The sequence below is a fragment of the Triticum dicoccoides genome, chromosome 7B (assembly GCF_002162155.2).
Source record: "Triticum dicoccoides isolate Atlit2015 ecotype Zavitan chromosome 7B, WEW_v2.0, whole genome shotgun sequence".
NCBI lineage: Eukaryota > Viridiplantae > Streptophyta > Magnoliopsida > Poales > Poaceae > Triticum > Triticum dicoccoides.
This window is the reverse complement of record NC_041393.1, coordinates 140,467,636-140,539,724: the sequence shown is the minus strand read 5'-3', so window position 1 is coordinate 140,539,724 and position 72,089 is coordinate 140,467,636. Positions and strand designations below refer to the sequence as shown.

The window sequence follows — 72,089 nt, the reverse complement described above, 5'->3', positions numbered from 1 at the left end:
GCTTGTCGCGAAGGCGGGAGTGGATATCAAGAAGCGCGCGCAGGAGCTCCGGGGTCTCAGGCAGGAAGCTCTCCGGTCTCTGGCGGAGGAGCGGGAGCAACTTCTCGAGGAGCGAAAAGCCTTTCTCCTCGAGAAGGCTGAAGTTGAAGAGAAGCAACGGCTTGTTGCCGAAGATCTATTTGCACAGGAAGGAGAGTTGGCGCAGCGCAAGGTCAACCTTGACAGCCACGAGGAGGAGCTTGCCGCGTACGAGCAAGCAATTGGCGGGGCTCTCAAAGAGGCAAAGGATGCTGCCGCAGCTGCCGAGGCCGCCAAGAAAGAGCTGGAGACGAAGGTGGCGCAGCTGGAAGCCGATCTCAGGGCGAGCGGCGAGGAGCTTGCTGCGCTCAAGCGTGAGCGCGAGAAGGACGCTGCCGCTCATGGTGAGCTGCAGGGTCTTCTCGCTGAGAGGAGAAAGGAGCTCAGCGCCGCCAAGGATTCCAATGCAGATCTCGAGTTGAAGCTGGCCACTTTGACTCAGACGCTGGACGGCGCCAGGGAGCGGGAGGTGGCCTTGTCGGAGAAGATCAAGGCCGACGAGGCGCTGCTGGCGAGTGCTACTGCCGCCCAGGATGCTTTTAGGGAGACTGTGGAACACTGGACCGAGGGTCTGGTGAATGTTACCGCAGCCATCGACAGGGAGCTGGCGCAGCTGGGGATGGAGGATCTCAGGTACTCCTCCGATGAGCACCTCCAACCCAGCGCCAAGCTCAGCTTATTCTTCAAAGGCGTGGCGACGGCACTCCAGTGACTCCGGGAGAAGATCCCAAAGCAGCTGGCCGACGAGTCGCGCAAGATCTGCGCGGGAGTTCTTCAGAAGGTGCTGGTGAAGGTGGCCTTCCGCAACCCAGGCCTCAACCTCACCAACGTCCTCAGGTCCTTGCCGCCGGATGCTGATCTGGAGGCGCTCAAGGCCCTTGTCGCACCCATTGTGGACAAGGTGAGCGAAATCAAGAGGGTTGAGGGCGATCGCGTAGACTAGGCCGCCCATTTTCTCTTTTTCCTTGTCGCTGCTGATCATGTCATGAGAACAAATTGTTAGAGCTGCGACAAGTTATCTTGTAATATAACTCTATTTTGAGTAAAGATTGTTGTGTTATTTCCTTTACTTGATTCCTTCCTTTGTATGTTTTTACCCTACGCTTTTAGGGAACTTGTCGGCGTAGGCACCCGGGCCGCGAGCGCTGAGTGCGGGACGTCAGCAGCCTGCTAGCGGTGCCACTTCCGACAAGAAACCTTGCCGCAACTAGTCGCAGCTCACTTAAGTTGTTGAGCGGACTCGAAACAAAGTAAGGGCGCATCTAGCTACGAGTTGGTTCCTCCGCGCACAGGTTTTCCATACAAAGTACGGTCGTTCAAGGAAGATAACTTAAAAATTTTAAAAACTGATTGCTCAAACTTTGGCAACTTAGCTTTTTTTTGTCGTTTGCTTTCCGGTAAGGCAAAACTTCCTTGAATGATGCCTGGTCCACACCATTATCTTCTCCTTCCCCCCCGGCAAACTTGTGTGCGAGGGAACCTTCCTTTCCTTTTTGAGAAAAAGAAAGAAGAGAAAATAAAGATATGGTGCCTTCCGGCTCGTTATTGCTTACCGGGGTAGGTGCTGCACAAAGTGTCAGATAATGCATGCAAAAATAAAGTAGAAAGCATGATATTGACAAGATGTGCGGAGCACATGAGCTTTACTTATGCACGGGTTCTGCGCCGCCTTACGGGTAAAACTTATGAAGATGCTCAATGTTCCAGGAGTTGCTCACCGGAATGCCATCTTCGGTCTCAAGGCGGACAGCGCCAGGCCTAGTGACTCGTTTCACCCGGTAAGGGCCTTCCCACTTCAGCGTCAACTTGTTGGAATTCTTGGCGGACTGAACGCGCCGAAGAACAAGGTCGCCTTCCTCAAAACTTCTGGCATTAACTTTGCGGCTATGGTAGCGGCGCAAAGCTTGCTCGTATCGAGCAGCTCGTACAGCAGCCTGAAGACGGTCTTCCTCAAGGAGCAGCGCGTCATCTTGTCACAACTTCTCTTGCTCAAGCTCATCATAAGCGAGCACTCAAGGTGACCCGTATACGAGTTCCGTGGGGAGAACTGCTTCTGCTCCATAGACTAGAGCGAAAGGTGTCTGGCCAGTGGCTCGATTTGGTGTCGTCCTGATCGACCAAAGAACCACCGGCAGCTCCTCAATCCAGTTCCTTCCGCACTTCCGCAGCCTGTCGAAAGTCCTGGTCTTGAGCCCGCGCAGCACTTCAGCATTCGCCCTCTCCGCTTGACCGTTGCTTCTTGGATGAGCAACAGAAGCGAAGCAGACCTTGGCGCCAAGATCTTGGACGTACTGCATGAAGGTGCGGCTCGTGAATTGCGTGTCGTTGTCGGTGATGATCCTATTAGGGATCCCGAAGCAGCAAACAATCGACCTGAAGAACTTGACTGCTGACTGTGCTGTCACCTTCCTCGCTGCTTCCACATCCGGCCACTTTGTGAACTTGTCGATTGCAACGTACAAGTACTCAAAGCCCCCGACAGCTCGGGGAAAGGGGCCGAGGATGTCGAGCCCCCAGACCGAAAATGGCCAGGATAAAGGGATCATCTGGAGAGCTTGAGCTGGCTGGTGTATCTGCTTGGAATGGAACTGGCACGCTTCACACTTAGTTACTTGTGCAGTTGCATCCTGGAGGGCTGTCGGCCAAAAGAAACCTTGCCGGAACACTTTGCCGGCAAGTGCTCTTGCGCCAATGTGGTGACCACATATGCCTCCATGTATCTCTGCCAACAGCTTTTGTCCGTCTTCCCGGTGAATACACTTCAATTTCACACCGTTGAGTCTTCTTCTGTACAGTGTGTTGTCAACAAACTGGTACATACTTGATTGCCGGGCTACTCTTTCCGCTTCTTCCTGCTCTTCGGGAAGTTCTCCTGTCTGAAGGAAACGGACAATCTGCTGTGCCCATGCTGGAGCTTGCGGCTCGACGACAAGGACTAAAGGCATGTCTGCTGCTGTGGGAACATCCGCTTCTACGGCGAGAACCTGTGGCTCGGCTGGAGCTCGACATTCCTCGGCAAGCTTGCCGGAGCAAAACTTGTCGGGAGCGTCTGCTTCAACGGAACAAACCCTAAGGCTTGCCGGAGCAGACTGCTCCTCAGCATCCTTGGTGTTGATTTTAGGGACCTTCTTGGCGGCGGCTTCGGGGAGCTCTGCCGGAAAATAGTCACCGGAAATCAACTTCCTCTTCTTGCTCAGTCCAACTGATGGCGTTATAGATGGTTGAGTCAGCTTGAGCACAAAGATCCCTGGTTCCACAGGTAACTTAAGCGCGGCGCACTTTGACAGACTATCGGCAATGTCGTTCTGAGCTCTTGGAACATGTTCCATCTGTAGGCCATCAAAGCGCTCTTCTAGCTTCCTCACTTCATCCACGTAAGCTTCCATCAACAGACTCTGATAGTTCTTGTTCACTTGGCGGACGACAAGCTGTGAGTCACCCCTGACAATGAGCTTCTTGATCCCAAGGTCTGCTGCGATCCTGAGACCGGCAAGCAAACCTTCATACTCTGCAGTATTGTTCGTTGCTTGCTCCTTGGGAAAGTGCATCTGGACTACGTACTTGAGGTGCTCTCCGGTGGGTGCTACAAGTAGCACGCCCACACCGGCGCCTTGCAGCGAGAAGGCACCATCAAAGTACATCAGCCACTCTTTGCTTGTTTCCTTGACGGGGATGCTTGTTTCTGGAACTTCTTCATCTTGTGTTGGCGTCCATTCTGCTATGAATTCTGCCAATGCTCTGCTTTGGATAGTTGAAGTGCTTTCAAACTTGAGGCCAAAGCTTGACAGTTCCAGTGCCCACTCGACAATCTTGCCTGTCGCTTCTGGATTTTGCAATATCCTCTTCAGCGGAAAACAAGTGACGACTGTGATCTCATGTGCTTGGAAGTAATGGCGCAGCTTTCTCGAGGCCATGAGAAGGCCGAAAAGCAATTTCTGCACACCAGAGTACCTTGACCTAGCCCCCTGCAGAAGGGAACTGACAAAGTAAACTGGGTGCTGCACCATTCTTTTCTGCATCTTCTCACGCGCCTGCGCAGATCCATCTTTGTCGGGACCAGAGCTTGCCGGTGAAGTCCCCTGCTTGTCGCTGGATGCATCTGCCGTGGTTGCTGGCTCATCATCTGCCTCCCTCTCCGCTACTAACGCAGCACTAACCACTTGATTGGTTGCCACTATATATAGCAGCAACTTCTCTTGTGGCTTAGGTGCGACAAGTGTTGGAGTGGAGGACAGGTATCTCTTCAAGTCCTGCAGCGCAGCCTCCGCTTCCGGAGTCCATTTCATTGGACCTGCCTTTTTCAATATTTTGAAAAATGGCAGGGTGCGCTCAGCAGATCTAGAGATAAACCTGCTGAGAGCAGCCACGCAACCGGTAAGTCTTCGTACATCCTTGACGCGCTTTGGTGCTTCAATCTGCTCAATGGCCTTGATCTTGTCGGGATTGGCTTCAATTCCCCGCTGAGACACAAAGAACCCGAGAAGCTTGCCGGAGGGGACTCCAAACACACATTTCTCGGGGTTAAGCTTGAGGTTGATCCTGCGCAGATTTGCAAAGGTTTCGTCTAAATCTTGGATCAGAGTCGCCTTGTCCTTGCTTTTGACCACTATGTCATCCATGTAGGCTTCCACATTTTTGTGTATTTGTGGCTCAAAAGCGTCATGGACTACCCTTGCAAATGTTGAACCAGCATTCTTTAAATCGAAGGGCATCCGTACGAAACAGTATGTGCCACATGGGGTGATGAATGCGGTTTTCTCCTCATCCTCTTCTGCCATGAAGATCTGATGGTATCCTGAGTATGCATCAAGAAATGAAAGCAAGTCACATCCAGCCGTGGAGTCAACAATCTGGTCGATGCACAGCAAGGGAAATGGGTCTTTGGGACAAGCTTTATTGACATCGGTAAAGTCGATACAAAGCCTCCATTTCCCGTTTGCCTTACGCACGACTACAGGATTGGCCAACCACGTAGGATGGAGCACTCCCCTAACAAGGCATGCTGCTTCCAATTTCTTGATTTCTTCTGCAATGAATTCTTGGCGCTCCACTGCTTGTTTCCTGACTTTCTGCTTGATGGGCCACGCATGAGGACAGACGGCAAGATGGTGCTCGATTACTTTCCTGGGAACGCCGGGGATGTCAGACGGTTGCCACGCAAATACGTCGACATTCGCCCGCAGGAAAGCAACGAGCGCGCTTTCCTATTTAGGGTCGAGAGTGGCACTGATGGTGAAGGTACCACCAGTGCCGTCCTTCTTGGCGCACACCTTCTTGGTCTCTGGTGGAGCTGCCATTGTCTTCTTACACTTGCCGGTGGAGCTCGATGGTGCATCCTCGACGGTAGCGCAGCACTCCGAAGAGGTGCACTTGCCGGAGTGGGCATCAGAGCTCTTGCCGGACTTGGTCTTCTTCTTCGCCCCGGGAGCTTCAACGGCAAGTGACTTGCGATCTGTTGCGGCTGCTGCTTCCCGGTAGATCTTGTCGGCGCAGATAAGAGCATCCTTCTTGTCGCCAGGGACAGAGATGACACTTATCGGGCCTGGCATCTTCAGTATGTTGTATGCATAATGAGAGGCTGCCATGAATTTGGCGAGTGCTGGACGGCCGAGTATCCCATTGTAAGGTAATGGAAAATCAGCAACGTCAAAAGTGACCCTCTCAGTCCTGAAGTTCAACTCGCTGCCAAATGTCACCGGCAACGTGATCTTTCCCTTCGGCTTGCTCCTTCCCGGATTGATTCCTTGGAATGTGCCGGTCTCTTCGAGCTCGCTATCAGGGATCTGGAGTTTCTGGAGTACCGCGGAGGAGATCAGGTTCAAGCCGGCCCCGCCGTCAACTAGCATCTTAGTGACCTTGAGGTTGCGGATAGTTGGTGAAACCAACATCGGCAAGCACCCGACCGCAGTTATGCGATCAGGGTGGTCCTCAATATCAAAGATGATAGGCGTGCTGGACCATTCCAGAGGATTGCGTGACTCGATGGGTGGTTCTGCCGCATTGACTTCCCGCACCCACTACTTGAGCTAGCGGTGTGAAGTATGCAGAGAAGTACCACCGCCAACGCACAGGACCTCTGTGGCTTTCTGGAACTCCTGCTCATCGGTCTCGTCATCATCCATCTCTTCATCGTCGTCCTCATCTTCATCCTTGTCGCGGCCGCGGGGAGGTCTGTCTCCTTGCCACTGCTTGGCCTTGCCGCGGCGTCCTCCCCGGCCGGGACGTTTCTTGCTGGCTCCTCCAGCACCTTCCTGGGCCTTCTCCTTGTCGCGCCGCTCGTATTCAGCTTTTTGCTGCTCGACAAGCTGCTCGACCTTCTTGCAGCTCTGGAGGTCATGGCCCTTAGTGCGGTGGATCTTGCAGTACTGCTTGTTGGTGCTGTCCTGCTTGTCGGTGACCGCCACAGCCTGGTGGTTGGTGCCCGCGGCAATCTCCTTGCCGGAGCTACCAGCTTTGGCTTTCTTGCCGGACTGCTCAACGACTAGCACCTCTTTGCCTTTCTTCTTTCTGTTGCTCCGCCGTCGGTTTTTCCTTGCCGGGGCAGTCTCCTCACTATCAGATCCTCCTGCTCCTATATTCTCTCCGGGGAGTTTCCTCCCTTCCTCAGCACGTGCACACTTGTCGGCCAGGGCATATAGCTCACTGACGTCTCTGATCTTGCACATCGCCATCTCCTCCCGCATCCTGCGGTTTCGCACGTTCTGATGGAACGCGCTGATTACCGCAGCAGGGTGGACATCTGGGATGTTGTGCTGTACACGGCTGAATCTCTGAATGTACTTGCGCAGGGGCTCTCCTTCCTTCTGGGCAAGCAGATGAAGATTGTTCTCTTGGCCATGAGGCTTGTGTCCGCCTGTAAAGGCGCCGACAAACTGATGGCATAGATCTGCCCAGGAGGATATGGAGTTATCCGGCAAGTGCATGAGCCAGGATCTGACATTGGGCTTGAGCACCAGCGGGAAGTAGTTGGCAAGGATCTTGTTGTCTCGTGCCCCGGCAGCTTGCACCGCGATGGTGTAGATGCTGAGGAACTCCGACGGATGCGACTTGCCGTCGTACTTCTCTGGCACGTCTGGCTTGAAATTCTTCGTGCTGGGCCACTGGACTTGCCGCAGCTCACAAGTGAATGCAGGGCAACCTACCGCGTACGGCAAGTCGCCTGGTTCCCCTGGCGCATGCATGTCGACAGAGGGCCCAGCGCACTAGTCTGATTGACGTCGCGCTTCTCTTCGGCGCTCGATGCGAGTACGAGCGTCTTCTTGCTGTCGTTCGTGAAGAACTTGGCGCTGATCGCGACGAGCTCGTGGATCCGATGATGCGGTGGAGTCGCTGTCGAGGTGGATCCGACGAGTCGGCGATCTTGGCCTTCGGGGTGGAGAGTGCATGGTGGCTGCACCTCCACCGGTTTCGTCGCCACCGGCTCGTGCCTGGCAGTCCTACCGCGGCCGCGATGTACTCGGCTGCCGCGGAGTGTCACCGTTGGCGAAGCCGATGAGACTTTGAATAGTGGCCCTCCATCCGTCGATCTTGTCTTACGTTGGAGGGTAATCCAGGAGCAGTTGAGCTCGCGCCAAAGCTTCTGCTGGAGTGGTGGGTGGCAGTGGCGAACGGTGCGAAGAGCGGGATATGCTTGGACTTCTAACTACGTTAGAAGGAGCAGTATCCCGTCCAGGCAACCGTGCCTCGCTCGTGCCAGCATGTTGGCGTGCATGCTGGTCTTGAGCACCCCGAGATCCACCAGCTCGATCTTGGCCCAACAAACGTATGGTACTGCGAGTACCATGACGCTGTCGGTCCTGCGCCTCCTGAGATGGGCGCGGAACATGTACGGACGCCGAGGTCTGCGCAGCCTTGTCCTTGGACCTGGTAGCGACGTGAGCTCCCTCGTCGATGTCCGTTCTCCCGTCGGCGTCTGCCCCACCACTCGTTTGCTCCGGTGGTGGTGGGATCGACGTGGACGGAGCAGCTGCCGCCGAAGTTTTCTTCTTCGGTGGCATGTCGATGAAGAAGATGAAGATCTAGCTCGTGTGAATCGCCAGATCAGGTTCACACAACCTAGAGGTTCCCCTACCTGGCGCGCCAAAGATGTCGGGGAAGCTGATCCACGAACACCTATGGGGACCGGCGGACCGAGCCCCTTTCGGTTCGGCGGGGGGCGGAGATCGCACGAAGAGCAGATCGAGGCAAAGCACACAAGCAGTTTACCCAGCTTCGGAGCTCCCCTGAGAGATAATACCCCTACTGCTGCTTGTCTGACTATATTGAGTTCTTGCTCGGGAGCGCTGAGTACTACAGTACACTCGAGCTGCTAACGAGACCGAGCGTGAGTGTTTTCTGGCTTCAAACCGAACCCCTTCTACGTTGCGCATGGGCCTCCTTTTATATGCTCAAGGGGTCACCGACAGGTGGCAACGCAGACAAGGGTAAAAATGGAAAAGGAATTGCGGTTGGTACAACCACCTGTACAGTATATCCTACCTAACCCTGACGGCAGGGGACAAAGGCATTAAATGCCCGTCTGCGTCGCCCAAACAGTGCAAAAAGGGACCGTCAGGGACGCCATCACTCGCCACGATGGCAATCATGTCAGCGTCGCATGCCACCGCGCACCGCTGGCTGCACAGCCTCTTGCCACGCGCTCCTGGGAAGGCCCCAGGGCGACACGTTGGTGGATGTGCTGGAGCGTGGGTGCAGAGTGGTCGCTTGCCGCGGCAAACGCCTTGCCGCGGTCGTTGTCTTGCCGCGCCCGGAAGCTTGTCGCTCACCGGGCCTTGCCGGGACGTGCGGCGTGTCGCGGCAAGTTCCTTGCGATGCCTTGGTTGGCCTTCCCGGCAAGCTCCTCTTGCCGGGGCCTTGTCTCCTTGGCTTGAATACTTTGTTCTTGAATGGCTCCAAAGGGACCACGGAGGACCTTGGCGGTCACCCGGCAAGCCTTGCCGCGGGGTGCTACAACTGCCCGTGCACAAGTTCGTGATACTAGGGTACCCCTACTCTAGTACACCGACACCAAGAAACCAGACGTACCGCTTCACAACCATAACAGAGCGGCTGCGGACACTGCGCACGACCCACGCGAGCATCCGGATAAATGGATCTAGAAGACACACCCCAGCGAAGGACTATGGTCACCCAAACACTCATACAAGCCAGATACCAGTTCGGAATCAACTCCGGACACAACAACAGCTGACTACATGCCACAACGCGCCCAGATACAAAGGGGTTGCTCACCCCCTGTGCTTCACCGAAGAAGTACTACACCATGAATTCCCACAAGGTTTTACACCTATGACCATAGAGGCATACGACGGCACGATAGACCCATGGGTCTGGATCGAGGATTTTATCCTGCATATTCACATGGCTCATGGGGATGACCTCCACGCCATAAAATACCTTCCCCTCAAGTTGAAGGGACCAGCTCGACATTGGTTGAAAAGCCTCCCCAAAAACTCAATTGGGAGTTGGGAGGAACTCGAAGACGCTTTCAGGGCCAATTTTCAATGGACTTATGTCCGGCCTCCAGATGCAGACGATCTAAGTCACATAATCCAACAGCCCGGAGAGTCCGCCCGCAAGCTTTGGAACAGATTCCTCACTAAGAAGAATCAAATTGTTGAATGTCCGGACGCCGAAGCCTTAGCGGCTTTCAAACACAGCATCTGTGATGAATGGCTCGCCCGACACCTCGGACAAGAAAAGCCAAGGACAATGGCAGCCTTAACAAGCCTTATGACCCGCTTCTGCGCGGGTGAGGATAGCTGGCTGGCCCGTAAAGGCACCAGCGACCCCAGCACATCCGAAATAAGGGATGGCAACGGGAAGCCACGGTGTAATAAAAACAAACGCCAAAACAAGGAAGAGAGCCCGGACAGCACGATGGTCAACACCGGATTCAGGGGCTCTCGACCTGATCAGCAAAAGAAGTCATTCAAAGGCAGTAAAGATGGACCGTCCGGTCTGAACAGAGTCCTGGACAGACTATGCCAAATTCATGGCACCCCCGGGAAACCTGCGAACCACACCCATAGAGAGTGTTGGGTCTTCAAGTAGGCCAACAAATTAAATGCCGAACACAAGGGGAGGGACACACCAAGCGAAGACGAGGATGAACCTCACCAGCCGAACACTGGGGGACAGAAAAAATTCTCGCTAGAGGTTAAAACAGTAAACATGATTCAGGCGACTCACACATCCACGAGAAGGCATGAACGCGCACCCATAGAAGCGCACGATGTAGAGCCCGTCGTACCCACATCTCACTACTGGATGTCTCATCCGATCACTTTCGGTCACATGGACGGTCGAACTACAATTCGGGGACGAGGATCACAGGCCTTGGTGCTTGACCCAATAATCGACGGATACCGTCTCACCCGTGTCCTCATGGACAGCGGCGGTGGTCTCAATTTAATATACGAGGACACTGTCCGCAAAATGGGGATAGACCCATCCAGAATTAGACAAAGCAACACCACCTTTGAAGGGGTGATACCAGGCGTTGAAGTCTGTGCCAGGGGCTCAGTCGTGCTGGAAGTAACATTCGGCTCCCCAGGCAACTCCAGAAGCGAAGAGCTGCTCTTCACTGTCGCACCCTTCCAAAGCAGCTATCACGCATTGCTAGGAAGAACGGCCTTCGCTCGCTTTAACGCACTGCCGCACTATGGCCACCTTACACTCAAGATGCCCGGTCCCCGTGGCATCATCACCGTTAGCGGAATAAGAGAGCGCCCTTCACGCGTAGAGGAACACGCGACGGCCCTGGCGGCCAGACTATAAGTGGCCTCCAGTATTAGAAAACATAACTGGTCATTACGACCACAGACACAGTTAGACGAGTCCGGTAGCCCGGATAAAATTCAAACAGGGCACCGTATATGTAATCCCATAACGGAAACCAGGGGCTGCCTATATTTAATACAGCCCCACGCTTGGCTCGACCTTATTGGCAGGCCAACATCTCACACTTTTATTATTAATCGCATACTCACGTTGCACCCTCCTACGAGTTTTTCTTTTTTTTACGGACAACGTTCGCGCGATACCCTTCCAGGATACGGCACAACAGAGACAAAGGCGCACACGTGCAGCAGGGCCCCGTGCAACAGATTTCTTTTTAGATTAAGCCCCTATGTAAACCTTTTCTACTGCCTCTTGTTGTTTAACCATCCCATGGGTTCTTTACCCACAGAGGATACTTCCGTTTTTGGCATTTGGCCACGGCAGACTAAATTGCACATACCTAGAAATAAAGGGTTTATAATAGGCTCTTGTCAGCCTATCTTATTTTACAAAAGACCGAATACCCTCGGGAGTGTTCGGCATCATGAGTTTGGCCGTATATGCATCAGCTCCGAATCATGTCTTTGGTCAAATGTTGGGTTTGCCCGGCTCTTGGGTTTGCCGCCTTACGTTCCGCTATCATCTGGCTAAGGCAGGCCAAAGGAGAACTACTGCGATTGTGCCCTGGTTATTCCGGATGAGCGCCTCAGTAGAGAAAGCCGGAAACTGATTGTCATGATATAGCGAGAGACTGTTCAACCACTTGAAGACTCACCGGAATCCCTAAAGATTCCTTCGCATTAACGAAGGGACGTTTCCCGGCCGTGTACACACGCACCCGTATTCGGATGCGCGGGCATGCACCAGGGGCTACATAGTAGCCCCACCATTCGACTCCCATGCTAAGCGAAAGTGTTACAGCTATATAGTCCGGTTGCCTAGTTCAGCGTGCGATCACCTCCTTAACGGACCAAGACGTTGGATCAAGTGTGATTATGCATATTTCTTCATGAACACCCCCGCATCGTCTGTGTGGGGGCTGAAGCCAACGACTGCTATCTTTCGGACTACTTATACATATAAGAACGGCCGCAAAGGGGGCACAATCATACTTCCGGGCAAAAGTATAAACATAGCCTCATAATTAAACTAAACATTGTTTTCTACAATGATTCGACTTATCACTCGAATAAAACACTCTTCGAGCACTACGCCTCTATCAGGCGGGCACCTTCTGTGACTTGCACCAAGTAGTGCTCGGCCGGATGTTGGCCTCCCGCCGGATCCTGGCTCCCTATTATAGTGGCCTCCATATCCGTCCAATAGAATTTAACATGGGCTAGAGACTGCTACCTCTTGAGCACAGCATTGGATTTCCCCGAAGAGGAGAGGATGATGCAGTAAAGTAGCATAAGTATTTCCCTCAGTTTTTGAGAACCAAGGTATCAATCCAGTAGGAGATCACGCACGAGTCCCTCGTACCTGCACAAAACGATAGCTACTCGCAACCAACGCAATTAGGGGTTGTCCATCCCTTCATGGTCACTTACGAGGGTGAGATCTGATAGAGATGATAAATAATATTTTTGGTATTTTTGATATAGAGATGCAAAGTGAAAAGTAAAAGGCAAAGTAAAAACAAAACAAGTATTAGTGTAATGGAGATTGATATGATGAGAATAGACCCGGGGGCCATAGGTTTCACTAGTGGCTTCTCTCAAGAGCATAAGTATTCTACGGTGGGTGAACAAATTACTGTTGAGCAATTGATAGAATTGAGCATAGTTATGAGTATATCTAGGTATGATCATGTGTATAGGCATCATGTCCGAGACAAGTAAACCAAAATGATTCTGCATCTACTACTATTACTCCACTCATCGACCGCTATCCAGCATGCATCTAGAGTATTAAGTTAAAAACAGAGTAACGCCTTAAGCAAGATGACATGATGTAGAGGGATAAATTCATGCAATATGATAAAAAAACCATCTTGTTATCCTCGATGGCAACAATACAATACGTGCCTTGCTACCCCTACTGTCACTGGGAAAGGACACCGCAAGATTGAACCCAAAGCTAAGCACTTCTCCCATTGCAAGAACTACCAATCTAGTTGGCCAAACCAAATGGATAATTCAAAGAGACTTGCAAAGATAACTCAATCATACATAAAAGAATTCAGAGAAGATTCAAATATTATTCATAGATAAGCTGGCTCATAAACCCACAATTCATCAGTCTCAACAAACACACCGCAAAAAGAAGATTACATCAAACAGATCTCCACAAGAGAGGGGGAGAACATTGTATTGAGATCCAAAAAGAGAGAAGAAGCCATCTAGCTACTAACTATGGACCCGAAGGTCTGAGTAAACTACTCACACTTCATCGGAGAAGCTATGGTGTTGATGTACAAGCCCTCCGTGGTGGATGCCCCCTCCGGCGGAGCTCCGGAACAGGCCCCAAGATGGGATCTCGTGGATATAGAAGGTTGCGGCGGTGGAATTAGGTTTTTGGCTCCATATTTGATCTGCCGGGGTTATGTAGGTATATATAGGAGGAAGGAGTACATCGGTGGAGCAACAGGGGGCCCACAAGGTAGGGGGGCGTGCCAGGGGGGAGGGCGCGCCCCCCACCCTCGTGGCTGCGTTGGTTGTTCCTTGGAGCAAGGTCCAAGTCTCCTGGATCATGTTCGGTGAGAAAATCACGTTCCCGAAGGTTTCATTCCGTTTGGACTCCATTTGATATTCTGTTTCTTCGAAACACTGAAATAGGCAAAAAACAGCAATTCTGGGCTGGGCCTCCGGTTAATAGGTTAGTCCCAAAAATAATATAAAAGTGGAAAATAAAGCCCAATATAGTCCAAAACAGTAGATAAAGTAGCATGGAGCAATAAAAAATTATAGATACGTTGGAGACGTATCAGAGCCATCCGCGCACCCTCTATGCATGCCGACCTCCTCATGGCGTCAATCCGGGACACGGCTCCAAGGAATTGCTGCACCAAACCAAAGTAGCTGTCTGGCTTAGGCCCCTTCGGTCAAAGATGGTCTATTACAGACCGCATTGCAAGTCCGGACAGCCTGTGGAGCTCCGCCATAGCAGCCACCTTCTCATTCAGTGGCAGCGGGCGAGTGGGAGCATTGAACTGCGACCGGAAAAGCTTCTCCACTTCTTCATCACCTTGACCCTCGAAGAACCTGACAGCGTCAGCTGTACTATTCGCCAAGTCCGCATATGCATCTACAGGACTCATGCGACCCGCCAGGGGAGCATACTTCGGATCCAAGAACTACGTCCGCAGTAAGTACGAGCCCCCAGCCACGATTTTGTCAGCCTGTTGGAGCTCCTCCCGCATACTCCGGATCTTGGTCCGCATCTCCTTGGCGGCATTACGTGTCTTGTCCAACTCGGCCGAACTAGCCTTATTCTCCTTTTCCAGGAGTGCGTACCGGTCGGCGGCATTTTTTAACTCCCCAGCCATTTCGGCCATCTTTTCCTCGCTTCGGCGATGAGCAGCCTGTTCGGCTCTCAATTCTTCGGCCGCCTTTAGGGCAGCCGCATTGCTAGCCCCAGCTTGTTCCTTGGCTTGAGCCGCCCTCAGGGCCTCCATGGCAGCAGCACCATCTGTAGTGCAAACATATTGCATTAATATTATGCCCCTTTGGCATTTCCTATACATTATAATAAAAACCAAGCACATACCATGTGACTCCTCAAGCCGTTTATTCACCAGCGTGATATCGGCATCGATGGATCCGATTTGCCTCCTTAGTTCGGCAACTTCAACAGACTGGTCGGCTGCCGGATCCTTGTATACATGCGCACATGTACGGCGCAGCCATTAGTATATGATCCCCCATTTGCCGTCTATGGCAGGTAACCAGAGTCTCAGGGGCTACTATCTATAGGGAGCACACCTAGTGTGTGCTTCATAACCAAAAGGTTGTGCATTTTTCACTACATACCTCAAAGCCTTTGAGTAGGCTTGTAAATGCCTCATTCAAACCGCTGGTAGCGGATGAAATCTTCGTGAGCACCGTGCTCATTAAAGAGCATGCTCCTCCGAGAGCGCGGCTCGCTCCAGACGGCCCGTCAGTACGTCCGGTCGGACACTAAACTGCGACGGACCCTTCTCATCGCCCCCCGTAGGAGCCAAACGCTCCAGGCTCAGGGCGGCTGACGTGTTAGCCTCCGGCTTCGGCAGATCCGGACTCCTCGGTGATGACACCTCTGTGTCGCCCGCTTCATGAGGCGGAGAGTTGGGTGGAGTCTCACTCTCCATCATCTTCGGACGAAGGTCCCCCGAAGACGAACTCTGTTGAGAAGAGCTGCTCGCCGGACTACAAAAGACGATGTCCTGGTTATGGATCTCGGAGTAACATTACACCTTCAAATTAATAAATAACTTACGGCTCGGTGGAGGGCTGGCCCGTGGGTGGGCATGACGCGGTGAGGATGCCCGTCGCGGCAGAGCCCTCTGGTGATGTTTTCTTCCCTTGCTTGGGCGTCTCCGCCTCCAAGTCTTCGCACGCGGCCCTCTTCTTCCCGCGTGGGGAGGAGGCTTTGGCCTCCCCTTTCCTGCTATCCTCCATAGGATGGGTAGCGATTTCCCCGGTCTAGATGCGTATCGCGTGAAGTTTGGCTTCACTGCCCTTTCCTTCGCCTTTCCCTGAAGGGATTTTGCTGAGCGCCTGGCCCAGCATCTTTGCAATAGTGGGACCAGGCGAGCCTTCGGGAAGTGGCACCGGACACCTGATTCTCTCCGCCTTATTGAGCCATTCCTGGCCACGGAAGGATTTTCAGAATAATGGTTATGATAAATATAAATGAAGTGTCCAGGCTTCAAGGTTACTTACTTGGGCATCTAGGCGATTGCAGCTTAGGCCCGCATCCTTTGTGGTGTCCGGACACTTTGCTGGTGGTCCGAAGAATAATTTACACATTCCTTCGAGCGTCAGGCCGAAGAAGTGCTTAATAGTCCGCAGACCCTCCGGATTAAACTCCCACATACGGAGAGGCCGATGTTTGCACGGCAACATTCGCCGGACTAGCATTACTTGAATTATGCTGACAAGATTTATGTCCCTCCTAATAAGCTCCCGGATGTGATTCTGCAGTTCTGGTACATCGCCAGCAGGCCCGTAATTCCGTCCCACATCGGTCCAAGACACCAACTGTGATGGGGGGCCTGAGCGGAACTCGGGGGTAGCTACCCACTTTGTGCCTCTAGGAGCGGTGACATAGAACCATCTCTGTTGCCATACGTCCGATACTTCTGGAAAAGAACCCTTTGGCCATGGGGCCCCAGTGTTCCTGCTTATTATGGCACCTCTGCACTCCGCATGTCGCCCCTCGATCATCTTCAGCTTCACATTGAAGGTCTTTAGCCATAAGCCGAAGTGTGGGTTGACGTGGAGAAAAGCCTCGCACACAATAATGAAAGACGAGATATGGAGGATGGCGTCTGGAGCCAGATCATGGAAATCCAAGCCATAGTAGAACATGAGCCCCCTCACAAAGGGGTCGAGGGTGAGGCCTAGGCCTCGGAGGAAGTGAGGAGTAAACACGACGCTCTCATTGGGCTCCGGCATGGAGATGACTTGCCCCGGAGCAGGAAGCCTGTGTTGGATATCAGCAGTCAGGTATCCGACCTCCCTAAGCTTCGCGATATCCTCCTCCTGAATCGAGGAGGCCACCCACCGGCCTGCTACGTCGGATCCGGACATACTGGAGGATCTGGGGTGTTGGAGCTTAGGTTTTGGGCGATGGAGCTCGAGGTGCGAGAGGGAGCAGGAGAGGTGGAAACGAGGCGTAGGCCTTGACCCCTTTATAAAAGGGATGAATACTAAGAGTCCTCAGCGTGACCGCTTGAGACTTATCTAAAATACACAGAATTATACCAATGGTCGCCATGGGGTCACATATGCCCATATTGATGAAAGATCCCGTATTAAGGGGGACACGATCTCTGCTTTGGCAGGACATGCCGATAAAACCGCCTCGCAACGCGAGTCGAGGTGGAGCAGGAAACGTTGGTTCGTGTTGGACCAGGCCACGATGCAAAGGCACGACGTACAAAGATTGCCAGTAGAACGGATTTACGCTAAGGGTATGTGAAGATCATCTTGTAGATCCGGACACGGTTTATGTGTTCGATGACCATCTTGGAGTATTCAGAGGAGGAACCCGCCTTGCAATGCCGAAGACAAGACTGGGCGCCGGACTCATCGTCATTCAAGCCTGGTTCAGGGGCTACTGAGGGAGTCCTGGATAAGGGGGTATCCGGACAGCCGGACTATATTCATCGTCCGGACTATAGAAGCATCAAGATACAAGACTCAAGACTTCGGCTCGTGTCCGGATGGGACTCTCCTTTGCGTGGAAGACAAGCTTGGCGATCTGGATATTATATTTCCTTCCTTGTAACCGACTCCATGTAAACCCTAGCTCTCCGGTGTCTATATAAACCGGAGAGCATGGTCCTTAGAAGGCCGATCACAATTACAATCATACCATCATAGGCTAGCTCTTAGGGTTTAGCCTCTACGATCTCGTGGTAGATCTATTCTTGTATTCCACATATCTTCAATATTAATCAAGCAGGAAGTAGGGTTTTACATCCATCGAGAGGGCCCAAACCTGGGTAAACATTGTGTCCCTTGCTTCCTGTTACCATCAGCCTAAGACGCACAGATCGGGACCCCCTACCCGAGATCCGCCGGTTTTGACACCGACAGGAGGGCAGCGAGCTGTGAGATAGGGTGCGTGGGGAAAGACGAAGGTAGTGGGCGACGAGGCGAGAGAGATGAAGCATGTGGGGAAGATGAAGGTTTACCAAAAGTGCCCAGATTTATTATGTATTTTTGTTTATCCAGTGGAGTTGCCCAGTAATATTTTTATAAGTGTTCTCTGCGACAGGATCTTCCAAAAATGGCATTAGTAGTTGCCTAAATACTGGACTAGAAGTTTCACAAGCTACCAGGGGTGTTTTTTGTCACTGGAGTTGCATAAGATATCATAAAGAGTTGCCTAGTAGTGGATCAAAAGTTGCATAGTTGTACGCGACGATCGGTTCTTTCCCATAGAGCAAAGGCATCACCTGCATCATCCTACTTCTGAAAAGAGCAACACAAAAAGGGGTCAGTGGGGATAGAGCAACTCTGCAAATAGGATAAATCAACTTTGAATATGGTATGCCTATCTTCCTAGTTAAATATTTCTACTGAATATGGTATCCATGTCAGCTAGATTGAAACTTGTATAGGAACACATTAGTTCAGCCTACTTGGATGGTTTATACAGTTACAGCTCCATCAGTTCTAAACTTCTTATAGTACAAGATATGTGTACAAGCAGAAGCACATCAGTGCTTGCTAAATAAGGCCGCCAAAATCACATTGATTTAATAAAGCATTAGGACATAGCATTATTGTTATGCTATTTTTAGTACACATAAAAATAAACTGTCCCAGGGGAAATCAACACTGCATCTGAATGAAAAATTCTTTGTCTTACAGTAGTCGCTGATGCCACACACATGATGTAGTTAACAACTGGATATTGCTTTGATGTGTGCACTCACAGTTCCATCTGTTTGATCAATTCACTAGTTCTCCTTGCCTAGTTGTAGCTGCTTCCAATTCCCCTATCGACACTTCTGTTAACCATTAATACATCAATAAGCGAGCAAAAGTAAGAAGCTGCAGATTGTACTCTAGACCAAGAAAGTCAGCAGCCACAAAACATGCTTTCTTCTAGTCAATCTATAACATTTTTGGGCACTGATCTAGCCAGAAAACATGCTTTCTTCTAGAGCCAAGGGGGCAGTGCCATCTGTGCGTCACGACCACCTAGTGGGGTGGAGTTAGATTTGGGAAAGTGTTATCTCGAGTGGTCGAGGAACTAGCCCGCAAATCCTCGTAAGTATCTTGAAATCGACCCCCTAAGCATGTGTTTTTCTACTCATATATACAATTCTATGTGATATAGGCAGGAATAGGGAGGTTGAATAGGGGTGTGGGGGTCCCATGTTTATGGGCTAACCGACGATTTTGAGTGCGGCGGTGGTTTGTGACTTGGGGATGTGGGGGTTGGAATCTTGTATGATTTCAGCAGAAAGTTTTTCAAACTTTCCCAACGCATGATAGTTAGTTGCTATAGATGCCGGCATAAGTCACCCGAAGATCCGGTCCCAAGATGGGGGCTAGAAACGTCGATGATTCGAGCCGAAAAAACTTGCCCAACGCAAGATAGGTAGTTGTTAGAGATGCTTGTGAAAGTTGCCAACGATCCGCTCCCGATATGTGGGGGCTGGAATCGTCTGAGACTTGAGCCAAAAGTGTCCAAACCTTGCCCAACGCAAGATAGTTAGTTGCTAGAAATACCGACATAAGTTACCAAAGATCCGCTCCTGAGATGCGGGCGCTGGAATCGTCTATGATTTGAGCCGAAAGTGTCAAAAACTTGCCCAACACATGATAGTTAGTTGCTAGAGATGCTGGTGTAATTTGTACAATGATCCACTGCCGAGATGCGGGGGCTGAAATCGTCAATGATTTGAGCCGAATGTGTCCAAACTTTCCCAACGCATGATAGTTAGTTGCTAGAGATGCTGGCGTGAGTTGCCCAAAGATTCGCTACCGAGAACATTGGGTTTTATTTCACCAAAACTTGCCCAATGCATGATAGTTTGTTACTAGAGAGGATGGCACGAGTTTCCCAGAGATATTTTTTTGGCAAAAAATGATTTTAGTTGCACAAAAGTTGTGTTGTCCAACAGGATAAGTTTTCTACTTATAAATAGTACTTTCCTAAATCACGTAAGTTTTCATAAATATGGTTTTGTCGATATTCTTGCCTAAACAGATTGTTTGTTTTGTTTACGGGGCCTCACTAAATTCTAAAGTCAAAGAAACATTTTTGAGGTTTTCTGCACACGCCCAAGCAAGAAGGTTCAACACCCACTTTCAGGTAAGCTTCGCAGAAAGATATCCAACTTTTTTGTTTCAGCAAAATAAGTGGAATTGCTTCAAACATACAAGAGTAGCTTACTGGCAACAGTGACTTCGCTTAAAAACTCCTAGAGCTTGGAGATTTTTTTGTTTCCTCAACACACTCCTAGTATAAAAGGCAACTTAGGAAAAGCATCAAGGGGTTTCTCTGGATGTACAACAGCCAGTAGTTAGACAAAGGAAAACAAAACAATTTTCATATACTGGCAGGACTAGCTTTTTGTCAATACTTGATTTGCTTAAAAACCTGCTATAGTTGCTCACTAATTCCTTTTTTACCGTTTTCTTGCAGTTGGTGTAGTAAAATCCATACTAGATGTTCAGGCCGGAAGAAACAAGGGGAAAATACTAGAAAAATAGTTGCAATCAGGATGAACAAGGTGAGAAAAATTCAAACCTTCTCTTTATTTTCCTCCTCTACACGCTAGGTCATTCTGATTCGATATGTGGGTTGGTTAGTTAAATATTGTGCAAGCAAAATATGGGTCAATTTTGCCTGAATTGTATATGCAAGTTTTGCTTAGAAGAAACCCATATAAAGGTGCAAACATATATATATATTTTTTGCTTATTGGGGTTTTGAGCATGGGTGGACAATATAGCAATCTCTTTTTTCACCTGCATACACATCAGCCCTAGGAGATACCTGTCCAAAATCCAAAGCACAAGCTAAAACCATAACTTCAAGAGGGTTATGTTTCTTTTTATTCACAGAACTAAATAAACATGAGTTGCCTCTAAATCATTCCCTACTTGCCCAAATATTATAGAAACTTGTCTATATATGTAAACAGCTACAAACACAACCAACACAGCAGCTACAGTTAGAGCAAATCCCAGATACATACATTGCCCAAAATCCAGTAGCAACAATGAAACACAGCAGCTACTACTACAATTGCGCAACCTGTAGTTCAAGGAGACATTTGCCCCAAAATTCACTAATAAAAGCCAAACCCTATAACTTTCAAGACCTCTTTTCTCCTTAATTTATTTTTCTACAACACAAGAAACATGAGTTGCCTGCATTATTTTCTCCCTGATTGCCTACACATATACACAACTTTCCCAAAAGCCTTAACAAGCTTGAAGATCAACCAAAAAAACAACAGCCTCGCGCAACCTACAACACTCTGCAGATACTTGCAAAAAATCCAAGCTTAAACTAGAATAGTAATTTCAAGAGAGGGGTTCCCTGTGTTTCTAGCATGAGTTGCCTAGAAATCATTCCAGAGTTGCCTGCACATCATACCAACTTGCCCATAAAATACAGATTATTTTGCATGCATAATGTCTCAGTAGTTCTTTTTTGCAATTTCACAAGCATTAACTGCCATGTTGTTGTATATTCTATAATTGATAAACCCTTCGTTCCACATGCTTTTGTAAAAGAGAAGGCGTCTGAGAGGGCACATCAAGATAGAAGCTCGCCTCTCAGGTCCATGGCCACCAAAACGGGGGCAACAGTTGTGGCAATGGAAGAGAGGACAGATGGAGAAGGGGAGGTCAAGGGGAGGTTTGGGGGTCTGCGACTGGAAAGGGGAAGGAGGATTTGGTGCGTCGGTGTGAGGCTAATGCTAATGTCAGTAGGGGAGCTGAAGTTGCGATTGTGACAGACTCGCCCCTGGGGGCCATGTGCGTGAGGGGACCATTTCTTTCCTTTTTAGGTTTGCCAGCTGGATCTAGGAGAGGTCCACTACCAATATTAGGGTGTGTGCTCTGGACCGCTAGCCAGCCAACGGTTGCTGGCTAGTCGCATCTAAATGCTAAAAAGTGCAGCTGCACTTTTTAGCTATCTCGAGCACACACCCTCCGCGATCGTCGGATCGAAATCATGATATCCATGTGTTCCACGGTCGGGGTGTGGACGTGGTTCGTGCGAAGAGATTGTCTCCCCGGTTGCAGGGGCCCACCACAACCCCCAGCCTCTCTCCACTCTCCTTTACCCTTTCCCAAATCCACCACCGCGGTCCCCTCATCCCCTCGCCCAAATCCACCGCCGCTTCATCATTTCGAGGCGCGCTGCCAGAGGTTCGTCGGAGATTGGGAAGGCATTATAGAAGTGGGAGGAGAGAACCCAACCCAATCGGCGACCCATGATAGAGGGGCCTGAGCTCCGCGTGCGGTGACCACCAAGCGGAGGCAGAAGGCTGGCGTCCGGGGCCGCCGCTTCTCTGCCACCGCGTCCACGAAGCGAGGGTTTGAATGGGAGGGACACCGCGCGTCTGTGCAGCTCGACTCCTAGCGGCGAAGTGTGAGAGCCAGAAGTGCCATCTTCAGCGGTCGAGGAATCGGGCCTCAAATCACGGGTAAGCATCGTTGATTCCCGCACAGGTGTGTTTTATTCCACTCGAATCTAGCTCTTATTGGCCTCACAGGGGGTGTGGGAGCATGCTGATTTCAGAGGGGCCGAGGTCAAACTATGGCTGGCCGCCGGAGGCTGTCGCGCTCGTGCAGCTCATATTCTCTGCTAGCTTGGCGGGCCCCTTGTCTTCGTGAGTACCCCGTCTTCCTCGTGTGTCACTGGAACTCTAGTGGAAGCTATGTGACATGGTAATAGTAGTAACCTTTGCTCTCCTTTTAATTTCAGAAAAGGAATGCTGGGTTTCTCGTAGTAACTGGCACAGTGGCATGGTTAGTTAGAGGATCCTCTTTTTTTCTTGAATAATCTGGGAATCTGAGCATCTCGGTATTAGAAAGAGCTTACAGGATAATTTATGGGGGAAAGGGGATAAAATCACAGCAATGTCTCGGTAAGATTTATGTCACAGCAATGCCAGGAAACGATTGCAAAATCCAGTGTCATTTGTTACTTAGTTGCGTGAGTTTTTGCCAAAACTTGCCCACACATTGTAGGTAGTTGCCTCAAAATAACTCACATAATGAATCCTAAAGTATTGTACACATTGTTTCGGTTACTTAGTTGCCTGACAGGTTCAGATTTTTTTGCTTTAGTGATTGTGTACTCATAAAATTCGTCAATGCCGAGATCAATGACTTATAAAATTATACTAACTAATAGATCAAGTCTACATTCTTTTGTCCTAAATAACTAATAGATCAAGTCTACAGTATTTTAATTTTAGACTTGCCTACAATCAAAATCAAAGTTGTTTTTTTGAGAAATAATCAGAGTTGCCTACAATCAAGCAGGGGAGTTGCCTGCTTTTTCCCCTTCTTGTTTTAGACAAGGGCGTTAAGTGCATATTGATCACAAAGTTTGGTATCCCACCAATAGGCCTGACTTGGTGAATTTAGTTTTTTCTTCTATATATGGCTGCTTTGTCGGTGTACCAAGTCAGGTTGGGACTACACATGAGTTTCCCGGTGAATGCACTTGATTTGCACAAAAACACCAAAAAATGCTGAATTTTTTATTTCCAACTCAAGTGCACTGACATTGCCTACGGTGTCCGTGTGGTGGCGCGCAGGGACCCGACGACGTCTCGGTTGTCCGTTGGGGGAGTTAGGGTTTGTCGGCAACGGGTCTTGGGGTTCCTCGTCGGCTGGATCTGGCTCGTGGAAACCTGCTTCCCAGGTGTCCGTGACGGTCAATTGGCCCGTGCCGTGGTGATGGTCGTCACTGGTGGGCCCCCTTGACCTTGTCTCCTCTGCATGTGGGCCAGTATTGGGGATGTCCAGTCCTGGCTAACGGCATTTCTGTCCCGGCTTTGTCCGTATCTTAGTGTCTCGTTCTCGGACAGTCTATGTAGGTGGAGGGCAGTGAGGTGTGAGATAGGTTGCGTGGGGAAAGACGAAGGTAGTGGACGACGAGGCGAGAGAGATGAAGCATGTGGGGAAGACGAAGGTGGACCAAAAGTGCCCAGATTTATTATGTATTTTCGTTTATCCAGTGGAGTTGCCCAGTAACATTTTTATAAGTGTTCCAGGATCTTCCAAAAAATGGCATTAGTAGTTGCCTAAATACTGGACTAGAAGTTTCACAAGCTACCAGGGGTGTTTTTTTGTCACTGGAGTTGCATAAGATATCATAAAGAGTTGCCTAGTAGTGGATCAAAAGTTGCATAGTTGTACGCGACGATCGGTTCTTTCCCATAGAGCAAAGACATCACCTGCATCATCCTGCTTCTGAAAAGAGCAACACAAAAAGGGGTCAGTGCGGATAGAGCAACTCTACAAATAGGATAAAGCAACTTTGAATATGGTATGCTTTGCCTAGTTAAATATTTCTACTGAATATGGTATCCATGTCAGCTAGATTGAAACTTGTACAAGAACACATTAGTTCAACCTACTTGGATGGTTTATACAGTTACAACTCCATCGGTTCTAAACTTCTTATAGTACAAGATATGTGTACAAGTAGAAGCACATCAGTGCTTGCTGAATAATGCCGCCAAAATCACATTGATTTAATAAAGCATTAGGATATAGCATTATTGTTTTACTATTTTTAGTACACATAAAACTAAACTCTCCCAGGAAAATCAACACTGCATCTGAATGAAAAATTATTTGTCTTACAGTAGTCACTGATGCCACACACACGATGCAGTTAACAACAGGATATTGCTTTGATGTGTGCATTCACAGTTCCATCTGTTTGATCAATTCACTAGTTCTCCTTCCCTAGTTGTAGCTGCTTCCAAGTCCCCTATCGACACTTCTGTTAACCATTAGTACATCAATAAGCGAGCAAAAGTAAGAAGCTACAGACTGTACTCTAGACCGAGAAAGTCAGCAGCCACAAAACATGCTTTCTTCTAGTCAATCTATAACATTTTTGGGCATTGATCTAGCCAGGAAACATGATTTCTTCTAGAGACAAGGGGGCAGTGCCATCTGTGCGTCACGGCCACCTAGTGTGGTGGAGTTAGATCTGGGAAAGCGTTATCTCGAGTGGTTGAGGAACTAGCCCGCAAATCCTCGTAAGTATCTTGAAATCGACCCCCTAAGCATGTGTTTTTCTACTCATATATACAATTCTATGTGATATAGGCGGAATAGGGAGGTTGAAGAGGGGTGTGGGGGTCCCATGTTTATGGGCAAACCAACGATTTTGAGCGCGGCGGTGGTTTGTGACTTGGGGATGTGGGGGCTGGAATCTTGTATGATTTCAGCAGAAAGTTTTTGAAACTTGCCCAACGCATGACAGTTAGTTGCTATAGATGCCGGCATAAGTCACCCAAAGATCCGGTCCCAAGATGGAGGGCTAGAAACATCGATGATTCTAGCCGAAAAAACTTGCCCAACGCAAGATAGGTAGTTGTTAGAGATGCTTGTGTAAGTTGCAAAAGATCCGCTCTCGATATGTGGGGGCTGGAATCGTCTCGGACTTGAGCCAAAAGTTTCAAAAACTTGCCCAACGCATAATCGTTAGTTGCTAGAAATGTCGGCATAAGTTGCCAAAGATCCGCTCCCGAGATGCGGGCGCTGGAATCGTCTATGATTTGAGCCGAAAGTGTCAAAAACTTGCCCAACACATGATAGTTAGTTGCTAGAGATGCTGGTGTGAGTTGCACAATGATCCACTGCCGAGATGCGGGGGCTGAAATCGTCAATGATTTGAGCCGAATGTGTCCAAACTTGCCCAATGCATGATAGTTAGTTGCTAGAGATGCTGGCGTGAGTTGCCCAAAGATCCGCTACCGAGAACATTGGGTTTTATTTCACCAAAACTTGCCCAATGCATGATAGTTTGTTACTAGAGAGGATGGCACGAGTTTCCCAGAGATATTTTTTTGGCAAAAAATGATTTTAGTTGCACAAAAGTTGTGTTTTCCAACAGGATAAGTTGTCTACTTATAAATAGTACTTGCCTAAATCACCTAAGTTTTTGTAAATATGGTTTTGTCGATATTCTAGCCTAAACAGATTGTTTTTTTTTGTTTACAGGGCCTCACTAAATTCTAAAGTCAAAGCAACATTTTTGAGGTTTTGTGCACACGCCCAAGCAAGAAGGTTCAACACCCACTTTCAAGTAAGCTTCGCAGAAAGATATCCAACTTTTTTGTTTCAGCAAAATAAGTGGAGTTGCTTCAAACATACAAGAGTAGTTTAGTGCCAACAGTGACTTTGCTTAAACAAATCCTAGAGCTTGGAGATTTTTTTGTTTTCTCAACACAGTCCTAGTATAAAAGGCAACTTAAGAAAAGCATCAAGGGGTTTCTCTGGATGTACAACAGCCAGTAGTTAGACAAAGGAAAACAAAACAATTTTCATGTACTGGCAGGACTAGCCTTTTGTCAATACTTGATTTGCTTAAAAACCCGCTATAGTTGCTCACTAATTCCTTTTTTACCGTTTTCTCGCAATTGGTGGTGTACTAGATGCTCATGCCGGAAGAAACAAGGGGGAAATACTGGAAAAATAGTTGCAATCAGGATGAACAAGGTGAGAAAAATTCAAACCTTCTCTTTATTTTCCTCCTCTACACGCTAGGTCATTCTGATTCGATATGTGGGTTCGTTACATAAATATTGTGCGAGCAAAATATGGGTCAATTTTGCTGGAATTTTATATGCAAGTTTTGCTTAGAATAAACCCATATAAAGGTGCAAACATTTATATATATTTTTTGCTTATTGGGGTTTTGAGCATGGGTGGACAATAAATCAATCTCTTTTTCACCTGCATACACATCAGCCCCAGGAGATACATGTCCAAAATCCAAAGCACAAGCTAAAACCATAACTTCAAGAGGGTTATGTTTCTTTTTATTCACAGAACTAAATAAACATGAGTTGCCTATAAAGCTTTCCCTACTTGCCCAAATATTATAGAAACTTGTCTAGATATGTAAACAGCTAGAAACACAACCAACACAGCAGCTACAGTTAGAGCAAATCCCAGATACATACATTGCCCAAAATCCAGTAGCAAAATTCACAACGAAACACAACAGCTACTACTACAATTGTGCAACCTATAGTTCAAGGAGACATTTGCCCCAAAATTCACTAATAAAAGCCAAACCCTGTAACTTTCAAGACCTCTTTTCTCCTTAATTTATTTTTCTACAACACAAGAAACATGAGCTGCCTGCATTATTTTCTCCCTGATTGCCTACACATATACACAACTTTCCCAAAAGCCTTAACAAGCTTGAAGATCAACCAAAAAAACAACAGCCTCGCGCAACCTACAACACTCTGCAGATACTTGCAAAAAATCCAAGCTTAAACTAGAATAGTAATTTCAAGAGAGGGGTTTCCCTGTGTTTCCATCATGAGTTGCCTAGAAATCATTCCAGAGTTGCCTGCACATCATACCAACTTTCCCATAAAAAACAGATTATTTTGCATGCATAATGTCTCAGTAGTTCTTTTTTGCAATTTCACAAGCATTAACTGCCATGTTGTTGTATATTCTATAATTGATAAACCCTTCGTTCCACAGGCTTTTGTAAAAGAGAAGGCGTCTGAGAGGGCACATCAAGATAGAAGCTCACCCCTCAGGTCCATGGCCACCAAAACGGGGGCAACAATTGTGACAATGGAAGAGAGGACAGATGGAGAAGGAGAGGTCAAGGGGGAGGTTTGGGGGTCTGCGACTGGAAAGGGGAAGGAGGATTTGGTGCGTCGGCGTGAGGCTACTGCTAATGTCAGTAGGGGGAGCTGAAGTTACGATTGTGATAGACTCGCCCCTGGGGGCCATGTGCGTGAGGGGGCCATTTCTTTCCTTTTTGGGTTTGCCAGCTGGATCTGGGAGAGGTCCACTACCAATATTAGGGTGTGTGCTCTGGACCGCTAGCCAGCCAACGGTTACTGGCTAGTCGCGTCCATAAAAAAATATGCGTTTTCTTGAACCGTGGAAAATATTCATATCTCATTCAGTTCGTCTCTCACAAAAAATGCTTCGAAAATGACCCTTGTTTCGTTTTTCCCTCCGTGATTGTATCACCAACGAATATATTACTTCTAAGTAATCGATAAAGCTCATGATTTGCAAAGAAAGACCCTGACCGCGCGCGTCCGTTCCTTGTGTCCACATCGAATCAAACAATTCACTTACATTACATCCATTATTATTCGTCTTGAACCAAGTATATATTTACAAAAAGGAAAACATGACCGGATACCACGCGACATGCGAAAGCCCAATGCAGCAAGGTTGGGAGACGACCCGACGACGTCAACAACGGCGGGTCTGATCTCCAACGTCATGCACAGGAAGGATCATATGTGCTCCTATGTTTATACGTAGAGGTCCAGTCCATATACATCTCCCCTAAGCTAACTACAGAGAGCACCACAGTTCGCAGCAATGTTATCCCAGGTTGAGGCTAATTTAGCTGCGAGAAAAGATAAACAAACATAGAGGAAAAGGACGCTCCATGCCGTATGAAGAAGAAGCGGTCGAGGCGCGAGGCATGAAACCGTCGGCGGCCTCTCATCTCCAACTCCGGCAATCTGTGGTCCATCGATCTATCACTTGCAAGAAAATGACTTGTGAAACCAGCACGTTGCCCTCTCATCTCCAATAGTTACCTCTCTCGCTTCAGGTGGGGGGAAAGTCATCATGCTATGATCTCATCCGGCAAGGCCACGAACCGCGTTCGCTTCTGAAACACCAGAGAAACAAAATCACATGAGAAGATGTCAGCAAAAGCGACGGGTAATTCGTCTCAACCAATTGCTGATCTGTTCACGGATCAGGGGACGACAACAATGGGCTGAGATTTGCAAGATCAGAACATCAAGTACATGAAAAAGTAAAGGCCGAGGCCAACAATGATTTACTTGTGAAAAGAAATGAAAGAAAAATCCTAATGAAAAATTCTGCTGATGTAATATCCCTTATCTTCGAGCGAGGAAACTGGCACACGTAGAAAACGATTGCTAATGGTGTCATGGTGATAAGATTAGCTTCAAAGAGATAGTTCCCCTGAAAACAGCTACAATGAGATAGTACCATGCCATCATCTAACGGTCGCCTGCTGCTGCCTAAACTACTTTAACGGTTAGGATTTGCTGGTTTGACTTTGAGGTGCTCAACCATAAATCAATTGAACCAGTAAGTTGACAGTATATTAGTGACGGTGACCGGAAAGAATCGGCCCAAAGGTACACTAATGGGTATATACCGGATCGAGCAACTTGTCATGTTATGATCCATGAAAATTTCTCCTTCTGGACACTTGGTCAGAGATGTGACTCTCGGCCTGTTTCTTCTGCCACAGTAGAATAATAATTCAGGTACTTCTAATGTTTTGAAATGGCCATTTAAGATTATCTCGGGTACGCAGGCATAGACTTTCTACAGATCTGACTGTAGATCAGTTCTAGCAGCTACTCCCTCCGTTCCTCAATCTAGTGCGCATAGATTTCAGCGCAGGTACCAATGTGTGTGCTGGCGTTTATTTTTGGACCAGAAAGCCCTCGCTCCTCCATGGTTTGTCCCTCCTAGCAGTACTAGTACACTGGTATGTGTGTCCGACGCGAGCGTCTACGGCCAGCAAAAAACCGGCCAGGGAAGCGGGATGCTGACCAAGGACACGGCGACGCTGGCCATGGACGCTGGACGCGGTGGGCGTGGATGGCTCTTCTGGCTCCTTTAAGCCGCTGCCGCTGCCGCACAAGAAGCCAACGCCGGCGTGCTGCCACCATCTGCAAGAACGGCGGCGTTCTCGGAGTGGCGACAACACCTTCCTTGCCGCTGGTCCAATCCCGCCGCCGCCAGTCGATTCCCGCTGCCGCCAGGATGCGGTGCGCAGCTGCGCATGCTCCCGCTGCTGGTGAACCTGCTCTGCGCCGCCGTCCATGGACACGGGGACACGAAGACGACACCGGCCAGGGATGCGGGCCCAGGACGTGCCGCCGCCGGCCATGGACGGAAAGACGTCAGTCGTTGCGGATGCGGGGACACCGGCTGTGGACGCGGAGGCGCACTCCCATCCTCGAGCAGCGGCGTCGCTGCCGGCCATGTACGCGCTCGACGCGGATACGCCGTTCTTGCACGTGGTGGCCGCGAAGACATCGGCTATGGCAGACGCGGAGATACCGGTCGTGGGCGCGGAGTCGCACTCTCCCATCCTCGAACAACAGCATCGGCGGCGCCTCTGGGCTCTGGTTCTTGTGAGCCGCAGCCACCGCGACCCCGGCGTGCTGCCCCTCTATGCATGTCCAAGAAACTCGCCCAGCGCCCCAGCCTCGTCGACGGCTCCATGATGAGCTCCGCGCGCTCGCCGAGCTCCTGCGGCTGGTGGCCCTGCTTTGCGCCGCCGACCCTGTGTGGGCTCGCCCGAGCTGGAGCTGGCCCTCCGCGTTCATACTACAGGAGGTCGAGGTGGGGGGAAAGCTGCGAGAAGAGATAAGGGAGAGAGATGATGCGGTGGAGCCTGCGCTGCTCGGTGGGAGGGTGTTTTCGTCCAAAACCGCTCGCAGCTAGAAGTACGCACTACATTGCGGAATTTCCGTGAAAAACTTATGCGCACTACAATTAGGAACGGAGGGGGTATTAGAAATGTGGACGGAACGTCGGAGCGGCTGCTATGCTGAATTCGCAGTTTTAGGTTGAAGATGGAACAGAGCTATTGCTGACTTCCTGTGCTAAAATATCTGTTGACAACATCGAACGTTCAGAGAGCTCGTTCTGAAACTTCTGCACGCGAACTATTTTCCATGGTAGATCTATGACTGCTACTGCTATGCTTCATCCGCAGCCAGAAACTGAGAATTGTCTCATGTCTCCAGATATTCAAGTAGGAGTATGACAAGCAACTGTATTTTGCATTATCACTCAACCAGTCAAATCCTAGAATTGATCGCCAACAAATAACTAACGTAGTAACGTGTCAGGAAAAAACCTCAAACACGCTACTCAATACTTAAGACACATCTGCAGCGGCCGAAAATACTGGTCATGCCATTAACAGCCCCAAATCGTTTCCCGGTGGACCCGTCGGGATCCAATGGCGTATCAGTATTTCATGTTTTGACAGTCCATAACAAGATATATACCCATGCTGCTGGAGACGCTCTTATGGCTTGTTTACATATTCCTAAAGGAACCGGGTGAAAGAGAGAACAATATTTGCATGCCATGTTTTACTTAGATTATAAGGGTATGAATTAGTCGAAGATAAATTTCAGAGGAAATTTTATTGTGTAATAAACTGTGAGTACATAAACTATATTTATTATTTTTAAATTGTGTTGGTCAAATAAACAGTGTTGTAATAGTACATACTTTTGGGTGAAAGTCTCCGCATTATTTTCTTGACCGGGTAATAAGACACCACCGTTGCTTGAAACAAAAATGTTTTCCTTCCCACGGAATTTATTTATTTTGAAATGCAGATGAACGGAAAGCAATACAAAAGGACCAATTTATACAGTGATTATTTTTGTATTGCAATCAAGTTATTTGATTCAGAAAAGCAATACAATGACCTTTTTTTTGCGGGTATTTGATTCATACCTTAATAGCATGGCTCTATCAAAAATACATAGTAAAGATAATGATATTTTGAATAAAAAGGTAAAAAGTTTGAAAAAAGTAGTGCATTACCTCCTTCCGGCTGGCCTTGACGTCTGCTGATGCATACTCCGGCGTGCGGGGTAGAGCGGACCACTTATCCGGCGTCTTCGCCGTCTCTGCGCCCCTCTCCGGCGTTGGCATCATGAACCTGGCATCCCACTCGGGCGTCACGGCGAACCTGGGACTCCGTTCTGGGGTCTGCGCGAACCTGCCGGCGCCCCAGTCCGGCGTCGGCACGAACCGAGGGCTCCGCTCTGGCGTCTGCGCGAACCCACCAGTGCCCCAGTCCGCCGTCGGCAGGAACTGCGGGCTCCGCTCCGGCGTCACAGCGCCGTTGGCGGCGCAGAGCTGCATGATCTTAGCGGCCGCCTCGGCGGCGTCCCGGCTCTCGCCCATAAGCTTGGCGACCTGCGCCTTGGGCAGGCGCATTCTGAGCTGGACTGGCCCGCCCTCGGAGGAGGTGGACATCGGAGAGGGCGGCGCGGTGCCGGCACCGGCCGAGGTCGGGAAGGTGAGGTCGGAGGTGGAGCGGCGTGTGAGCATGAGCGACTCGAGCCTCTCGCGCGCGCCGACGTGGAGCGCGCCGGACCACGCGCGGCGCGGGGGCACGGTGGGGCGGGGCAGCGCGACGAGGAAGTAGAGCCGGCCCGGCCGGAGCAGCGCGTCGTGCTCGAGCGGGCGCGCGCGCACGCCGAGCAGCTTGACCTGCTCCGACTCGAGCAGCTGGAAGCCCGGGTGGTCGCGCAGCACGGCGCCCGCGTACGCCGGCGGCTTCACCCGGAAGGCGGTGCCGTCCAGCTGCATCACCTTGGCGCCCTTACGCCGGCCGCCGATGCTGTTGCCCATTGCCTGTCGGCTGCTGCTCCTTGCTCCCACGCTGCGCTCTCCTCCCGGCGGCGTCTGCGTTTTCTCTTGTCTTTCGCCGCCTCCTCTCCTCTTCCCTGGTGGTGCGTGGGTTCGGTTCGCGTGGTTCTTTGCGGTGTTTGTGCGTGTGGGGTGTGGGAGTTTAAAACGGGCGAGCGAAAAAGGGGCAGACAGGTTTGGGAGTCAAAGGTTCACGCGAGTATTGAGCTTGACGTACACTGGAACTATACTGTATTATTTTCTACTGTACAAAGCTTAGCTAGGCCCCCACTATGGCATACTCCTAGATAGCACTGTGAAAGTGGAATGGGGGGAGGTTAAAGTCGGTTCTAGTGCATGCATGTCTAATTAACTATGCGTGAAGGATGAAAACACGTTTTTGACCATCCAATTAAGCTCGCAGTTCCAGATTCAGAGCAAGAACTTTACTTGGAGCTAAGCAAAACGTAGGACTAATCGTGATCTTACTCGTAACTTTTTAAGCGTACTTGTCTGAACACTTAGGTTATTTTAGAGTGGCAAAGGGTAGGCTTGCTTCGGCTGTGCAGAACTGAGGAAGCATGCTGCAGGCGTAAAATTTAAACTAGATATACTCCGTACTTGTGCAAAACTGACTTGGTACCTAATTTGGTGGTGGGAGGAAATAAGCCAGAGCCTTCAATTACCACGAGCAGCGTTTGTGGCACAGCTTCTTCTCTCTCAGCATCAGATCACATCATATTTATGTTTGTCAAAAAAAAAGATCACGTCATATTTAACGTGCTAGCAAGCGTAACGAGTTCGACCCGCCGAATAGCGCGGCGAAATCCGTCGGCCGCCGTGTTATCTCGTGCAGAAGGAAACGTCGAGGCGGAGAATGGCGGGGATGAAGGAGAATTGATGGGGCTGGTGCCGACGGTTGGACATGATCTGCCTGGTGTTCGTGCTTGTGCTAGTGCTGCTCGACGGAAGAGGAAGAGAGAGGAGAGAGAGGCCAGAGGTGGAAGAAAGGAGATGTGCTTTGAGATCCGTTTTTTCAGGTGTTATGATCACGAGAGGGTCTCACGACGCAGAACATGCGACCCGGGTCGCATAAATTTTTTTTTTCCGCATTAGCACTGTGGAAGTGGTAGCGAGGAGGTTAAAGTCGGTTCTAGTGCATGCATGTCTAATTAACTATGAGTGCAGGATGAAAACACGTTTTGACCGTCCAATTAAGCACGCAGTTCCAGAATCAGATCAAGAACTTTACTTCAAGTGAAGCAAAACTTAGCTACTGGTCTGAACACTTCGGTTATTTTAGAGTGCCAAAGGGCAGGTTTGCTTCGGCCGCGCAGAGTCGAGGAAGCATGCTGCAGGCGTAGAATTTAAATTAGCCATGTACTTAGTCTACAAAACTGACTTGGTACATAATCTGGTGGGGGAGACAAGAGGCTTTAATTACCACGAGCAGCTAGCGTTTGTGACACAGCTTCTTCTTTCTCAGTGTCAGACCACATCATATTTACCGTGCTAGCAAACGCAACGAGTTCGACCAGTGGAAGAGCTCGCCGAGATCGGCCGCCCGTCGTGTCATCTCGTGGCCAACTTTGCATGTGCCGTTCGCCTTCATTTTTAAACCCCTTGACGTTGATCTTGCACCTGTAACCATTAACCTCCATTTGTATTAAGTGGGTTCGTACGTGGCCTGGTCTCTTTGTTCTCGAAGCCATGGCACTCCAGCAACGGCAACGCGGGTGCCGTACCGCCGGACTCGCCACGGCGGACGCCCCGGGTCCAGATGGTGCGTCCTTCACGCCACAGATCGGTGCAATCACGGTCTTCCTTTATGCGCCCGTCACGGCACGGGATCGGATCGAGGAATGTCCTGCGCCGGCGGCGGCGAGGTCAACCGCGCGCATGCATCGTATTAATGCGGCCAAGCCGCCTAGCTGGCTGCGGGGCGCCGCCGTTTCGTTTCGTGTGGGAGGAGTCCGGCGATCCACGGCAACTGTCGTGTCGCGTTGTGAATCTGCACGCAGACGGACGCGCGGCCGTTGTCGCCTGTGGGACTGTATCCGGGTTTGCCTGCCCTTCTGCTCAAGGCGAACGAGAGCAAAGCACATGCCCATGTCCTCCTTGTGTGCACGTTTGAATCGGCCGAGTTTCCGTCGTGAAATATGTGACGTGGTCGCTTTCTCACGCTGTTAGACGTTCTAAGCGCCCAGTGGGTCAATTTTCTACAGTACTGTTAAAGATCTGCAAGATGAACAGTTAGGGTATAACGTTACAGATTATTTGCCTGAAAATTTTGCAGCAGTGTGAATATTTTTCTTGTAAAAGATGCTACGGGGACCAAGAAAAAAATCATGGCACTGCGAAATGAGCTCACGGTACTGTGTGCTCCTAACCAGTCGTACTGTATCTCGTTAGACTAGCCAACCATGTTGATACTGTACGCTAACTCTGGACCGGTCTAGGCAGCAACGAAGAACGAGTCTCTCTCTCTTGCCACCAAGTGTGCCACGACCGTCCGAGACTCATGACCTACCAATCCAAACGTAGACCACGTGTTGCCTTTTCCGCTATGTACCTTCCTAGAATCCTGACTCAGCATCCTACGTGACATATGCTCGATCGTCACGACGCACCTTCCGTCCTTATTACGGGTTAGGATCCTCTGCAGTATTGTACGGTGTTGTACGATCACTGCCATGTAGGACCTAGCCTCACATGTCATCCACACTACAGCACCATACGGTACTGCAGAGGATCTCAACCCCCTTATTACCGATATCTGATACTACATGCATGCATGCATGATGTTCTCTCTGCTGCGGTCGTTGGGCTTATCTGCATATGGTTCGTGCTCAGTAGGGAATCTGGGCCAAAATCACTGTTATGACCTTTTCAGTAATCTTTGCCACAAAATGAACTCGATCTAAAAATATTTCACGATCTGATCATTTTAGCAACGCCAAAGCCCGTGACGTTTCTTTTCCATATAAAAACGCCGTGATAGCTCGCGTTTCAGCCCCATATTCAAACGCCAAGCTAGCTCGCGTTTTCACTCTACATGAAAACGCCAGCTTCCCAGGCCAAAACGCCATGAGCTTTGGCTTTTCTGTACTGCTCTGCTAATATTCCGCCGTCGCACGACCACATGCATGCTTGGAGATCGACCGATGGACATGCCCTGATTATACTCTCCTCATTCATTCCGTAGTACTACTAGCTTTAACTTAAGAGGCTGCAGGCCGAACGTTACAGCTTCCTACGAGCATAACTAATTATATCGATTGTTTAGTCTTGTTCCCGCTGGAATTTTATTTTGCTTCGGTTGCATGCAGGCACGAGCTCCGAGCAGTAGGCTTCCAGTCTCTGCAAGGCCGGCACTTCCCGGCGCAGCTCTCGGTGAAGCATCTCTGGAACGCGCTGATCCTGCAGGTGGAGGAGCTCCACAACTGGCTGTCACAGAAGCTGAACCTGCTGCTCCGGCCACACCAGCTCGCCGTCGCCGGCCGGCACTGCTCCAAGGCCGTGCTGTACCACCTGCAGGCGGTCATGAACCAGACGCTGTACTAGGACTTCGAGAACCCCAACCTCCAGAGGAACGGCGCGTCGAGGCACCTGGGCCCCGGGCAGGGCCGGCGGGAGTTTCAGCTAGATGCATGCAGGCACATGACTAGGTACTGCATGTCTGGTCGGACCCTTTGGCTGCTTCTTTTAAGGGCAATCGTATCGGATTAGTCAAAGAAGAGCTTTGCTTTGGTGGACACTTTAGCATGTATAGAGCTCGTTGGTGTTCATTACTTGATCCTCTATCTGGGACGGCGGGAGTTTCAGCTAGAAACGCCAAAGCTCATAGCGTTTCAGCCTGGGTGGCAAAGCCACGTACCTTGGCGTTTTCATATGGAGCAAAAACGCAATTTAGCTTGGCGCTTGAATGTGGAGAAGAAACGCGAGCTATCTCGGCGTTTCTATGTGAAGAAGAAACGCCACGGACTGTGGCGTTGCTAAAAGGGTCAGATTGTGAAATACTTTCATGTCGAGTTCACTTTGTGACAAAGATTACTGATTTGACCGGGAATCTGCAACGGCATCCATCCAATGTAGTAAAAGGCCAAAAGACAGGTATTGGTTTTGGCTCTGTTTTGTATCGATCTCGTCGTTTTCGCCGGTTGCACTTGCAGAGACGTCTCCCCGGAGCCGGAGCGGAGAGCGCCGTACATTGTCCACTTCCTGTCCTTTCTATTCTGATTGTCGGGGTCCATTCGCGCTATCGATCGACAAGCCGGCAAAGCCGTGGTGTATATGCACGTACAGCTATGTTTGCTGTCATCCCGTTGCTATTGTCTACGGTCAAGTTCATGGACAGTCCGCGCGTGCGTGGCATGCTCCTCAAGTTCATAGTTAACGACTTTGGGGCAGGATGCGAAGGACTGAACGTACATCCGGCACATGCGTGCGGGTGTGAGATGCGACACGCCTTTGCCTCGCAGGTCAGCTGGAGGATGGGTGGTTGTGGGGGCTTTTTCACTGTTCTGACCCATTTGTTAAAGTTTAGCATGATTTGACCCGTGTTTGAAAGTTTTTCCGGATCTGACCTATTTCGAGACGCCAGCAACCGTGGCGTCTTGCTTGTACTGAAGACGCCGCGAACCCCGGCATCTAGCTGAAGGAAACATGTCCTAAAGACAATAATAAAGTTATTATTTATTTCTTTATTTCATGATAAATGTTTATTATTCATACTAGAATTGTATTAACCGAAAACATGATACATATGTGAATACATAGACAAACTAAGTGTCACTAGTATACCTCTACTTGACTAGCTCGTTTATCAAAAATGGTTATGTTTCCAAGGCATGGACAAAGAGTTGTCATTTGATAAACAAGATCACATCATTAGGAGAATGATGTGATTGACTAGATCCATTCCGTTAGCTTAGCACTTGATCGTTTAGTATGTTGCTACTGCTTTCTTCATGACTTATACATGTTCCTATGACTATGAGATTATGCAACTCCCGTTTACCGGAGGAACACTTTGTGTGCTACCAAACGTCACAACGTAATTGGGTGACTATAAATATGCTCTACAAGTGTCTTCGACGGTACTTATTGAGTTGACGTATTTTGATATTAGGATTTGTCACTCCAATTGTTGGAAAGGTATCTCTGGGCACTCTCGATAATGCACATCACTATAAGCCTTGCAAGCAATGTAGCTAATGAGTTAGTTACGGAATGATGCATTACGTAACAAGTAAAGAGACTTGCCGGTAACGAGATTGAACTAGGTATTGATGTCTACTACACAACCTTCTTCTTGTAGACGTTGTTGGGTCTGCAAGTGCACAACTTTGTAGTATAGTAGCAAATTTCCCTCAAGTGGATGACCTAAGGTTTATCAATCCATGGGAGGCAGAGGATGAAGATGGTCTCTCTCAAACAACACTGCAACCAAATAGCAAAGAGTCTCTTGTGTCCCCAACACACCAATACAATGGTAAATTGTATAGGTGCACTAGTTCGGCGAATCGATGGTGATACAAGTGCAATATGGATAGCAGATAAAGGTATTTGTAATCTGAAATTATAAAAACAACAAGGTAGCAAGCGATAAAAGTGAGCGTAAATGGTATTGCAATGGTAGGAAACAAGGCCTAAGGTTCATATTTTCACTAGTGCAAGTTCTCTCAACAATAATAACATAGATAGATCATATAACAATCCCTCAACATGTAATAAAGAGTCACTCCAAAGCCACTAATAGCGGAAAACAAATGAAGAGATTACGGTAGGGTACGAAACCACCTCAAAGTTATCCTTTCTGTTCTATCTATTCAAGAGTTCGTAGTAAAATAACATGAAGCTATTCTTTCCGCTCAATCTATCATAGAGTTCATACTAGTATAACACCTTAAGACACAAATCAACCAAAACCCTAATGTCACCTAGATACTTCATTGTCACCTCAAGTATCCGTGGGCATGATTATACGATATGCATCACACAATCTCAGATTCATCTATTCAACCAACACAAAGTACTTCAAAGAGTGCTCCAAAGTTTCTACCGGAGAGTCAAGAACGTGTGCCAACCCCTATGCATAGGTTCATGGACGGAACCCGCAAGTTGGTCACCAAAACATACATCAAGTGGCACATGATATCCCATTGTCACCACTGATAAGCACAGCAAGACATACATCAAGTGTTCTCATAAAAGACTCAATCCGATAAGATAACTTCAAAGGGAAAACTCAATTCAACACAAGAGAGTAGAGGGGGAGAAACATCATAAGATCCAACTACAATAGCAAAGCTCGGGATACATCAAGATCGTGCCATAGAGGGAACACGAGAGAGAGAGATCAAACACATAGCTATTGGTACATACCCTCAGCCTCCCGGGTGAACTACTCCTTCCTCGTCATGGAGAGCACCGGGATGATGAAGATGGCCACCGGTGAAGGATCCCCCCTCGGGCAGGGTGCCGGGAAGGGCTCCCGAGAGGATTCTGGTGGCTACAGAGGCTTGCGGCGGCGGAACTCCCGATCTATCTTGATATTTGATGTTTTTAGGGTACGTAGGCTTATATAGGCGAAAGAAGTCGATCGGGAGGTGCTCGAGGGGCCCACGAGACAGGGGGCGCGCCCTACAGGGGGGCGCCCTCCTATCTCGTGGCTTCCTCGATGACCCCCCGGCTTGCACTCCAAGTCTCCTGGATCATAATCTTCCTAAAAATCATGCTACCGAAGGTTTCGTTTCATTTGGACTCCGTTTGATATTGCTTTTCTTCGAAATACTGAAACAGGCAATAAAACAGCAATATGGCATGGAACAATCAAAAATAATATGGCATGGAATAATAGGTTAGTCCCAAAAGTAATATAAAAGTGTATAATAAAGCCTGTAATCATTCAAAACAGATAATATAATAGCATGGAACAATCAAAAATTATAGATACATTGGAGACGTATCAAGCATCCCCAACCTTAATTCCTGCTCGTCCTCGAGTAGGTAAATGATAAAAACAGAATTTTTGATGTGGAATGCTACCTAGCATAATTCTCAAAGTATTTCTCTTTATTGTGGCATGAATGTTCAGATTCAAATGATTCAAAATAAAAGTTCGTATTGATAAAAGAAATAACAATACTTCAAGCATACTAATAAAAGCAATCATGTCTTCTCAAAATAACATGGCTAAAAAAAGTTCATCCCTACAAAATCATATAGTTAGGCTATGCTTCATTTTCGTCACACAAAGATGTTCCCAACTTTTATACCCCCGATGACAAGCCAAGCAATTGTTTCGTACTTAAATAATCTCAAACTTTTTCATCCTTCACGCAATACATGAGCGTGAGCCATGGATATAGCACTATGGGTGGAATACAATAATGATTGGGGATTGTGTGGAGAAGACAAACAAAATTCTCACATTGACGAGGATAATCAACGGGCTATGGAGATGCCCATCAATTGATGTCAACATGAGGAGTAGGGATTGCCATGCAACGGATGCACTAGAGCTATAAATGAATGAAAGCTCAACAAAAGAAAACTAGTGGGTGTGCATCCAACTTGCTTGCTCACGAAGACGTAGGGCATTTGAGGAAGCCCATCGTAGAAATATACAAGCCAAGTTCTATAATGAAAAATTCCCACTAGTATATGAAAGTGACAACATATGAGACTCTCTAGATGAAGAACATGGTGCTACTTTGAAGCACAATATATGAGACTCAATAAAGAACGAGGTGCTACTTTGAAGCACAAGTGTGGAAAAAGAGATAGTAGCATTGCCCTTTTTCTTTTCTTTTCTTTTCTTTTTTTTCTTTTTTTTTCTTTTGGCCCTTCTTCTTTTTTTTCTTTTTGGGCAATGCTCTAATAATGATGATCATCACACTTTCATTGATTACAACATAAGAATTATAACTCGAAACTAGAACAAGATATGACTCTAAATTAATGCCTCCGGCGGTGTACCGGGATGGTGCAATGAATCAAGAGTGACATGTATGAAAAATAATGCATGGTGGCCTTGACACAAATACGATGTCAACTACATGATCATGCAATGGCAATATGACAAAAGTAATGTATGTCATGATGATGATGAACGAAACGGTGGAAAGTTGCATGGCAATAATATCTCGGAATGGCTATGGAAATGCCATAAATAGGTAGGTATGGTGGCTGTTTTGAGGAAGATATAATGAGGTTTATGTGTGATAGAGCGTATCATATCACGGGGTTTGGATGCACCGGCAAAGTTTGCACCAACTCTCAAGGTGAGAAAGGGCAATGCACGGTACTGAAGAGGCTAGCAATGATGGAAAAGGTAAAAGTGCGTATAATCCATGGACTCGACATTTGTCATAAAAACTCATATACTTATTGCAAAAATTTAGAAGTCATCAAAACCAAGCACTACATGCATGCTCCTAGGGGGATAGATTGGTAGGAAAATACCATCGCTCGTACCCGACTGCCACTCATAAGGATGCACAAGCTAGATACACTTCATGTTTCAAATTTGTTACACAACTTTAACCATACGTGCATGCTACGTGACTTGCTAACTTCATCACAAGCATTCTTTAAATTCATAATCACCCAACTAGCATGACTTTAATATCACTACTTCCATATCTCAAAACAATTATCAAGTATCAAATTGATCATGGCATCCAATTCACCTCCTATGATAGTTTTCATTCAAATTACCATGATGTTTAAGACTCTCAAAATAATATAAGTGAAGCATGAGAGTTCATTAATTTCTACAAAGTAAAACCACCGCTGTGCTCCAAAAGATATAAGTGAAGCACTAGAGCAAACGACAAACTACTCCAACAAGGTATAAGTGAAGATCAATGAGTAGCTAAATAATTATGCAACTATGTGAAGACTCTCTCTCAATTAGGAATTTCAGATCTTGGTATTGTATTCAAGCAGCAAGCAAAACAAAATAAAATGGCATTGCAAGGATAGCACGACTCATGTGAAGAAGCAAAAACTTAGGCTCAACCGATACTAACCGATAATTGTTGAAGAGGAAAGGTGGGATGCCTACCGGGGCATCCCCAAGCTTAGATGCTTGAGACTTCTTGAAATATTATCTTGGGGGTGCCTTGGGCATCCCCAACCTTGAGCTTTTGTGTCTCCTTAATTCCTCTCATATCATGGTTTCTCTATTTCTCAAAAGCTTCATTCACACCAAACTCAACAAGAACTCGTGAGATAGGTTAGTATAAACCAATGCAAAATCTTATCATTTTCTACTGTAACAAATCACTAAAATTATTATTCAACATTGCATACTAAATGTCTCTACATATTTAATACTCCTATCCTCAAATAGAATCATTAAACAAGCAAACATATGCAAACAATGCAACCATAACAGCAATCTGCCAAAACAGTACAGTCTGTAAAGAATGCAAGATTAATCATACTTCCCTAACTCCACAAATTATAAGAAAAATAATAAGCTGTAAAATATTTACCAGATCTCATTATGCAAAAAGATTCAACATTATATCACTCTCCGACTTTTTTAGGGAATTTTTGCAACAGCGGTAAACTTTCTGTTTTGAAACAGCAACATGTATACTTGCAAAATAAGCATGGTAAAGGCTATCCTTGACAAACTAAAGATGCAAAAACTTAATCTAAATAACAGCAAGCAAATACTAACAAAATAAAATGACGCTCCAAGAAAAATACATATCATGTGATGAATAAAAATATAGCTCCAAGTAAAGTTACCGATGAACGAAGACGAAAGAGAGGATGCCTTCCGGGGCATCCCCAAGCTTAGGCTCTCGGTTGTCCTTGGATATTACCTTGGGGTGCCTTGGGCATCCCCAAGCTTAGGCTCTTACCACTCCTTATTTCATATTCCATCGAATCTTTCACCCAAAACTTGAAAACTTCAACCACACAAACTCAAAACAAAACTCGTAAGCTCCGTTAGTATAAGAAAATAAATCACCCCTTAGGTACTGTAATGAACTCATTATAAATTCATATTGGTGTAATATCTACTGTATTCTAACTTCTCTATGATTCATACCCTTACATACTAGCCATAGATTCATCAAAATAAGCAAACAACACAATGAAAACAGAATCTGTCAAAAACAGAACAGTGTGTAGTAATCTGTATCAAACGTATACTTCTCGTGGACCTGAGGAATTTGTCTATTAATCATCTGCAAAAAGAATTAACCTAAAAGCACTCTTTAGTAAAAAATGGCAGATATTCTCGTGAGCGCTAAAGTTTCTGTTTTCTACAGCAAGATCATGCACCCAAGTCTTCCCAGAGGTTCTACTTGGCACTTTATTGAAACAAAAGCTATAAAACATGATTATTACAGTAGCATAATCATGTGGACACACAAAAATACTAAGGGTAAATATTGGGTTGTCTCCCAACAAGCGCTTTTTTAATGCCTTTCTAGCTAGGCATGATGATTTCAATGATGCTCATATAAAGAATAAGAATTGAAACATAAAGAGAGCATCATGAAAAATATGGCTAGCACATTTAAGTCTAACCGACTTCCTATGCATAGGGATTTTGTGAGCAAACAACTTATGGGAACAATAATCTAGCATAGGAAGGTAAAACAAGCGTAGCTTCAAAATTTTCAACACATAGAGTGGAAACTTGATATTATTGCAATTCCTACAAGCATATGTTCCTCCCTCATAATAATTTTCAGTAGCATCATGAATGAATTTAACAATATAACCAGCACCTAAAACATTCTTTTCATGATTTACAAGCATGGAAAATTTACTACTCTCCACATAAGCAAAATTCTTCTCATTCGAAATGGTGGGAGTATCATAAGAGACTTGAATACTATAAATTGTTTCCACATTAAAAGAGTAATGTTCATAGAAAGGATAATCATAATCATGACAAGTTTTATAAATATAATCATCACTACTTTTTATAGCATAAGTTTCATCACAATAATCATCATAAGTAGCAACTTTGTTCTCATCATAATCGATTGAAACCTCTTCCAAGATAGTGGAATCATCACTAAATAAAGTTGACACTCTTCCAAATCCACTTTCATATTCATCACAATAAGATTTAACATCCTCCAAAATAGTGGGATCAATACTACCTAAAGTTGACACTCTTCCAAACCCACTTTCATCAATATAATCATCATAAATAGGAGGCATGCTTTCATCTAAACCTGGGCAAACGTCGGGCCGGGCCGGGTTTCGGGCCGGGATTGTAAAAGCCCGACCTTCATTTCTCAAGCCCGAGCCCGGCCCGAAGACCGAAATACTCCATATTTTCAAGCCCGAGCCCGGCCCGAAATCAAGCCCGAAGCCCGAAAGCCCGACCCGAATGCTATTTTTAGTACGCGCACGTGCAAGCCCAGCCCGAAGCCCAAAAGCCCGGCCCGAAATACGGAAAAATTGAAGCCCGAGCCCGGCCCGAACTATCTTTCGGGCTGCAGTACCACCAGCTGCGTAGGCGTTCCTTGCTGATGAGGATCGTTGAACACTCTCGCGTTACGTTGCTTCCAAAGAGCCCAAGCCGTTCCAATATCGAAGGAGTCAAAACCTCTCCTAGTCCTTCCAAAGAAGTTCTTCCTGCTCCTCATCCACCAGTCCATAAACTTCATGTCTAAGTTCAGAGGCTCAATGTTTAGTTGGAACGCCTCAAAACACCGATGACATACCTCCCTCGCAAAAACGCAATGTGCAAGGATATGGTCAACATTGTGTTTGTCATGTAGGCAAGAGAAACAGACCGACGGTTCCTGCTGCAGTCCGTGGCGTGCTCAGCGATCGCTAGTCCATAGACGGTATTGTACCATGAGCCAAGCGAAAATATTGCATCTCAACGGAGCCCAACTCCTCCAAATGGTTGTGGCCGTAGGTGACTCTATCAATCCCATGCATAAGCGGTTGTAGATAGACTTTGCGGAGTAGGGTCCCGAACCATCCGCTGGCCAAAGGAATTGGTCTCTCTCTCCTTTGCTTCTTGGAACCATGGCAATGGCCTAGCAAAGGTGTGCAACATGTATGTGTGCCATGAAGGAAAGGTCCCCTTGCACGTTGTGGGTCCATGCATTCTCAATCAAAACCTGATGAACAAATCTCATGTTCCTTGCACGCGGCTGCACAAGCTGAACAATAAACGCTGGATGAGCCCACGTTGCCACGCCGACATGCATTTCCTAACCTGATCCAGCAGAGGTTGCCAGTCCGCGCGTGTCAGGGCTTTGATCGCCAATTGGATGCCCAAGTATTTACAAGGGAATTTTCCCATCTCGCGGTGCAAAATATCCAAGACTCTCTGCCTGTCCTCCTAGGTGCCTCGATACAATCATATTATCATAAGGCCTTTTCGGTTGTAACGATCTTCACTTGTTTTTTTATTTTCACAATTCAACTAGGGTATTTATCTGGTTTATTCTTGTCAGATAGACAAAACACTAAGATTCTTCTGGTTTCTTTCATACGGTGACCCTAAGAGGAAAACTGTCATATGAAAGAAACTGTGCAATGTTAGTGTTTGTTATTATAATAAGGGTTATATAAATAGTTAGTCTTACAAATACGGTATATTAATCAGTTTGAATAGATCTAAACCCCCTGCTCCTGCTCTTCACCCCGCTCCTGACCCCCACGTCGCCCCCCGCTCGGGAGACACGGGTGGTACTCCAACCCTAGCAGCCGCCGGGGCCGATTCTCCTCCCTCTTCCTCCCATCGTGCCGGAGGACGCTGTCGGTCTGCGCCCGGTGGCTGACGGCGGTGGCGGGGGTTCTCCTCCTCCCGTGTATCAAGGGCGGTGTGGCCCCCCTATGCGCGTGGAGGCGCGACCGATCTAGCGAAGCGGTGGCGACGACAACGGTGGACATGGCTGCGGCGGGGGCGGTGGCCGGTCTAGCGAAGCGGCGGCAACGGTGGCGAAGGCCACTCCTGCCTCGCGGTGGGCGGTCTATGCTGCGGCGGCGCGTCATCCGACTTTGGATCAACGGCGGCGGCGAGGGCCTGGTGGACTGCTTGGCGGCACCTCCGGTCAAATCTTGTAAGTGCATCTAGTGCCCCTTAGTGATTTTGGTGTATTGTAGACTTATAGGTTAAGGGACTAATATGTTTGTGAGTGTACACATGCTCTATAAGTCGATGAGGAGTTTGATATTTACAGTGAAAGTCGACCCCTAAAAATAAATGTCTTCGGCTGAAGACTTTGGTTCTCCTGAAGACTTTAAAAATGAAGAAATTGGTGTGACCTTGAAGACTTGGATATTCATGCGAGGATTATGAAGCGCGAAGACTTTTGTTTTCATAGTTTCGTTTTCTTCTTCTTGAGTCAATAGGAAACACCGTATTGTTAAAGGGGGTCGAGGTAATACTAAGGAAACTGATTTCCATGTGATGCTCATCTCAAAATCCTACACCTACCCAATCCTTTAAGTGAAGCCATTGGAAATCTCATATCAGTTCAGTCGATTTCTTCAGTGACAGAGACAAAGATATTCTGGTCTCAGAGGAATTTGTTCTGACTAAGGAGTTAGGAATTCGCCAGTGCGGATTGCCTACACAGTGAGGAACATGATAGCCCTGAGGAATTCAAACCTCAGATATCCAACCGTTGCTGAGCCGCACGCCAGCTGTCCCAAAAATATCTACCACCTAATGGTCATATCAGCTAAGGGAATTTATGCCTTATCATGTCGGGCTGTTCCCCAGGCTATAAATAGCCGCCCCCTACAACCACTAGTTGGTTGGCTTCTCCGAGAGAAACTGACACTTGTCATTTGGGAGCATCCCATCCTCTGAGGACTTTGAGCGAAAATCATCAAGTGAGAAAATACCCAAACCCAAACCCAAACACCTACAAACCCCAAAGTGATTGAGTATCACTGAAGAGATTGTTCCTGCGTGGAACCGGTGCTTGTTACCTTTGAGGACTGTGTATCCTCCAGACGGTTAGGCGTCATGGTCTGAGCATCCAAGAGGAATTGTGGATTGCCGAGTAACCGAGTTTGTGAAGGTTTGGAAGTCACATGTGAAGACTTACCACTACTTTTGGGTGAGATTTGCGTGATATTAGCTCAAGGAGAATACGGTGAGGACTGTGTGTCTGGGACTGTGTGTCCTCGAGTTTAAATACTCAGCCGCTCCAACCAGACGTACAACTGTCACAACAATTGGAACTGGTCGACCAAATCATTGTCTTCACCGAGCCTACTGGTTCCATTTCCTCAACCCTTTCATTTTCTCAGTTATGTGTTGATGAACCTGATCATTACTGTTTGAAGACTTTGACTGAAGACTTTCTCTAGATCCACAATCCTATTTCTTCAGTCAGTATAGTCTTCATCCTGCTTATCATGTGTTTACGCTTTATGTACTATGTGTTTGTCTTTCATTTCATCATGATGACTATGTTGTTGCTCTGTTATGCTTATACCCGAGTACTTATTCCGCTCTAAGTAGTTCTTCGCTTAGGAATTTCCTCACCTTAAAATTCCTCAATGAATAATTCATAAAAATCGCCTATTCACCCCCCTCTAGTCGACGTAACGCACTTTCAATTGGTATCAGAGCGAGGTACTCTCCTGTTCTGTGTGATTTTGGTTTAACCACCTGGAGTTTTAGTTATGTCGACTGCAGGTATGATCAAGGTCTCGGCTGGGTGTCCTACCTGTGATGGGACGGACTACCCCTACTAGAAGAACAAGATGTGCATGCATCTTGAGGCAATTGATAATGATCTCTGGTATGTTGTGGAAAATGGTGTTCCCTTAGTCACTCCGTCTATGAATGTTGCCGATGTGAAGAGATTCAAGAAACTTGATTCTCAAGCGAAGAATATCATATGTGATCATCTGAGCAAAGGACAGTATGGCAGAGCGACTGCTTTGGAAACTGCCAAGCTGATTTGGGACAGGCTGTCCAAGGTCAACGAAGGAGTCTCAACTCAACATGACTCCCGAGTTGATGTTCTTCGCAATCTCTTCAACCACTTCAAAAAACTCGACAACGAAAACGTTCAACAAACCTTCGATCGCCTCAGTGAAATCTCAAATGAGCTTCAAGCGCTTGGCGCCACTGACATCACCGATCATGAGGTGGTGAAGAAATTGCTGAGGTCACTCCATACCTCGTTCGATACCCTTGCACTAATGATTCAAGAGCGTGGTGATTACAAGTCACTAGATCCCGCTGATATCCTCGAGAGGCTAAACACACATGAGTTCCAGCTTGCTGAGAAGAGAGATCTCTATGGACCAAGCTACGAAAGATCACGTGCACTAAAGGCCAAGGCAGTATCTGAGTCTGAAGTTGAAGACTCTGGTAGCAGCCTTGGTGATCCTGAAGAACTGAGCCAGGAGCTAGCAATGCTTGTGAAGAAATTCCAGAAGTTCTCTCGCCGTGGTAGTTTTGGAAAGTCCTCAAGAAATGATGATTCCTCATCTCGTGACTACAAGAAGAGAACTTGCCACAAATGCAAGAAACCTAGTCACTACATGTTGTAAGTGCATCTAGTGCCCCTTAGTGATTTTGGTGTATTAAAGATTTATAGGTTAAGGGACTGATGCGTTTCTTGCATTTATAGTTCACAAATGCAAGAAGATTTATAGGATGGGTTGCTGAGATCGCTCGATTCTTCATTTGACACTCTGGCACTGATGATTCAAGAGCGTGCTGATTACAAGTCACTTGATCCTACTGATATCCTCGAGAGGCTAAACACTCATGAGTTCCAGCTTGCTGAGAAGAGAGATCTCTATGGTTCGAGCTATGGCAAACCACGTGCTCTGAAGGCCAAGGCAGTCTCTGAGTCTGAAGAAGAGGACTCTACTAGCAGCCTTGGTTATCCTGAAGAACTGAGCCAGGAACTAGCGAAATTTCAGAAGTTCTCAAGACGTGGTCGCTTTGGAAAATCCTCAAGGAGCAACGATTCCTCATCTAGTGACTACAAGAAGAGGCTATGCCACAAATGCAATAAACCTGGTCACTACATTCAAGATTGTCCTTAGTGGGACAAGGAATTAAAGAAGAAGAAATACAAGGATTACAGTTCTGATGATGCCAAGAAGAAGAAGAAATCTTCAAAGTCTTCATCATCAAAATCCTCGAAGTCTTCATCTCACAAGAAGAGCAGCTCCAAGAAGGCTCGGGCATTCATTGGCAAGGAAATGGATTCTGAGGCTGAATCTGAGGATCATGAGGAAGAGGAGGCATCCGAGGAGTCCGAGTCTGGTGTGGCAAGCCTAGCTCTTGCTACCGCATTCATCAGCAAGTCTATCTTCAACTCTGAAGAAAATGGCAACACCAAAAATGCTAATGAAGACAATGATGACTACGCTCCCACCTATTGCTTCATGGCAAAGGGTGCCAAGGTAACTAAATACCCCTCCTCTAAATCTAGTGAGGATGAATCTGATGAAAAACTTAAGCCCAGCTACTCTAAACTTGCTAAGATTGCTGTGAAACAACAAAAGGCTATTGAAAAGCTTCAAAACATGCTAGACAAAAGTGATGATATGTTGGGTGAAGAAATGGATCGCACTAAAGACTTAACTGAAAATCTTCAGAGAGTTCAGTCTAAGTTTGACAACCTTCAAAGTCATCATAACACTCTCTTATCTGATCACGAGAAGCTTTCTTATGAATTTCTTCAAAGAAAGCAAGATCTTGAGAGGCTAAGAGTGAGTTATGAAGATCTTCAGAAGGAGCGTGATTCATTACTTGCTCAACAAATTAGCACTACTTAGGAAGAATTTGTTCCTCCATGTCTGAAGTGCATTGAGCGTGAATCTGCTAATTCTTTACCTGAATGTTCAAATGCTTCAAATGTTACAAATTCTTCACCTGTCTCTGCTATCACTAATTCCTCATCTGAGGACATTGCTAGTACCACTGATGATGCAGGGCTGAAGGAATTGTACACGACAGGCATGTACAAAAGCCTCAAAGGGCATCAGATTCTTTGTGATGTGCTTAAAAAGAAGATCCCCAATAGGAACCCTAGGAAAGAGGGTATTGCCTTTGAGAGGAAACTCAATGCTGATGGAACATATTGGAAGCCTGAGCAGTACCCCAAAACCTCATGGGTTGCTCCAACGGGACCTCCAGTTGATCCATCCAATTTATCTGGCTTTACATGTAAATCTCCTCATTCTTCTGATGAGTCATTTGACTCCAACTATAAACTGTTCAAAAATCAGAATGGTGAAGTATTTGCTAGATATGTCGGCACTAACTACAGGAACGGTTCCCCTATGAAAAAAAATCTGGGTTCCCAAAAGTTATCTTGAAAGTCTTCAGGTGAATGTCTCATGACACCACCAGTGAAGAACAGGAACCCCAGATCGAATTCTTCATGTGGACCTAATTCTTCACATGGATCCAATTCCTCAAAAGGATCAAAAATCCTCATATGATCATCATCGTGCTAACCCTTTTGTTTCGCAGGGTAGAGCTAAGGGCTATGAATATGAGTATTATTCTTCAAATCATTATGTTCATAAGTCCTCGAAGAATTTCTCTGCCTATTCATATGCTTACCCTAACCCCTCTTATGTGAAACAAAGTGGGCTGGCTTCTATGCCACCTTTCTCATATGGTGCTCGCAGAGTGATGAATTCTTTGCCACCCCTTCAGATGTGGGTGGTGAAGAAAAAGAACTAATCTCTTATGCAGGGTCAGGTCTCCAGACGTGCTCAAAATGTCTGAAGAATTTGCTGGAGACATGAATATGCCTAAAAGGACACAGGCTAATCATGAAGAAATGAATTTTCATTTCTCACGTCCTCATACTGATTTATTTGTGCTATTGCTTGATGAAATTGATCTGATGGATGCTCCCTTATCACCGTCACATCTGAAGCATATCATCTTTGCTAACAAAGGCAAAAGTTAGGTATTGGGTCTAGGTAAGGTTGCGATCTCAAAGGATCGATACATGGACAAAGTCATGCTTGTCGAGTCCCTAGGATACAACCTCATGTCTGTATCAATGCTTTGTGATCTCGATATGGTTGTTGTCTTTGGAAGATATCATTGTGTTGTAATCATGGAAGCTGACCATTCCAAAGTCTTCGAAAGCTTTAGGAGAGCAGACTTGTATATCGTTGATTTCTCTACAGGACCACAACCAGCCGTGTGCTTACTTGCAAAAGCTTCAGAAGGCTGGCTATGGCATCGACGACTTGGTCATGCTGGCATGAGGAATCTGCACACGCTTGCGAAGAAGAAGCATGTCATTGGCATTGAGAATGTCAAATTCCTCAAGGATCACTTATGTGGAGCTTGTGAAGCTGGAAAGGTGACCAAGGCCAAGCATCCAGCGAAGACTATAATGACCACCACTCGACCATTTGAATTGCTTCACATGGATCTCTTTGGTCCTAACCATTATTCTGCAATTCTAAATGATGCAACTCAATATGGCTTTGTTATTGTTGATGATTATTCTCGTTACACATGGGTGCACATTGTCACTTACAAACATGAAGTGCAGGAAGTCTTCAAACAATTTTCCTCGAGGGCTTCAACCAAATTTGGTGTGAAGATCAAGCACATCAGAACTGACAATGGGACCGAGTTCAAGAATTCTAGTCTTGATGGCTATCTTGATGAACTTGGTATTACTCATGAGTTATCTGCTCCTTATACTCCTCAGCAGAATGGCGTCGTGGAGCGCAAGAACAGAACCATTGCTGAAATGTCTTGCACTATGCTTGATGAATACAAAACGCCTCGTCGTTTCTGGATTGATGCAATTGATACTGCATGCCACGTCATCAACAGGGTATATCTTCACAAATTCTTCAAGAAAACTGCTTATGAACTTCTCACTGACAAAAAGCCCAATGTGAGTTATTTCAAAGTCTTCGGTGCTAAGTATTGGATTAGAGATCCTCATCACACTTCAAAATTCTCACCGAAAGCACATAAGGTTTTATGCTTGGTTATGGAAAGGACTCGCACACCTACAGAGTCTTCAACAGTATTCGATGAAACTAATGGCTCGCAAAGAGAGCACCTACCTTCTGTGATAGATGAACCAGCACCTGAAGATTCTATCAAGTTCAAGGCTACTAAGGATGTCATTCCCACCGAAGAATCTGCTAAAGAATTCATTCCAGATCGTGATGAACATCGAGCTGGCGCACCTGAAGAAAATGGTGCTGAAGAAAATGCTCATGAAGGGAATACAGATCAAATTCCTCAAAGACAACCCACTCATCCTCGCATTGCTAACGAAGTGCAAATCGAGAAGATCATTGATGACATTTAAGCACCAGGTCCTCTCACACGCTCAAAATCTTCACATTTATCTAACTTTTGTGGCCACTTTGCTTTCGTCTCTATCTCAGAGCCCACTAAGGTAGATGAAGCATTTATGGAGCCTGAGTGGATTCAAGCTATGCAAGAAGAATTACATCAGTTCGAGCTCAACAACGTCTGGGAACTGGTAAAACATCCAGATCCTCGCAAGCACAACATCATTGGCACAAAATGGATCTACTGCAACAAGCAAGATGAAAATAGCCCTGTGGCGAGGAATAAGGCACGGCTTGTAGCTCAAGGCTACACACAGGTTGAATGAATTGATTTCGATGAAACTTTTGCACCTGTTGCTAGACTTGAGGCAATTCACATATTACTTACTTACGCTAACCATCATAATATCACATTATATCAAATAGATGTGAAAAGTGCATTCCTCAATGGTAAGCTTGAGTAAGAAGTATATGTTGCTCAACCCCCAGGTTTTGAAGATCCAAAGAATCCTGACAAAGTCTTTGGACTCAACAAGGCCCTGTATGGCCTCAAGCAAGCCCCTCGGGCGTGGTCTGATACTTTGAAGGAATTCCTCATGAAGAAAGGCTTCAAACCCGGTTCACTCGACCCAACTCTTTTCACTAAGGCTTATGATGATGAATTGTTTGTGTGCCAAATATATGTTGATGATATTATCTTTGGTTGTATTGATCAATGTTATAGTGATGAATTTGCCTATATGATGAGTGAAGAATATCAAATGTCTATGATGGGAGAGTTGAAATTCTTTTTAGGTCTTCAAATTCGTCAACAGCGTAATGGGATATTCATATCTCAGGAGAAATACCTCAAAGACGAATTGAGGAAATTCGGCATGCAAGATTACAAAGGGGTCAAAATTCCAATGCCCACAAATGGCCATCTATGCACTGATGAAAATGGTAAAGACTTCGATCAAAAGGTATACCGCTCCATGATTGGCTCTTTATTGTACCTATGTGCATCTAGGCCAGATATTATGCTTAGTGTTTGCATGTGTGCTTGATTTCAAGCTACACCAAAGGAATCACACCATAAGGCTGTAAAGCATATTCTTCGATATTTAGCTCACACACCAACACTTGGATTATGGTATCCCAAGGGATCTTCCTTTGATCTCATTGGATATTCAGACTCTGACTATGCTGGCGATCGCGTAGACCGCAAGTCAACGTCAAGCACATGCCATTTCCTCAGACGATCTTTGGTCTATTGGTCCTGGAAGAAACAGAACTGCATATCACTCTCCACTGCAGAAGCTGAGTACATTGCTGCCGGATCATGTTGTGCTCAATTACTATGGATGAAGCAAACACTCAAGGACTATGGCATCAACGTGAAGGATGTGCCTCTATACTGCGAAAATGAGAGTGCTATCTAGATTGCTCATAACCCAGTTCAACACTCGAAGACAAAGCACATCCAGATTCGTCATCATTTTCTTCATGATCATGTGTTGAAGGGCGATATCTCCATCGACTACGCAAGCACTGAAGATCAGCTGGCCGATATCTTCACTAAGCCCTTGGATGAGAAGAGATTTAGCAAGTTGCGGTGTGAGCTAAATATCCTAGAATCTTCGAATGTTCTCTGAAATGGACACTCATCCTAACACTTATGCTGACTTGATGACTTAGATGCGCAACACACGAAGTAACGTTTTTCTTCAATCAATGAAGACTAACCCTCTAAGTGTGAAGAAATTAACGAAGAAATTGACTCTCAGAGCCCTACGACAATTGTACGCGGTGTCTGAAGTCAGCTTTCTTATATGGTGGGATACGCCACCACCAAAAGTTGAAACTCTTCAATTTGAGTTTTCCTCAGTTTTTCAAATTCTTCAACTTTGCATTGTCTTCACTATTTCCGTTGTTTTTCTTCATTTGAATATATATATACATATGAGTTTATGTCCTCTACAACATTCACTTATTGCTAATTCTTCAAGTTGATCTTTTCTGCTAAGTGAATGTGATCGGACCCTTCCCCCTCTATGCTAAACTCAACCTAATATTTTCACAAATTCCTCATGTGCGTTCTAATTTGAAACTCGTTCAAAATCTTCACTGTGTCCTTGAAAACTCAAGAAATTGCGAACGGAACTTAAACTAATCTTATCTGAATTTTCGGCTTTGCCGCTCAAACCGATACGCATCCCACGACAATACTTATCTATTCACCCACGATCCTACACGATCGCCACCTCTTAGTATGTGGATGACACATGTCAAGTGAATGAGAAGAGCCAGGGGCACGTTCGTCCAAAATCTTCGGGCGTACAGTTTTTCACTCCCACTATAAATACCCCTGCTTCTTCTTCACTTCGTTTTTACTCCACTCGATCTCAACTCCCACTCGATCTTCCCAAACCCTAGCGCCGCCGCTACTTCATCGTCGCCGGTGAGGAAGAGCTTCACTGCCTCGACCTCATCACCGTCGTACTCGTGCCGGTTGCGGATTTCTTCACTCCGCCGCCGCCGTAGTCGTCTTCCTCTACCGAGTTAGGGCTTGGAAGATCTGAGCTGACGAACTTCACATCTACACTTCTCAGTTCGTCGTGTCCTTCATCAAGGGGTAATTAAAAGTTACTTTTACTGCTCGCTTTGATTCATGTGTTTTTTGGAAAATCTTCAAAGGTGTTTATTCTTAAAATCTTCACACACTAAACACCTCACATGTTATCTGTTCTTGATTCATTTCTCTAAGCAATGATTTTCTTCAAGATTCCTCAATTGTGTGGATTTTCAATCTGTACAACTCTGGAACTAAGATTAAGAACGCTTAGTGAAATTCTTCAAGACTCATTTGGTCAAATTCCTCAAACCTTCTCTTTTTGAAAATCTTCTGAGAATGCATATGACCTCTCCAAATTCCTCGCAACTATACTCTGTTCACAGGTACTCATGTCCGCTGCTGAATCACTAGGTTCTCATCAACTTAACTCTTTCCAGCGTTCCTCGAAGAAAAGTTGCACAGCTCTTCAGAAACTTCAGTTGTTCATATTCCTCAGCTGAAAAAATGGGTGATGGTAAGAAGCCACAAAAGGGAGGAAAGAGGCCTGAGGTCAATACTGCGTTTGAAATCCCTGAGGACATTTATGCTGGATATTGCACTCCTGATGAGGCCAAGTTTGGCAAGGAGGACCAGAATCAGCGCAAGATGCGCATACAACGGATAGAGAGGAGATGGGCACGAGAATGGAGGGAGCACAAGTATGTTACTCCCAAGTATATGAAGAAATTCACACTCAACCCTCCATGCTCAAGACCTCCATTGGCACCTGGCCAACTGGCAGATCCCACCAGCCTCAAGCGCGATGAGGACTATGTTGATGAATGGGCAAGGTGCCAGGCCAAACTGACCAAACAAACAAAGGAAGCAGTGAGGAAATTCAATGAAGACTCTACTGCTGCTGCTACCACTTCTGAGGCATCTGCTAGTAAGCCTAGAAAGGCAATGCCTAAGAAGCCTGCACATAAGTCAAGTGCTTCTCCTTTAATGCCCTCACGGTCAAGCTCCTCAGCAATGCCCTCAAGGCCAGAATCTTCAAAGCCCTCACGACCAATTCCTCAGTCTGTTCCTCCTCCACCAAAGTCCTCAGCTCCTCCAACAAAATCTTCAGCTCCTCCTACAAAATCATCTGCACCTGTGCATCTCGCCACGTGCCAAAGGACAATTGGCATCTCTATTGCCTCAGGAGCATCTGCTAGCTCCACTGTTGCACCACATTCCTCAGCCGGCCCCTCTCTATTGAGGAAAAAGGCCACTCCTGGACGAGGCCTTCGACCAAGTCCTCACAAGAAGCAAGTCGCCTTCCAAGTGCCTTCTGATGACGATGAGGCTGATGATGAAGAACTTGCCAAAATCATCAGAGACAGGCAAGCCAGGGCCGCTAGAGCCAAAGGCAGCAATGTGCCACTACTATTGGATCCAAAGTTGATCCTCGACTTCATTGACTTATGGCACAAGGACCCTAACACGCCTTTGCCGGAGATGAACCTCACTCCTGGTCAAAGTCATGTTTTGACTCACTTCATTGAGGAAGAGAAGTGGAAATATGAACAAGGCAGAAAACTGAAGAAAGCGCAGTACAAGAAACAGCGCTACCTCAAGGACAATGTCCTCACTCTTACCCCTGAACAACTCATTGCTTTGCAAACTGAAATCAAGCAACTGAGTGATGATTTCAATTGGTACTATGCTGATTGGAAGGGAGCAAAGGTTCGATTCGTCAATTTGACAAAGACATTTACTTCAACTGCTACTGCTCCTGTGCACGTTGAAATTCCTCAGGCTGAAGCATCTGCTCTGCCCACAGAAGAACATGCCAGCACCGCTGAGTCAGGCTACTGAAGAAAATGAGAGTACCAGGGCTGATGACTACATTCCAGCCACTAAAGAAATTGCCAGGGCATCCACTAGAGGTGCGCCTGAAGAAAATGAAGAAGTCAGGGTGACTACATCAGTTGCGCCTGAAGAAAATGAACCAAAGTCCTCTGCACCTCCTGCACCTACACCCACTCCGATCCTTCCATCTACATTAGATGTGAAGAAGACCAAGGCTACAGAGCGTGCAGTGATGAAAAATAGGAAGGCATCAGCTTTATCAGATTCTTTCACTCCGAAGAAAATGAAGCCTTTGACAAGTTCAACTGAAAATCCAATTGATGTCGTTCCTGTCTCTTACATGCCATCAAAGGACGTCGTTCCGTTTGGTGAAGATTATGTGATTCCCGAGGAATCCGATGAAGAAACTCCTTCTGCTGCTTCGATAGAGCAGTTGGATGAAGAAATTAAAGTGGATAGAATCCCTTCAACCCCAGTTGTTTCCTCACCTATGCCTCAGTTCACTGCTGAAGAGGCATGTGTTGAAGAAATGGAAGATGAGGATGTGTACATCGACTGTACCACACCTGTACTGAACGATGACTTTTGGGAAAGTCAGCACCCCAACTCTCCGTTGTTCACTCCACTTCAAGCAATTCCTCAGTCCCCTGCTGCTACTGAAGTGCAAATGGGATCTGATGAACCTCAAGCTACTCCGTCTGTCCATGAAGAGATTCCAGCCACTAGTGCTGAAGAAGATGTAAATGAAGAATTGATGACCCAGGCTGTAGCTGAAGAAGTACGTGAAATTCCTCAGCATGAGGAACCTGAGATTGCGATTCCTGAGGTAGTGATGCACTTGACTGATACTCCTCAGCCCAAGCCAAAGGATGACTTCTCAAAGAAGCAAAAATTCAAGGCTGATGATTTCTTCAACGAGTGGGTGTTCTTCACTGAATTCAACCCCTATGACAATGCCCGTCTTAGAAGGAAGCGCTTCTGGACTGCCAGCCAGACCAACTTCTATTCCTCAGTACTCTTTGACAAGGACAAAGTCTTCGACCATGAGCATATTCCTCACGTGGACATGGAATCAATGCCTTGCTTCACACCAGTCCTCAGTATGATTCATGATGCAGGTCTGCTTAACTTTTGCACTGACATCGTTGACTGGATGAAGAGCTAATTCTTTAGTTCTATGCGATGCTGCATATCATTGGTGAAGCAAATGACATCAACACGTGGGTGTTGGACTGGATGACCAAAAACACTCACTACAAGGCACCTGCCTCTGAATTACTTCGTGCCTTGCCACTCAGTCCTCCACCTGAAGGTGCTCGTTGTCTATATGATGAGCCTGAACTCATTGCTCACTATATGCAAGTGCTCATGAAGTCGCTGAAGCCTGGTCAAGCCCCAAGGACCAAATTCCTCGTGAAGGAATTGTTGTATGTGCCCAGAACCATCTATCGCATTCTGACGAAGACTATGAGTCCCATCAAAGGTCATGACTCATCTGATGAAGAAATTGTGGGGATGATGAAGAATATGCTATTCAACATCATGCATGGCATCCCGACCAATTATCATGATTTCTTCATGAGGACTCTTGCTAATGTTGCACTTTCACTGTTTGAGTTGCAGCCTTAGGCTCCATGGATCATGAGATTTCTCAGATTAAGGTCTTCACTCAACTACAACGCTGACACTCTCAACCATGGCAGCTACTTCCCCCGATTGAAGTCCTCAAACGGACATATTCTTCAGCTGAAGAAAAGGGCAAGGCACCTGCTGTTATCGATGAAGGCGTTCATCCATTGGATGGTCAGTTCCGCAAAGCTGCATCTTACTCCACCAATGATGACTCTGCCACTCATGATTCTGCTGCCAATGCTCCCAATTCAAGTCCTCAAGCTACTGCTCCTCGAGTAATGACTGATCGTGAGCTGCTTCTAAGTCTTCACCAGAAGGTGGATCGAAACCACAAATGGGTCAAGCGTTAGTTTGTCTCTATTCTTCACAACATGACCTCTACACATAATGCAGTGAAGAAAAACCATTACTACATCCATGAAGTTTTTGATCGCACCTGGGCTATCCTGTCACATCTATATGGTGAAGAAGATCTGAAGCAAATGGGCTTCAAAGAAGACTTTGACTAGTCTGCTCCTCCGTCGAAGAAGCTCAAGAAGGTCAAGGTTCCACCCTTGGTCGCCACTTCATATTCTTCATCCCACGACATGAATGAGTACGAAGACTTGGACGACACTGCAGAAGGCCCTACATCGACTCAAGACCCCAATAACGCTGGCGCTCCTCCATCTTCATGATATTCTTCAGGGGCGTTAGTCCTCATTTTCAACCCTTTTGGTCATTCGGTGACAAAGGGGGAGAAATTTGAGTTAGTCTTCAAGCGAGTCTATCTTATATGGGAGTTTTTTTAAGTTACAACTCTCGTTCTTTTGATGACTTTGCTGGATCGAGTTGTAATCTTAAAACTCTATGGTGGCCTGATACTTTTGCTGAGTTCTTCTGCATGCTTATTCCTCATTAATGTAAATGCATGCATGCTGAATTACATCAGTCACCATATTTCATCATGCATTTCAAATTCTTCAAATTATATGTCAAATGCGTGTATGAATTACAAGAGGAGATCTCCATGATTATACTTTTCAAGTGTGCATTGCTTCAAAAGCAAATTCCTCACTATGCACATCTTCAGGGGGAGTTCTTCTATATCTTGTAATCAAATTCCTCAATATCAGTATCTACACTTCATATGTTTATCCCCATTGAAAACTTAACCTATATTGTCATCAATCACCAAAAAGGGGGAGATTGTAAGTGCATCTAGTGCCCCTTAGTGATTTTGGTGTATTGAAGATTTATAGGTTAAGGGACTGATGCGTTTGTGAGTGTTCATAGGTCTATAAGTCTATGATGAGTTTGATATTTACAGAGAAAGTCGACCCCTAAAAATGAAGTTCTTCAACTTAAGACTTTGGAATTCTGAAGACTTTCTGAAGACTTTGAAAGTGAACAAATTGGTGTGACCTTGAAGACTTGGTAATCATTCGAGGAACATGAAGTGTGAAGACTTTTGTTTTTACTGTTTCTTTTTCTCTTTCTTGAGTCATAGGAAACACCATATTGTTAAAGGGAGTCGAGGAAATACTAAGGAAAAATTTCCATGTGATGCTCGACTCAAAATCCTAAACCTACCAATCCCTTCGTGTGAAGCCATTGGAAATCTCACATAGTTTAGTCATATTCTTCAATGACAGAGACAAAGTTCTTCTGGTCTCTGAGGAATTTGTTCTGACTGAGGAGTTAGGAATTTGCCAGTGCGGATTGCCTACATAGTGAGGAACATGATAGCCCTGAAGTATTTGAGAGTCAAATATTCCGACCGTTGTTGTGCTACGCGCCAGCTGTCCCAAAATATCTACCCACCTAACGGTCATATCAGTCAAGGGCATTTATGTCTTATCATGTCGGGCTGCTCCCTAGGCTATAAATAGCCGCCCCCTACAACCACTAGTTGGTTGGCTGCTCCAAGAGAAACTGACACTTGTCATTTGAGAGCAACCCATCCTCCGAGGACTTTGAGCGAAAATCATCAAGTGAGAAAAACCCAAAACCCAAACCTACAAAACACCAAAGTGATTGAGCATCACTGAAGACATTGATCATGCGTGGATCCGACGCTTGTTTCCTTTGAAGACTGTGCTTCTTCTAGACGGTTAGGCATCAAGGTCTAGAGCATCCAAAAGGAATTGTGGATCGCCGAGTGACCGAGTTTGTGAAGGTCCGGAAGTCACCTGAAGACTTACCACGAGTGATTGGGCGAGGTCTGTGTGACTTTAGCTCAAGGAGAATACGGTGAGGACTGTGTGTCTGGGACTGGGTGTCCTCGAGTTTAAATACTCAACCGCTCCAACCTGATGTACAACTGAGACATCAGTTGGAACTGGTCTACCAAATCATTGTCTTCACCGAGCTTACTAGTTCTATTTCCTCAACTCTTTCATTTCCTCATAACTGTTGTTGTGTGCTTGTTCATATCTGTTTGAAGACTTTGACTAAAAGATTTTCTCAATTTCCTCAGTTCAATTTCTTCAGTCTGTCCGTATTCATCTTGTGTTATCCTATGCTTACGCTTTCTGTACTCTATGTTGGTCTTCATTTCATCATGATGACTATGCGTGTATTCTGCTATGTTTACTTTTGAGTACTTATTCCGCTGCAAGTAGTTCTTCATTTAGGAATTTCCTCACCAACAAATTCCTCAGTGAAGAATTCATAAAAATCGCCTATTCACCCCCCTCTAGTCGATATAACGCACTTTCACATGTCTGATTGTCCTCTGTGGGAAAAGGAATCAAAGAAGAAGAAGTACAAAGATGACGATTCTGATGATTCAAAGAAGAAGAAGAAATCTTCAAAGTCTTCATCATCAAAATCCTCAAAATCTTCATCTCACAAGAAGAGCAGTTCCAAGAAGGACCGGACATTCGTTGGCAAGAAAATAGACTCTGAAGCTGAATCTGAGGAAAATATGGAAGAGGAGGAATCTGAGGAGTCAGACTCTGGTGTGGCGAGCTTGGCCCTCGCTACTGCTTATGTCAGCAAGTCCATCTTCACCACGGAAGAAAATGACCTCCCTAACTCTGCTGACAAAAGCGTCGATGACTATGCTCCCACCTATTGCTTCATGGCAAAACGTGCCAAGGTACTCAAACATTCCACCTCTGACTCTAGTGAGGATGAATCTGATGAAAATCTTAAGCCTAGATATTCCAAACTTGCTAGAATTGCTGTTAAACAACAAAAGGCTTTAGAAAACATTCAAATTCAACTAGATAGAAGCGATGACGTGTCGGGTGAGGAATTGGATCGAACCAAGTCTGACTGATAATCATCGGAGACTTCAAACTAAGTTTGACAACCTTCAAAATCATCATAACACTCTCTTAACTGATCATGAGAAACTTTCTTATGAATTTCTTCAGAGAAAGCCAGATCTTGAGAAGTTAAGAGTGAGGTATGAAGATCTTCAGAAGGAAAATGATTCATTGCTTGCTCAACAGATCAGTTCCGCTCAAGAAGAATTTATTCCACTATGTCTTAAATGCATTGAACGTGAATCTACTATTTCATCACCTGAATGTTCAAATGCTTCTACTATTGGAAATTCTTCAACTGTCTCTGTGGTTACAATTTCCTCATCTGAGGATACCACAAGTATCATTGACGATGATGCATGTATGAAGGAATTGTATGTGACAGGCATTTACAAAAGCCTCAAAGGGCATCAAACTCTATGTGATGTGCTTAAAAAGTAGATCTTGAACAGGAACCCTAGGAAAGAGGGTATTGCCTCTGAGAGGAAACTCAATGCTGATGGAACCTACTAGAAACCTGAGCAGTATCCCAAAACCTCATGGGTTGCTGCGAAAGGACCTCCTGTAGATCCATGCACGTTATCTGGCTTTACATGTGATTCTTCGTCCTCTGATGAGTCATTTGACTCCAACTATAAACTGTTTAAGAATTAGGATGGTGAAGTATTTGCTCGATATGTTGGAACTAACTGCAGGAACGGTCCCCCTATGAAGAAAATCTGGGTTCCCAAAAGATGCCTGGAAAATCTTCAGGTGAATGTCATCATGACACCACCTGTGAAGAACAGGAACCCTAGATCAAATTCTTCATATGGACTAAATTCTTCTTATGGATCAATGTCCTCATATGGACCAAATTCTTCATATGGATCAAATTCCTCACGTGGATCAAAATCCTCATATAAACATCATCGTGCTAACACTTATGTTTCGCAGGGAAAGTCGAAAGGCTATGAATATGAGCGTTATTCTTCAAATCATTATGTTCATAAGTCCTCGAAGAATTTCTCTGCTTATTCTTATGCTTATCCTAACCACTCTTCTGTGAAACGAAGTGCACTGGCTTCTATGCCATCATTTTCTTATGGAGCTCGCAGAATGATGAACTCTTTGCCACCCCTCCAGATGAGGGTGGTGAAGAAAAAGAACTAATCTCTTATGCAGGGTCAGGTCTCCAGACGAACTTAATCGTCTGAAGAATTTGCTAGAGACCTGAATGTGCTTGAAAGGATGCAAGCTAATCATGAAGAAATTATTCATTCATTTCTCACGTCCTCATATTGCTATATCCGTTACTGTTGATGAAATTGATATCATATTCTTCACTGATGAAGTATATGGGTTCGTAAGTTACACTAATTCATCTGCAGGATGAACAACCCAAAGCTACTGAGTGGGTCCTCGATAGTGGATGTACAAATCACATGACTGGTGATAGGAGCTTGTTGATGGACACTGATTTGTCACCATCTCATCTGAAGCTTATCACCTGCGATGACAAAGGCAAAAGCAAGGTATTAGGTCTAGGTAAGGTTGCGATCTCAAAGGATTGACACATGGACAAAGTCATGCTTGTCGAGTCCTTAGGATTCAACCTCATGTCTGTCTCAATGCTTTGTGATCTAGATATGGTTGTTGTCTTAGGAAAATTTCGTTGCCTTGTGCTAATGGAATCTGACAACTCCAAAGTCTTCGAAGGCTTTAGGAAAGGAGACTTATATATTGTTGATTTCTCTGCAGGACCACAGCCTGCCACATGTCTACTTGCAAAAGTTTCAGAATGCTGGTTATGGCATCAACGACTTGGTCATGCTGGGATGAGGAACTTGCATACACTCTCGAAGAAGAAGCACGTCATTGGCATCGAGGGTGTCAAATTCCTCAAAGATCATCTTTGTGGGGCTTGTGAGGCTGGAAAGATCACCAGATCCAAGCATCCCTTGAAGACTATCATGACCACTTCTTGTCCCTTTGAATTACTTCATATGGATCTATTTGCCCCTACTCATTATGCCACATTTGCTAGTTCTGCATCATTACATGGCTTTGTCATTGTTGATGACTATTCTCGTTACACATGGGTGCATATCATCACTTACAAAAATGAAGTGCAGGAAGTCTTCAGACGATTTTCTTCAAGGTCTTCCACTAACTTCGATGTAAAGATCAAGCATATCAGGAGTGATAATGGAACCGAGTTCAAGAACACTGGCCTCGATGAATATCTCGATATGCTTGGTATTACTCACGAATTGTCTGCTCCTTATACTCCTCAGCATAATGGCGTCGTGGAGCGCAAGAACATGACTCTTGTTGAGATGGCTTGCACTATGCTTGATGAATACAAGACACCTCAGCGCTTTTGGCCTGAAGTAATCAATACTGTGTGCCATATCATCAACAAGGTATATCTTCACAAATTCTTCAAAAAGACCTCATATGAACTCCTCACTGACAAGAAACCCAATGTAAGTTATTTCAAAGTCTTCGGTGCTGAATGCTGGATTAGAGATCCTCACCATCACTCTAAATTTGCACCGAAAGCACAGAGGTTTTTATGCTTGGTTATGGAACGGACTCGCACACCTACAGAGTCTTCAACCTAAATCATCACAAGGTTGTTGAAACTGTAGACGTGCGGTTCGATGAAACTAATGGCTCGCAAAGAGAGCACCTACCTCCTGTGCTAGATGAAATGTCACCTGAGGAATCCATCAAGTTCAAAGCTACTGAGGATGTCATCCCTACCGAAGAACCTGCTGAAGAAGTCATTCCTCGTCGTGAGGAAAATCATGCTGGTGCTACTAAAGAAACTGGTCCTGAAGAAATTGCTCAACCCAAGCAAAATCTTCAAACCGCACATCCTCGCATTGCAAATGAAGTGCGGATCGAGACGATCATCGATGACATTGGCGCACCAGGTCCCCTCACTCGCTCAAAAGTTTCACATTTATCTAACTTTTGTGGGCATTTTGCATTTGTCTCTATCACAGAGCTCACTAAAGTAGATGAAGCATTCATGGAATCTGAGTGGATTCAAGCCATGCAAGATAAATTGCATCAATTCAAGCTCAACAATGTGTGGGGGCTAGTCAAGCGACCAGACCCACACAAGCACAACATCATCGATACCAAATGGATCTACCGCAACAAACAAGACGAAAATGGCCTCGTGGTGAGGAATAAGGCTCGTCTTGTAGCTCAAGGCTACACATAGGTTGAAGGAATTGATTTTGATGAAACTTTTGCACCTGTTGCTAGCCTTGAGGCTATTCGCATATTGCTTGCTTACGGTAACCATCATAATATCATCTTACATCAAATGGATGTGAAAAGTGCATTCCTCAATGGTAAGCTTGAGGAAGAAGTATATGTTGTTCAACCACCAGGTTTTGAGGATCCAAAATTTCCAGATCATGTCTACAGACTCAACAAGGCCCTCTATGGCCTCAAGCAAGCACCTCGGGCATGGTATGACACACTGAAGGAATTCCTCATGAAGAAAGGCTTCAAACCCGGTTCACTTAACCCAACTCTTTTCACCAAAACATATGATGATGAATTATTCGTGTGCCAAATATATGTTGATGATATTATCTTTGGCTGTACTAACCAACGTTACAGTGATGAATTTGCCTTTATGATGAGTGAAGAATATCAAATGTCTATGATGAGAGAATTGAAATTCTTTTTAGGTCTTCAGGTTCGTCAACAATACAATGGCATATTCATATCTTAGGAGAAATACCTCAAGGATGTATTGAGGAAATTCGGCATGCAAGATTGCAAAGGCGTCAAAATTCCTATGCCCACAAATGGCCATCTATGCACTGATGAAAATGGTAAAGACTTCGATCAAAAGGTATACCGCTCCATGATTGGCTCTTTATTGTACCTATGTGCATCTAGGCCAGATATTATGCTTAGTGTTTGCATGTGTGCCCGATTTCAAGCTACACCAAAGGAATCACACCATAAGGCTGTAAAGCATATTCTTCGATATTTAGCTCACACACCAACACTTGGATTATGGTATCCCAAGGGATCTTCCTTTGATCTCATTGGATATTCAGACTCTGACTATGCTGGTGATCGGGTGGATTACAAGTCAACGTCAGACACATGTCATTTCCTCGAACGATCCTTGGTATGTTGGTCCTCGAAGAAGCAGAACTGCGTATCACTCTCCACTGCAGAAGCTGAGTACATTGCTGCTGGATCTTTTTGTGCTCAATTGCTATGGATGAAGCAAACACTCAAGGACTACAACATCAACGTGAAGAATGTGCCTCTCTACTGCGACAATGAGAGTGCCATCAAGATTTCTCGCAACCCAGTTCAGCACTCGAAGACAAAGCACATCCAGATTCGTCATCATTTTCTTTGTGACCATGTGTTGAAGGGCGACATCTCCATCGACCACGCAAGTACTAAAGACTAGCTGGCCGATATCATCACAAAGCCCTTGGATGAGAAGAGATTTAGCAAGTTGCGGTGTGAGCTAAATATCCTAAAATCTTCGAATGTTCTTTGAAAAGGACACACATCCTAACACTTATGCTGACTTGATGACTTAGATGTGCAACGCACGAAGTAACGTTCTTCTTCAATCAATGTAGACTAACCCTCTAAGTGTGAAGAAATTAATGAAGAAATTGATTCTCAGAACCCTACGAGAGTTGTACGCGGTGTCTGAAATCAACTTTCTTATACGGTGGATTACGCCACCAACCAAAGTTGAAAATCTTCAATTTGAGTTTTTCTTCAGTTTTGAAATTCCTCTGTTTTTTCAAATTCTTCAACTTTGCGTTATCTTCACTTTTCCGTCGTGTTCTTCATTTGACTATATATGTATATGAGTTTATGTCCTCTACAGCATTCACTTATTGCTAATTCTTCAAGTTGACTTTTCTGCTAAGTGAATGTGATCAGGCCCTTCCCCCTCTATGCTAAACTCAACGTAATCTGTTCACAAATTCTTCATGTGTGTTCTATTTGAAACTCGTTCAAATTCTTCACTGTGTCCTTGTCAGCTAAAGAAATTGCGAACGAAACTTTAAAAATTCTAAATCTGAATTTTCGGCTTTTGCCGCTCAAACCGTTATGCATTCCACGGTATACTTATCCATTCACCCATGATCTCACATGATCGCCACTACACAGTACGTGGGTGACACATGTCATGCGAATGAGAAGGGTCAGAGGCACGTTCGTCCAAATTCTTCGGGCGAACAGTTTTTCACCTCAGCTATAAATACCCCCCCCCTCCTTCCTCATTTCACTTTTACTATGCTCGAACTCTCTCCGCTTGAGCTTCTCAAACCCTAGCGCCACTGCTATCTCCATCATCGCTGGTGAGGAAGAGCTTCACTGCCTCGACCTCGTCGCCGTCGTACTCACGCCGGCCGCGGAAATCTTCCCTCCACCGCCGCCGTAGACGTCTTCCTCCGCCAAGTTAGGGCGTGGAAGATCCGAGCCGACGAACTTCTAAATCTACACCTCTTGTTCGCCGTGTTCTTCATCAAGGGTAATTAAAAGTTATTTTTACCGCATTTATTCTACTGATGATTTTCATCAAATCTTCAAAAGGTGTTTATTCTTCAACCTCCACACTCTAAACACCTAGCACAAATCTTCAGTTCTTGATCTGTTTCTCTAAGTGAAGTTTTTCTTCATGATTCCTCAATTGTGTGAATCTCACGATACACACAACTCTGGAACCTAAGTCAAAGAATTCTTAGTGAAATTCTTCAAGACACATCGGGTCAATTTCCTCAAACTTGTTCAGTTTTGCAAAAACCTCTAAGAACGCATATGACCTCTCCAAATTCTTCGCACCTATACTCTGTTCACAGGTACACATGTCTGCTGCTGAATCACTAGGTTCTCATCAACTTAACTCATTTGCAAAGTCCCTCGAAGAAAAGCTGCATACTTCTTCTGAGAACTCAATTGTGCAAATTCCTCAGCTAAAGAAAATGGCAGAAGGTAAAAGGCCTCAGAAAGGAGGAAAGAAGCTTGAAGTGAATACTGCTTTTGAAATCCCTGAGGATATCTATGATGAATATTGCAGACTTGATGAGGCTAAACATGGCAAGGAGACCAAAAATCAGAGCAAGGTGCGCATTGAGAGGATTGAAAGAAGATGGGCAAAAGAGTGGAGGGAGTACAGATATGTTACTCCCAAATACATGAAGAAATTCGCTCTTAACCCTCAATGCTCAAGACCTCCTCTCGCACCTGGCCAATTAGCAGATCCAACAAGCCTTAAACGTCGTGAGGATTATGCTGATGAGTGGGCCAGGCAGCAGGCCAAGTTGGCAAGGCAGGCAAGAGAAGCAGTGAAGAAATTCAATAAGGATTCTGTCGCTGCCGCTGCCGTTGTTGAGGATTCTTCAAGAAAGAAGGCTATGCCAAAGAAGCCAGCCAAGAAACCACCTTCCTCAGCAATGCCCTCACGGCCAAGTTCTTCTTCAATGCCCTCACGGCCAATTTCCTCAGTGCCACCAAGTAAATTTCTTCAAGCTGCCCCAGTTCCTCAAGTTGCTCAACTTCCTCGGACTTCAAAGTCCTCAACTCCTCTGGCAAAGTCCTCGGCACCTGTGCAACTCGCCACTTGCCAGCGGACCACAGGCATATCAATTGCCACAGGAGCTTCTGCAAGTTCTTCTGCTGCCCCATCTCTGCTGAAGACCAAAGCCACTGCTGGATGAGGCACAAGACCAAGTCCACACAAGAAGTAGGTGGTCTTTCAAACTCCATCTGATGATGATGAAGCTGATGATGAGGAATTAGCTGAAATCATCAAGGCCAGACAGCAGTGGGCCGCTAGAGCCAAAGGGAGTGTTGTGCACCTTCTGCTGGATCCGAAGAAGATCCTCGATTTCATCGACCTCTGGCACAAATATCCAAATGCTCCAATGCCAGATTTGGGCCTCACTCCTGGACAAAGTCACATGTTGACTGCATTCATTGCCGAAGAAAAATGGAAGTACGACCAAGCCAGAACTGCTAAGAAAGCGCAGTACAAGAAGCAGTGCTACCTAAAGGACAATATCCTCAGTCTATCGCCTGAACAACTCATTGCACTACAAGCTGACATCAAAAAGCTCAGCGATGAATTTGACTCCTATAAAGCAGATTGGCTGGGAGCCAAGGTCAGATTCGTCACATTGGTGAAGAAATTCACTTCAAGTGTTGTTGGTCCTGTGCACGTTGAAGTCACTCCAGCTGAAGCATCTGCTCAAGCCACAGAAGGAATTGCCAGCACCACTGATGAAAATCAGGTTGCTGATGAAACTGCTAGTACCAGGACTGCTGAAGAAATTCCAGTCGCTGAAGAAATTGCCAGGGTAACCACTAGTGTTGCGCCTGAAGAATCTGCCAGGCTAGCTGAAGACTCTGTCGCTGCGCCTGAAGAAATTGCTCAAGACAGGCCAACTGCATCAGTTGTGCCTGAAGAAATTGATCCTATTCCCTCTGCTCCGCTTGCACCAACACCAAGTCCAGTTCTTCCTTCTGCTCTGAAAGTGAAGAAAACCAAAGCCGCGGAGCGAGCTGCACTAAAGAAGAGGAAAGCATCAGCTGCTTCAGAATCTTCGGGCCCCAAGAAGGCGAAGATTTTGACAAGTTCTCTTGAAAATCCCATTGATGTTGTTCCTCTTTCAAGTATGCCATCAAAGGACCTTGTTCCTTTTAGTGAAGAATGCCAGATTCCTAAAAAACATGCTGAAGAAGATCCCTCTGCTGATTCCACAAAGCAGATGGATGAAGAAATTGATGTTGATACCCTCACATCAACTCCTCAAGTATCATCGCCAACACCTTAGATCACTGCTGAAGAGGCCGGCGTTGAAGAAATGGAAGTGGATTAGGATGTGGACATAGGCTGCACCACTCCAGTGATGATCGATGATTTTTGGGAAAGTCAGCACCCCAACTCTCCTCTGTTCACACCACTACAGCAAATTCCTCAGTCTCCAGCTCCAACTGAAGTTCAGATGGGTTCTGACAAAATCCTCACTACCTCCCCCATTCATGAAGAAATTCCGGCCACTAGTGCTGATGAAAATGTAGCTAAAGAAATGGAGGCCCAGGCTGCAACTGAAGCAGAAGCTGATATTCCTCAGCCCGTGGCTCCAGAAATTGACATTCCAGAAGTTATTCTTCAGATCACTGACACCCTCAGCCACAGCCGAAGAATCAATTCTCGAAAACTCCGAAGTTCAAGGTTGATGGTTTCTTCAATGAGTATATATTCTTCAATGAATATAACCCTTATGATTCTGCTCGTCTGAGGAGAAAGCATTTCTGGACTGCTTCATAAGCAAATTTCTATGCCTCAGTGCTCTTCAACAAGGATAAACTCTTCGATCACATGCATATTCCTCATGTTGATATGGAATCACTGTCTTGCTTCACCCCAGTCCTCGCTACTATTCATGATGCAGGATTGCTCAATTTTTGTACTGACATATGCGATTGGAATGAAGAACTTATTCTTCAATTCCATGTGACGCCGCACATTACAGGAAATGCTGAAGATGTGAACTCTTGGGTGTTGGACTGGATGACAAGAACACACATGATAAGGCACCAACAACTGAATTGCTTCATGCCCTGCCTGTCAGTCCTCCACCAAAAGGTGCACATCTCATCTATTCTAAAACTAAGCTATCTGATCATTATATGCAAGTGCTGATGAAGCCATTGAAGCCTGGTCAAGCCTCAAGGACAAAATTCCTTGTGAAGGAATTGCAGTATGTGCCCAGAACTATCTATCGCATTCTGACGAAGACATTGAGTCCCATCAAAGGCCACGATTAAAATGATGAAGAAATCATTGGCATCATGAAGAATCTGCTTTTCAACATCATGCACATTCCCGTGAATTATTATGATTTCTTCATAAGGACTTTGGCTAACGTTACAATTTCACCATTTGAGTTGAAGCCTTATGCGCCCTGGATTATGAGATTCCTCAGATCAAGGTCTTCACTCAACTACAAAGCTGATACACTCAACCATGGCAACTACTTGCCCCCGATTGAAGTCCTCAAATGGGCATTTTCCTCAGCTGATGAGAAGGGCAAGGCCACTGCTACCATTGATGAAGACAATCGTCCATTGGATGGTCAGTTCCACAAAGCTGCATCTTACTCCACAAATGATGATTCTGCCACTCATGACTCTGCCACCAATGCTTCAAAGCAAAGTCCTCAGGCTACAGCTCCAAGGGTGATGACTGATCATGAGCTTCTCCTCGGTCTTCATCAGAAGGTGGATCGCAATCACAAGTGGGTAAAACGTCAGTTTGGCGCTATTCTTAGCAACATGACTACAACTTATAATTCAGTAAAGAAAAAACACTATTACCTCAATGAAGTATTCGATCACACCTGGGCTGTTCTGACTCACCTGTACGGTGATGAAGATTTGAAGAAAATGGGTTTCCAACAGGACTTCGGCTTGTCTAAACCTTCGCTAAAGAAATTCAAGAAAGTTCAAGTTCCTCCTTTGGTGCCCAGTTCATATTCCTCATCCCGTGATACTGATGAAAATGAAGATCTGGACGACACTACGGCAGGCCCTACTACAACAACCGACCCCGACAACACTGGCGCTCCTCCATCGACTTCGTGAAGAAATTCTTCAGGGGCGTTAGTCCTCACTTTTCGTCCCTTTTTGGTCATTTGATGACAAAGGGGGAGAAATTTGAGTTAGTCTTCAAGCGGGTCTAAATTCCTCACCTGATTCATCATCACTAGATTCGCATAGGTAGCATTTAGTTACCTTAGCACCCTTTGCCATAAGGCACGGTGCAGTAGATGAAGATTCAGGTGCGAAAGTCATCTCTTTGAGCGATTCCTTGAAATCCTCAAACCACGGATCTTGACGTGTACAATGACCTTCATAGACATCAGAGAGTCGGTCCCAGATAAGCTTCGCATGGTTGAGATGCATGACATTCCTGAACTGATTTTGTGACAAACAGGAGCAGATGACATCCTTCGCCGTGAGATTGAGTAGTGTGTCCTGCCCCATCTTTTCGTCCCTTTTTGGTCATTTGATGACAAAGGGGGAGAAATTTGAGTTAGTCTTCAAGCGGGTCTATTTATATGGGCGGCTTTTTTGTTAAGTTGCAACTCTCACTCTTCTGAAGCTATTGTTGATTGAGTTGTAAACTTAAGTCCGATGGTGACCTGATACTTTTCCTTGTTTTTCTGCATGCTACCTCTTTAATGTTATGCACGCATGCTGAATTACATCAGTCACCATATTTCATCATGCATTTCAAATTCTTCATTCCATATGTTAAATGCGTGTATGAATTACAAGATATAGGGGGAGATCTCCATGATTCAACTCTTCAAGTGTGCATTGCTTCAAAAGCAAATTCCTCACTATGCACATCTTTAGGGGGAGTTCTTCTATATCTTGTTATCAAATTCCTCACTATTGAGTACTTTCAGTTCATATGTTTATCCCCGTTAAAAACTTAACCTATATTGTCATCAATCACCAAAAAGGGGGAGATTGTAAGTGCATCTAGTGCCCCTTAGTGATTTTGGTGTATTGAAGACTTATAGGTTAAGGGACTAATATGTTTATGAGTGTACACAGGCTCTATAAGTCGATGAGGAGTTTGATATTTATAGTGAAAGTCGACCCCTAAAAATGAATGTCTTCGGCTGAAGTATTTGGTTCTCCTGAAGACTTTGAAAATGAAGAGATTGGTGTGACCTTGAAGACTTGGATATTCATGCGAGGATTATGAAGCGCGAAGACTTTTGTTTTCATAGTTTCTTTTTCTTCTTCTTGAGTCAATAGGAAACACCGTACTGTTAAAGGGGGTCGAGGTAATACTAAGGAAACTAATTTCCATGTGATGCTCATCTCAAAATCCTACACCTACCCAATCCTCCCAGTGAAGCCATTGGAAATCTCATATCAGTTCAATCGATTTCTTCAGTGACAAAGACGAAGATCTTCTGGTCTCTGAGGAATTTGTTCTGACTGAGGAGTTAGGAATTCGCAAGTGCGGATTTCCTACAAAGTGAGGAACATGATAGCCCTGAGGAATTCAAACCTCAGATATCCGACCGTTGCTGAGCCACGCGCCAGCTGTCCCAAAAATATCTACCACCTAACGGTCATATCAGCCAAGGGCATTTATGTCTTATCATGTCGGGCTGTTCCCTAGGCTATAAATAGCCGCCCCCTACAACCACTAGTTGGTTGGCTGCTCCGAGAGAAACTGACACTTGTCATTTGAGAGAATCCCATCCTCCGACTACTTTGAGCGAAAATCATCAAGCGAGGAAATACCCAAACCCAAACCCAAACACCTACAAACCCCAAAGTGATTGA

General features: G+C 46.2%; 2 protein-coding genes across 5 annotated transcripts; one reads left to right on the top strand and one right to left on the bottom strand.

Annotated features, from left to right (window-relative positions):
• Nucleotides 1–21,790: 21,790 nt before the first annotated feature.
• LOC119336324 lies at nucleotides 21,791–27,680 on the top strand. Of its 4 annotated transcripts, none has more exons than XR_005162363.1 (6): nucleotides 21,791–22,186; nucleotides 22,282–22,372; nucleotides 22,468–22,630; nucleotides 25,734–25,818; nucleotides 26,168–26,231; nucleotides 27,237–27,680. XR_005162363.1 is itself a non-coding variant. In XM_037608318.1 (5 exons), the coding sequence occupies exons 1-5, from the start codon at nucleotides 22,083–22,085 to the stop codon at nucleotides 27,260–27,262; spliced, it is 396 nt and encodes a 131-aa protein (XP_037464215.1). In that variant the 5' UTR covers nucleotides 21,791–22,082; the 3' UTR covers nucleotides 27,263–27,680. The 4 variants fall into 4 exon arrangements, 2 of the variants coding, with proteins under 2 accessions (XP_037464215.1, XP_037464216.1); XR_005162362.1 differs by having other exon boundaries at nucleotides 22,256–22,372; XM_037608318.1 differs by lacking the exon at nucleotides 22,468–22,630 and having other exon boundaries at nucleotides 22,256–22,372.
• A 162-nt stretch (nucleotides 27,681–27,842) lies between these two features.
• On the bottom strand, nucleotides 27,843–32,282 carry LOC119341777 (uncharacterized protein At1g66480-like). Its single transcript, XM_037613632.1, has 2 exons — nucleotides 31,350–32,282; nucleotides 27,843–28,401 (listed from the first exon to the last, which is right to left on the bottom strand). The coding sequence occupies exons 1-2, from the start codon at nucleotides 32,163–32,165 to the stop codon at nucleotides 28,357–28,359; spliced, it is 861 nt and encodes a 286-aa protein (XP_037469529.1). The 5' UTR covers nucleotides 32,166–32,282; the 3' UTR covers nucleotides 27,843–28,356.
• Nucleotides 32,283–72,089: the final 39,807 nt, after the last annotated feature.

Bases quoted from the DNA above. Each gene is read 5' to 3' on its own strand.
- LOC119336324 (XM_037608318.1), top strand. From the start codon at position 22,083: ATGGGAGGGACACCGCGCGTCTGTGCAGCTCGACTCCTAGCGGCGAAG. The intron at 22,187-22,255 runs GTAAGCATCGTT...TTGGCCTCACAG, and splicing joins AATCGGGCCTCAAATCACGG to GGGGTGTGGGAGCATGCTGA. The intron at 22,373-25,733 runs GTGAGTACCCCG...TTTTGTTTACAG, and splicing joins TTGGCGGGCCCCTTGTCTTC to GGCCTCACTAAATTCTAAAG.
- LOC119341777 (XM_037613632.1), bottom strand. From the start codon at position 32,165: ATGGGCAACAGCATCGGCGGCCGGCGTAAGGGCGCCAAGGTGATGCAG. The intron at 28,402-31,349 runs GTAATGCACTAC...CTGGTGTTTCAG, and splicing joins TCAAGGCCAGCCGGAAGGAG to AAGCGAACGCGGTTCGTGGC.